This window comes from Salvia hispanica, chromosome 6 (assembly GCF_029641045.1).
Source record: "Salvia hispanica isolate PSC_SH4W2 chromosome 6, Shi_PSC_v1, whole genome shotgun sequence".
NCBI classification, from domain to species: Eukaryota; Viridiplantae; Streptophyta; class Magnoliopsida; order Lamiales; family Lamiaceae; genus Salvia; species Salvia hispanica.
In genome coordinates this window covers 17,126,732-17,198,233 of record NC_142697.1, presented here as the reverse complement: position 1 = coordinate 17,198,233, position 71,502 = coordinate 17,126,732, and the positions used below count along the sequence as shown (strand labels likewise).

At 38.4% G+C, this 71,502-nt stretch overlaps 5 protein-coding genes and 1 long non-coding RNA gene across 7 annotated transcripts; 4 read left to right on the top strand and 2 right to left on the bottom strand.

Annotated features, from left to right (window-relative positions):
* Positions 1-22,759: 22,759 nt before the first annotated feature.
* On the top strand, positions 22,760-35,342 carry CLASP (CLIP-associated protein). 2 transcript variants are annotated; one of them, XM_089060822.1, is made up of 21 exons: positions 22,760-23,241; positions 24,554-24,709; positions 24,823-24,885; positions 26,649-26,717; positions 26,874-27,039; positions 27,401-27,559; positions 27,806-27,903; positions 28,374-28,448; positions 28,526-28,594; positions 28,681-28,766; positions 28,875-28,992; positions 29,155-29,253; positions 29,334-29,676; positions 29,872-31,655; positions 32,414-32,515; positions 32,937-33,041; positions 33,136-33,210; positions 33,292-33,360; positions 33,470-33,538; positions 34,644-34,745; positions 34,964-35,342. In XM_089060822.1, exons 1-21 carry the CDS (start codon positions 22,909-22,911, stop codon positions 35,120-35,122), a joined length of 4,299 nt encoding a protein of 1,432 aa, XP_088916948.1. In that variant the 5' UTR covers positions 22,760-22,908; the 3' UTR covers positions 35,123-35,342. The 2 variants fall into 2 exon arrangements, with proteins under 2 accessions (XP_088916948.1, XP_088916947.1); XM_089060821.1 differs by having other exon boundaries at positions 27,398-27,559.
* A 4,694-nt stretch (positions 35,343-40,036) lies between these two features.
* On the top strand, positions 40,037-43,898 carry PIL5 (phytochrome interacting factor 3-like 5). Its single transcript, XM_048106540.2, has 8 exons — positions 40,037-40,388; positions 40,476-41,130; positions 42,388-42,486; positions 42,566-42,631; positions 42,718-42,783; positions 42,915-43,313; positions 43,402-43,480; positions 43,569-43,898. Exons 1-8 carry the CDS (start codon positions 40,297-40,299, stop codon positions 43,571-43,573), a joined length of 1,461 nt encoding a protein of 486 aa, XP_047962497.1. The 5' UTR covers positions 40,037-40,296; the 3' UTR covers positions 43,574-43,898.
* Positions 43,899-45,174: 1,276 nt separating this feature from the next.
* Positions 45,175-48,539, top strand: LOC125205726 (26S proteasome regulatory subunit 4 homolog A). Its single transcript, XM_048104809.2, has 6 exons — positions 45,175-45,745; positions 46,311-46,556; positions 47,013-47,182; positions 47,250-47,466; positions 47,580-47,720; positions 48,210-48,539. The coding sequence occupies exons 1-6, from the start codon at positions 45,269-45,271 to the stop codon at positions 48,291-48,293; spliced, it is 1,335 nt and encodes a 444-aa protein (XP_047960766.2). The 5' UTR covers positions 45,175-45,268; the 3' UTR covers positions 48,294-48,539.
* A 792-nt stretch (positions 48,540-49,331) lies between these two features.
* LOC125204753 (uncharacterized) lies at positions 49,332-50,034 on the bottom strand. Its single transcript, XM_048103479.2, has one exon. The coding sequence runs from the start codon at positions 49,972-49,974 to the stop codon at positions 49,525-49,527; it is 450 nt and encodes a 149-aa protein (XP_047959436.1). The 5' UTR covers positions 49,975-50,034; the 3' UTR covers positions 49,332-49,524.
* A 4,348-nt stretch (positions 50,035-54,382) lies between these two features.
* Positions 54,383-56,638, top strand: LOC148923300 (uncharacterized). Its single transcript, XR_016132382.1, has 3 exons — positions 54,383-54,477; positions 54,548-54,627; positions 56,319-56,638. It is a non-coding gene; the product is annotated as an uncharacterized LOC148923300 (long non-coding RNA).
* A 10,312-nt stretch (positions 56,639-66,950) lies between these two features.
* LOC125208657 (uncharacterized) lies at positions 66,951-70,820 on the bottom strand. Its single transcript, XM_048108310.2, has 2 exons — positions 67,726-70,820; positions 66,951-67,628 (listed from the first exon to the last, which is right to left on the bottom strand). Exons 1-2 carry the CDS (start codon positions 70,607-70,609, stop codon positions 67,150-67,152), a joined length of 3,363 nt encoding a protein of 1,120 aa, XP_047964267.1. The 5' UTR covers positions 70,610-70,820; the 3' UTR covers positions 66,951-67,149.
* Positions 70,821-71,502: the final 682 nt, after the last annotated feature.

The window sequence follows — 71,502 nt, the reverse complement described above, 5'->3', positions numbered from 1 at the left end:
AGATTTAGGGGGATCTCTACCTCGACCAAGGGACCCGTTCTTCCTAGACCCCGAACCTGAGGAAGTAAGCAGGGAAGGAAACAAAGCAGTTGATGAAACCCAGGCTGGTACTTCCACAAATGCAGTAAAGCGAGCAAAACCATTTCCATATCGAGGGGAGGCGAAGAAGAAAAAGGATGACACAGAGGATCTCATGGAGATTTTCAGCAAGTTGGAAATCAACTTGCCATTCTTGCAAGCCTTGAAAATGCCCACCTTCAGTAAGTTCATCAAGGAGTTTATTGCAGGGAAAACCAAGCTAGATGGGAAGATTGTGATTGGAGAAACTGTGTCTGTGGTGATACAGAAAAGAAGGATGCCCTCAAAATGCACCGACCCAGGTATGTTTACATTACCCATTTCTTTGGAGAATATCAAGGTTGAGCATGCCATGTGTGATCTAGGGGCGTCAATAAATGTTTTACCACTTTCAATCTATAAGAAGTTAAATGGGGTAAGAATGGTTGCTACTAAGGTAGTGATCCAGCTAGCAGATAGAACTTGCATTTGCCCTGAAGGAGTGTTGGAAAATATTATAGTCAAAGTGCATGAATTTCTATATCCTGCTGATTTTTACGTGATCAAGATGAATGATAATGAGTCTGCTGAGTCTAGTGGGGTACTTTTGGGGAGACCATTTTTGCGCACAGCTAAGACCATTATCGATGTGTTTGATGGAACAATTTGCTTGGACTATAATGGGGAAAAATATACCTTTAGCATAGATGAAGGGATGAAAAGACCCTTAGATGTTGAGAATCTCTACGCTATTGATGTTATTAACCCTTTAGTCCAAGAATATCTTGAGACAGAATTAATACAGGAACAGATTGATAACTCGGAGTTGATCCATTCGATTGACAAAGAAGTTGTGGGATAGTGTGCAGCAGTGAACACAGAAGAATTGACAGATGAAGAGCTCACAGAGGCCATTATGGAATTCTGCAGAAACCCGGAATCAGCTAGGTCCAAGGGATCAGCTTATGTGGCCAGTTTGGAAAAATCTCCTGGGTCGGGGAAAGAGACTTTACCGGAAAATTCAGAAAGAAATCCCTTGCCCCAGGAGATGAATGGAACGAAGAAAGAGCTAAAAACACTTCCACCAGGCCTTAAGTACGCTTACTTGGAGAAGGACGAGACATTTCCAGTAATAGTCAACAGCAACTTGACCAAGGAACAGGAGAAGGAGTTGTTAGAGGTCATCAAAAGGAACAAGAAGGTAATAGGATGGACTCTCTCAGATTTGGTGGGAATAAGTCCAGATCTTTGCATGCACCACATCCGTCTGGAAGAAGGTGCAAAGGCTCATCGAGATGCACAACGGAAGCTGAACCCGAACATGCGAGAGGAAGTCCTAAAGGAAGTATTGAAGTTGCTGGCTCTAGGGATCATTTACTCCATTCCTGACAGTGAGTGGGTCAGTCCTGTCCATATGGTGCCCAAGAAGTTTGGGATACAAGTTGTAAAAAATGAGAAGAATGAATTGGTACCCACCAGATTAGTGACAGGGTGAAGAATGTGCATCGACTACAGGAAGTTGAATGAAGCCACGAAGAAGGATCATTTCCCTTTACCGTTCATTGATCAAATGCTGGAGAGATTGGCAGGCAAACAGTATTTTTGTTTCCTTGACGGATACAGCGGCTATTTTCAAATCTACGTTAATCCAGAGGATCAAGAAAAGACCACATTCACGTGCTCTTTTGGTACGTATGCATACCGAAGAATGCCGTTTGGATTGTGTAATGCACCGGGGACTTTTCAACGATGTATGATGAGCATTTTTTCGGATCTGTTGGAAGTGTGCATTGAGATATTCATGGACGATTTCACCGTCTATGGGAACTCGTTTGACGCTTGTTTAGCCAACCTTGATCTGGTGCTGCAGAGATGCCAAGAAAAGCATTTAGTGTTGAACTTCGAGAAGTGCCACTTCATGGTGACTGAAGGCATTGTCCTAGGTCACGTGGTTTCTGAGAGGGGTATCCAGGTAGACAAGGCAAAGGTGGATGTGATATCAAAATTACCATACCCTACGAATCAAAAAGAGGTGAGAGGTTTCCTAGGCCATGCAGGGTTCTATAGGAGGTTCATAAGGGATTTTGCAAAAATCGCGCAACCACTCACTCGGTTGTTACAAAATGATGTTGAATTCGTCTTTGACGAAGGATGTGAGAGGGCGTTCCAGCTGCTTAAGGACAGGTTAGTATCAGCACCAATAATCAGGGCACCAGACTGGAACCATCCTTTCGAGATAATGTGTGATGCAAGCGATTTCGCTGTGGGAGCTGTCCTAGGACAAAAAATTGATGGAAAAAGCTATGTGATCTTCTATGCTTCCAAAACGCTAAATCAAGCTCAAAAGAATTATGACACCACGGAGAAGGAAATGTTGGCCATCGTGTATTCCTTTGAAAAATTCCGACCCTACCTTCTTGGGTCAAGGGTTATAGTCTTCACGGATCACGCAGCAATAAAGTACTTACTGGCTAAGAAGGAGTCGAAGCCAAGGTTAATCCGTTGGGTGTTACTTTTACAAGAATTTGATTGGGAAGTACGAGATAAAAGAGGAACGGAGAATAGGGTAGCAGATCATTTGAGCAGAATCTTCCAAGGAGAAACAGAAGAGGCCATACTCGATGCCTTTCCCGAGGAACATTTGTACCTTTTGGAGAAATTTCCTACACCACCTGACTGGGAAGCAGTTTTGGCTCTGACCGGTCTAGGGGAATCGGATAAAGGGAAGCGCACGCTGAATGCAGAACCATGGTTTGCTGATCTAGCCAACTACTTGGTCACGGGAGAGATGCCGGTTTCAGAAGAAGTTTCCCGGGCCCAGAGGATGAAGATTAGAAGCGAATCCAAATTTTATTTTTGGGATGATCCTTACCTGTGGAAAATGTGCTCAGATCAAGTGATTAGGCGCTGCATTCCCGAATGGGAACAAAGAGATGTGTTAAATCATTGCCACGCGTTAGCATGTGGAGGCCACTTTGGGCCAAGGAAAACAGCGAGGAAGGTTCTAGACAGCGGATTTTATTGGCCAACATTGAATAAGGATGCTTTCGAATTCTGCCAGTGTTGTGAGAGATGCCAACAGACAAGGGGAATTTCAAGGAGAGATGAGATGCCTCTGATCCCAGTGATTGTGTGTGAAATTTTTGATGTGTGGGGAATGGATTTTATGGGACCATTCCCGTCATCATGTGGGAATACTTACATATTGGTGGCAGTGGATTATGTATCTAAGTGGATAGAAGCAAAGGCCACCACAACTTGCGAATCGAAGGAGGTGGCAAAATTTCTCAAGGATAATATTTTCAATAGATACGGAATTCCCAGAGCCATCATCTCAGACCAAGGAACACATTTCTGTAATCGCACCATCGAGGCTTTGATGAAGAAATATGATGTACACCATCGAGTGTCAACTCCTTACCATCCTCAGTCTAATGGCCAGGCAGAGATTTCTAATCGCGAGATCAAGGCGATATTGGAGAAAACAGTTAATCCGTCAAGGAAAGACTGGAGCAAAAGACTCGGGGACGCATTGTGGGCCTACAAAACTGCTTTTAAAACACCTATTGGAATGTCACCCTACAGACTTGTGTTTGGTAAGATGTGTCACTTGCCTGTAGGAATTGAACACAAGGCATACTGGGCAGTGAAGGAAATGAACATGAAGCCTATAGCATGCGAAGAAGAGAGGAAGTTGCAATTGCAAGAGTTGGAGGAACTTCGGCTGGAGTCGTTTGAGTCTGCCATGTGGTACAAAGAAAGAACGAAGTTATGGCACGATAAAAACCTCCGGGTCAAGGAACTTCATGTGGGACAGAAGGTGCTCCTTTTTCAGTCTCGGCTTAAGCTAATGCCAGGGAAACTGAAATCTAAATAGATTGGCCCATACACCATCGTTGGCATCCGAGCAAATGGAGCAGTGGAGATCCAGGGAAGTGCTCCAAACTCTGTTTCTTTCCTTGTAAACGGTCATAGAGTGAAAGTCTATAGGGATAATTCCGAGTTGTGTGTTGTGGACGAGATTGTTGGTGCACGCAGCGGAAGAGCATGTAAATAAATCACATAATAATCAGATCTATTTAGCAGATTATTTAGACAAAATCTATTCGCGTAATTATCACATGTATCATGCTCATAACTTGAATTAATCATGCTTTAAGAATATTGAAAACCTAAAACATGCTTTTCTACGGAGTAGAATAATACCTAATTAATTCTCCAAAGAATTGAAGATGGCTAGCGACTTCTCCACGTGTAGCTTTAAGTACTAGACCACAAATCTTCTCTCTGGTTCCCGAACTGTACTCTAATATCAGTGTGGGCTGATCTTACTAGAATACTAGGACTTAAATAAAGAAGACAGAAGAAATCCTTTTTGGAATAGGACTCAAATTCGAAATCTCCTACAGCTGGGAGAGATCGAAATTTTCGAAAATTGCAATATGAGATATTGTGTATTTTCTGTCTCCTTTATTCTCCTATTTATATTAAGTTCCTTTTGGGCCCAGACAGGGATCTATGGAAGGCTTTGGATATGGGCTCATCCAATTTACTTTTTACTAATTAAATTGAACCCACAATTTAATATAAGTTATAATTGGAATATTACGAGCAGCCACTACAGAAGTAATATTGAACTCTCCCCATCCAAATCCGAAATTATAAGTAATCCGGGTTTCCGTTTATCTTTCATTTCCCGTGCTTAAGATTAATATGTCCATTAATTAATTAATGTCTGCTATTGACTTAATTAATTAACTTCTTATTAATTCCAAGAGTGGACTTAGCATGAAACACTCATTTATTATTCATAGAGTAATCATACTCCAACTAGCTAGGTTCCGAATAATAAAACTTAGTTTCGCGCTCCTCTTGAGGACATTATCAAACGAGACTCACCTCGTGCACGATTCAATATAATAGCAATCCTAGCACCGCTAGATATCGATCACCACTGCCCAATATATCAGGATAATTGGGCTACGAAAAACCCGCACCATTTGATAAGTCAAAGCAATGCATAATCAATACCGTATGCTCAATGCTAACCTACATTGATTAAGAAATAAATATTTATCAAGACCTCGCCTTTCAGTAGATAGCCCAAGGCAAGTCTTGCTGTTAGATCCGTTCAGTGCTATACCACACCAATGTCATCTTATTTCAGTAAGGCTTAGAAATATACGGACTGACATTGCAACCTTTCTCGATGGGTAGTCTAATTCCATCTAGGTTGTGAAATTCATATTTTTCTTTGTTTAGAACTGACCGTATTACCTTAAAGTGGACGACGCCCACAACCGGTCTACTAAAACAAAGACTTAGACTTTGTTAAGTTAACTTATACATTTAAACATGCATTAACATCCATTAAATGTAAAACATAACAACATTATGACAAAAATAATCTGTTTTATTCATTGGAAAATAAAATAAGAGTTTTACAGTATTCAATCACTCGAAACGTGATTTCTAGTATACAAACTCTAACAACCTCCCACTTATACTCAAAACACTTTCGAGTATACAAAATGTGCTAACGTCTAAATCTCCCACTTATACTGAAAGCGGATTGAGGTCTTGAATTAGTCGAACTCCCATTCCTTCAACATGGCTTTCATACGGCTTTACCGCTAACGCCTTCGTGAAAGGATCTGCCAGGTTGTTTTCTGACTCAATCTTGACCACTTGTATGTCTCCTCTCTGCACTATATCTCGAATGATATGATACTTCCTCTCTATGTGCTTGCTCGCCTTATGAGCCCGTGGTTCCCTCGAATTTGCCACAGCACCAGAGTTATCACAATAAACGGTGATGCGCTTGGGCATATTCGTAACCACACCTAAGTCCAGAAGGAAGTTCTTAAGCCATACAGCCTCCTTTGCAGCCTCCGAAGCGGCTACATACTCGGCTTCCATGGTAGAGTCTGCAATGCATTTCTGCTTTACACTCTTCCAAACTATAGCTCCACCTCCTAAGGTAAACACATATCCGGAAGTTGATTTTCTCGAATCCAGATCAGCCTGAAAGTCTGAATCTGTATATCCTAAAGGACAGAGCTCGGCTGCATTGTAAACTAGAACATAGTCCTTAGTCCGATTAAGGTACTTGAGTATGTTCTTTACGGCAGTCCAATGTCCTTGGCCGGGATTTGATTGATATCTTGCTACCATGCCAACAGCAAAGCAGATATCGGGTCTAGTACAAAGCATAGCATACATGAGACTACCAACTGCCGAGGCATATGGTATTCTTCTCATCTCTGCTATCTCAGATGCTGTCTTAGGACACATCTCTTGAGACAACTGGATGCCATGTCTAAAAGGTAGGAAACCTTTCTTGGCATCTTGCATGCTAAAGCGTCTAAGTACCGTTTCGATGTAAGATTCTTGGGATAAGCACAACATTTTCTTACCTCGGTTCCTAAGAACCTTGATACCGAGAATGTGTCCCGCATCACCCATATCTTTCATCTCGAACTGGCTGGACAACCAAGTTCGCACTGATGACAACATCTTTTTATTGTTTCCAATTAGAAGAATGTCATCTACATACAAAACTAAGAACACAACATTTCCTTTTTCAACCTTCTTATACACGCAGCTTTCATTAGGGCATTTTTCGAATCCAAACTTTTGAACAGTTTGATCGAAACACTGGTTCCATGATCTAGATGCTTGCTTGAGACCATAAATGGCCTTCTTAAGCTTCCAAACCATGTGTTCCTTGCCCTTCACTACATAGCCTTCGGGTTGTTCCATGTAGATGGTCTCCTCAAGACTCCCGTTTAGAAACGCAGTCTTAACGTCCATCTGCCATACTTCCCAATCCATGTAAGCTGCTATAGACAAAAGTATACGGATCGATTTGAGCATGGCCACTGGGGAGAAGGTCTCATCGTAATCGATACCTTCCTTTTGGGTATACCCCTTAGCCACTAGTCTTGCCTTGAAGACTTTAACTCGTCCATCGGGTCCACGTTTACGTTTGTATATCCACTTGCTCCCAATGGCAGTACAGCCTTCGGGTAGGACAGACAAATCGTAGACGTCTTTGTCTAACATAGATTGTAGTTCCGAATCCATTGCTTTCACCCATTCGCAATGATCGACATCAGCCTGCGCCTCTGCAAAATTCCAGGGATCCAGTACATTGCTGTCCGAGGAGTGATCCATACACTCACCCAAACCAATGTATCTATCGGGCTCATGAGAGACCCTCCCACTGCGGCGCGGCACTACAATATCTGGAGTATTAGTTGAAGTTTCTGGAATTGTTGTTACACTTGGTAATTGTTCTTGGTTAATGGAAGTTGAAACTTGAGTTAGCTCTTCTAGAGCAATCTCACTGCTGGACTTATGATTCATTACATAGTCTTCCTCTAAGAATGTGGCATGAGTGCTCACAATCACTTTCTGATCTCTGAGACTATAGAATTCATAAGCTTTCGTTCCTCTAGGGTATCCTATAAACACGCAAACCTCAGTCCTAGATTCCAGCTTAGTTGGATCCTTTTCCAATACATGAGCCGGACACCCCCATACTCTGAGATGTTCTAGATTGGGCTTACGCCCATTCCACAACTCATATGGGGTAGTAGGAACAGATTTAGAAGGTAAGACGTCTAAGAGATAGTTTGCAGAAAGCAAAGCATGACCCCAAAACGAAACAGGTAACCGTGCATAACTCATCATCGATCTGACCATATTTAATAAGGTCCTATTCCTTCTTTCAGCCACGCCATTCTGCTGGGGTGTGCCCGGCGCAGTCGTTTGGGATTCAATCCCAGCTACCGATAAATAGTCCAAAAACTCGGCACTTAGGTATTCGCCTCCGCGATCAGATCGCAGGCATTTGATACTCTTACCATGTTGCGTCTCTACTTTAGCCTTAAACTCCTTGAACTTGTCAAAAGTTTCAGACTTGTAGCGCATCAAATAGATGTATCCGATTTTTGAGTAGTCATCTGTAAAGGTGACGAAATATCGAAAACCGCCCCTTGCCTCGGTTGACATTGGTCCACACACATCAGTATGAATGAGCTCAAGTACTTCTTTGGCCCTATTCCCCTTTGATCTAAAAGATCTCTTAGTCATCTTGCCTTCGAGACAGGACTCACACTTCGAAAACGGTTCCTTCTCAAGACCTTTAATAAGATCTTGATCAACCATCGCATGAATCCTTCTTTCGTTGGCATGACCAAGTCTAAGGTGCCATAAGTACGTTTCATTCATTGAAGTTGAAGGTTCTTTTCTTTTCTTAGAAATTTTCGATGTAGCATTGAGTTCTGATTTACGTTGATTAAATTGTGTAGAAGTGATCGTGTACAGATTGTTTTCCATGATACCGCGACAGATATAAGAACCATCTTTCTTAATAACGCAATTGTCATTAAAAGAAATCGAATATCCATCATAAGACAATTTAGAAACTGAAATTAAATTTCTTCTAAAAGAGGGTATCAACAAAACATTCTTCAAAATCAAAAATCTATCACTAGAAAAACGTAAATAAACGTCTCCCACTGCAACGGCCGCCACTTTCGTAGCGTCGCCCAGCTGGACCTCTATCTCACGATCATGTAGCCGTCTTGTCACCTGCATCAAGTCAGGATCAAAACATATATGATCAGTTGCTCCAGTATCAATAACCCAAGTATGAGTAGATGTCAAAGCCAAACATGACTCGACTACTAGAGCATGGTGCATACCTGTAGCCTTGCCCTTTTTAGGACAATCTGGCTTCCAATGACCTTTCTCTCCACACTTGAAGCATTTTCCAGTTTGCTTCTTGTCACCCCGCTGTTTCTTCTTTCCCTTAGCATTGTTGACTGCTACTTGGTTCGGTGCCTTTTTCTTTCCTCTTCTAGCCTTAGAGCCAGAGGAATTAGGCGCGATACTCATCATAGCTACTTTAGCTTGAACCATAAGGTCCTCCGCCGACTGAAGTTCAGTCAGCAACTCTGCTAAAGTATAATTCCGTTTGTTCATCTCAAAGTTGAGCTTGAACTGCTGGAAGCTAGGGGGAAGACTCTGAAGGATTATAGTAACCTGGGACTCGGGATCGATCGTCCCTCCCAATACCTCAATCTGGTTGAGGTGACTCATCATCTCGAGGACGTGTTGCCTCACAGACGAGCCTTCCTTCATAGACTTCGTCATGATACTCCGAAAGGCTTGAGACTTAGCCGTTCGATTCTGAGTACCAAAAAGATTTGCGAGATTTGTCATGATCTCGGCGGCAGTTTCCATGGCAGAATGCTGATGCTTGAGTACTGATGACATAGAAGCCAACATGTAGCACTTAGCCATCTCATTCGCCTTATGCCACCGTCTATGCGCATCTCGCAATGCTTGGCTGGCACTAGCAGCCGGGACAGCTGGGCGTGGAGTAGTGAGTACGAACTTGTACTCTTCTGCTGTGAGAACGATATCCAAGTTTTGTTTCCATTCGATGTAATTTTGGCCTTCGAGTTTGTTTTCTTTGAGAATGGCAGAAAGAGGATTAAAAGACATCTTGACGAATTTTATTGCACTGCAAACAGAAGATTTTACTATTTGTCATAAACTTATGTAAGGAAATTGAGTAGATTAACCATAAAACTTTTCAAAATCTTACAACAGCAAAATTAATAAATTGTATCCTCCTCAGGAGGTTAATACGCATTAAAATTTCGACAATTTACTGGTCACAACACCGACATATCAATAGCTTCCTCCTCTGGAGGTTGACATGTCAAATGCTTCCTAAGCACGACCACCTGGTTTAGCATTACAGTATTTTATTTCTACAACACACTCCCATAACAATGTTCATGTGTTGATAACAAAATCAAGCTATCTCATAAATTCCGATTGAACCCTGAAACTCGCAATTCCTTAGGATTATTGTCCCTACTCTGTAGGTGGCGATAATATTAGGAATCACTTTCTAGTTCACTCTATTCATTATTTGAGAAGTCCGCCCTTATGAACTTACTGTTTTCGTAGGATTATTGTCCCTACTCTGTAGGTGGCGATAATATTAGAAAATCAGCTTCACAAAATTTGGCAGTCCAACCGATGGAGACCATATATAAACCATTAGTTCATAATTATCGCTTAGATATTTGGGTTATGGTTTTAATTAATTATCCTTTAGCCTTAAGGCAGATTAAGACTAATTAAATTCTGTTGGTATTTAATTTACTGGATAATTAAATCTTTTATAATCTTTAATATCTTAATATAGAAACTATTAATCTAGAATTTAATTCTCATTCATGTCTTACTATAAGATATATCTAAAATAAAATACATTATTTATAATCTTAATTAGACATGAAAAATCAAATTCATATAATTTCCAAGTTCAAGATTAGGAAGAATATCAATTATATTATTTAATGTATTCTTATATATATCATATCTTATAATAGATTCTAGATATATATTATAATTAGGAAACTATTAAATTATTCTTATCTATATCATCTAGGATATAAAATATTCATAGATATAGAAAATAATCCAAATATTCCTAAAATCTAGGGAAATCTTCCCAAAATGTTTTATTTCATTAAATAATATTATTTTTTTTTTAATGATATCTATTAATTAAACAATTAAATAATCATTAAAATAATCTTTCGTCAATTTCTAGAGATTCGAGGTTGGCACGAATCTACACAACGAAGATACGAAGATATCCCCGGAGATTCTCGCCGGGACGGCGTGTTCGCCCCCCGACGACCGCCGGAAAACCCGCGCCTTACGGCGCGCTCTTCCTTCTCCCTTCTTCCTCCCGGCGGACAACCGCCGAGATTTCACCCTCCGTCGTCGTCGAGCCAGAAGGCGCAGCCAGAGCCACGACCTCCCGGCGATCTCCCACTGCCCGACGAGCTCGCGCGCACCAGCAGCCGGCGGCTGCTCTCGGTTGCGCCTCGCTAGGGCTGGGTCGGCTAGGGTTTCGGTATTAGGGTTAGGGTTAGGGTTTTGCGAAGAAGACCGGCGCCTCGGTGGTTCTCGGACGAGCCACCGTGCCAGGCTTCCTCCGTCCGACGCGTCTGGTGCCGCCTGGGCTCGCGGTCTCGATCGGCGGCGCGCGCGAGCCCCTGCTCGCATGCGCGTCGCCGCGTGATCGCACGTCCTCGGCTCCTGTCGCGTCGCATCGCGTTTGATCGGGGCCGGCTAGGGTTTGGCGGGCTTGGCCGGTGGCGCGCGCGAGCCCTTGCTCGCCGGCGCGTCGCCCCATGCCCGTCGCCCTCGGCTCCCACTCGATTGGCAACCCTCTTCGATCGATCATAGCGCAATTCGTCCCGGCGCAAGCGCCGACGAATCGCACATCTAGTTCGTTCGAATAATTCAAGTTCTATGATTCGAATGTTCTTGAGTTCAACATGCATAAACATAAAAAATAAAAACACAAGAACATGCTTCGTAATCAATCAAGACATGCATACATGAATTTCGCGAAATTTAAATCCAAATAATCAGAGCCAAAGACTGGCTCTGATACCAATTGTTGGTGCACGCAGCGGAAGAGCATGTAAATAAATCACATAATAATCAGATCTATTTAGCAGATTATTTAGACAAAATCTATTCGCGTAATTATCACATGTATCATGCTCATAACTTGAATTAATCATGCTTTAAGAATATTGAAAACCTAAAACATGCTTTTCTACGGAGTAGAATAATACCTAATTAATTCTCCAAAGAATTGAAGATGGCTAGCGACTTCTCCACGTGTAGCTTTAAGTACTAGACCACAAATCTTCTCTCTGGTTCCCGAACTGTACTCTAATATCAGTGTGGGCTGATCTTACTAGAATACTAGGACTTAAATAAAGAAGACAGAAGAAATCCTTTTTGGAATAGGACTCAAATTCGAAATCTCCTACAGCTGGGAGAGATCGAAATTTTCGAAAATTGCAATATGAGATATTGTGTATTTTCTGTCTCCTTTATTCTCCTATTTATATTAAGTTCCTTTTGGGCCCAGACAGGGATCTATGGAAGGCTTTGGATATGGGCTCATCCAATTTACTTTTTACTAATTAAATTGAACCCACAATTTAATATAAGTTATAATTGGAATATTACGAGCAGCCACTACAGAAGTAATATTGAACTCTCCCCATCCAAATCCGAAATTATAAGTAATCCGGGTTTCCGTTTATCTTTCATTTCCCGTGCTTAAGATTAATATGTCCATTAATTAATTAATGTCTGCTATTGACTTAATTAATTAACTTCTTATTAATTCCAAGAGTGGACTTAGCATGAAACACTCATTTATTATTCATAGAGTAATCATACTCCAACTAGCTAGGTTCCGAATAATAAAACTTAGTTTCGCGCTCCTCTTGAGGACATTATCAAACGAGACTCACCTCGTGCACGATTCAATATAATAGCAATCCTAGCACCGCTAGATATCGATCACCACTGCCCAATATATCAGGATAATTGGGCTACGAAAAACCCGCACCATTTGATAAGTCAAAGCAATGCATAATCAATACCGTATGCTCAATGCTAACCTACATTGATTAAGAAATAAATATTTATCAAGACCTCGCCTTTCAGTAGATAGCCCAAGGCAAGTCTTGCTGTTAGATCCGTTCAGTGCTATACCACACCAATGTCATCTTATTTCAGTAAGGCTTAGAAATATACGGACTGACATTGCAACCTTTCTCGATGGGTAGTCTAATTCCATCTAGGTTGTGAAATTCATATTTTTCTTTGTTTAGAACTGACCGTATTACCTTAAAGTGGACGACGCCCACAACCGGTCTACTAAAACAAAGACTTAGACTTTGTTAAGTTAACTTATACATTTAAACATGCATTAACATCCATTAAATGTAAAACATAACAACATTATGACAAAAATAATCTGTTTTATTCATTGGAAAATAAAATAAGAGTTTTACAGTATTCAATCACTCGAAACGTGATTTCTAGTATACAAACTCTAACAGAGATTCCACTACACACACTCCCTATTATTGCCTAAAAGGACGAGGGTAATTTCCGATGAATTCCTGGGTCAAAGGGTAAGTTGATAATTTTGGAAATTCACAACTGACCCAGGGAGTCTCGGAAATACAACATGTAAATAGTTTAATTTTTCTCTAAAAAAAAAAGAAAAAATGATGATAAAAAAATGTACTTATGTGTATATAATTTCGAAGCACCAGACTCCTAGGGGAACCCGTATTTTATGCCCTAACCTCGACCCAGGGGTCTGGAATCTTCAATTTTTATTTTGTAGGGCATGGTCGAGGGGATTCGCCAGGAGGAGAGCCTGAAGGAAGGAGTCAAGGAGGGAAAAGATATTTTGAATTTCAAATTCTGGCCGATAATTATGGGAGACGTACGGTTGCTTGCATCACGCCTGCAACCGCACCATCTTTTCACTAGAAAAGGGCAATCGTCGTCCTTCTCTCTCCATCATTCCAAATTAGACAAAAATTGTGTTTGCTCTTCCTTCTCTCTTCATTCACTCTCTCTCTAAAAGACGGACGAAACCCTAACAACAAAATCGCCCAGTTCCTTAAATTTTTTTTTCAGATCTATACCGATGGATTCTACCAAGGGAACTGAGTATGACCCCACTTTGTTGGCCGAACTGACACAGAAGGTGGGAAGCATAGAGAAAGCGAAGGAGGTGTACGCCCTATTCGCCGCCAGTCTGATGTCGTCTGCGCCGACTATACCGTCACTGCCAATTCCGGCGGATTCGGCCGCGACACCGGCAAGTCTCTCTGAAACATGATCGCAAGTCGCTGAACCACCGCATGCAAAGGCCGTTTCGCAAGTAGCGGAGAAAGAGGAGGTTTTACACAGACAATCGGAGGACGGTGAACAGACGAATGACGAGACCTTGAAGGAGACAGAAGATAATGTACCGGAGAACCCTAATCTTGAGGGTAGGGAAATGTATGAGTGGGAAACCCCTATTGCTGATGAAATTCTTGAGGGGGGAACCCCTATTGCTGTTGAAATATGTGAGGGGGAAACCCCTGTTGTATTTGAAGTTCGTGAGGGGGAAACCCCGGTTTCTGTTGAAATTGCTGAGGGGGAGACCCCTGTGTTTGAGAAGGCTGTTGAGGGGGAGACCCCTATGTTTGAAACAACTACTGAGGGGGAAACCCCTACTTTGGAGAGAATCGCTGAGGGGGAAACCCCTATTCCAGGAGATGTCAGGGGGGAGAACCCCATCTATATCGAGGGGGCAACCCCAATGTTGATTGGAGAGGGGGAAACCCCAGAAAAGCTGTTGGCGGAGTCGGATCTACATTCGATGGAGGTACCGGAGCCCGAGGAAGGGCTGAAATTGATCGTGGACCTGGTCGATGACCAGGTAGAGAGTGGGCCCAAGATTGATGAAAGGGCCGAAAGGAGCGCACCAGGAGAAGCCTCCTTGACGAAGTTGATGACTTTATACCTGGAGCGACAGAGACAGAGGCGCGCTTGGCCAAGGAGAAAGCAAGAAAAGGAAAGGCGCCGGCGACTGCATCTACCCGGTCAAGGAAAGCTCCCTCCGTCCAGGAGGTCGAGGAGACCCTTTCCCCTGTGACCGAGGAACCCTTTGTCGAGGAGCACGACGAGCCCATCCCTGAGCCAAGCTATAACTCTGAGGAGGTTGAGGAAGAGCCAATTCCCGGACGCCCCGTGATTTGGCTGACTAAGAGCTTGCTGGAGGAGATGAGACAGTTTGACGACCAGAAAAGGATCACGGTGTACGAGGAACGATGCAGCGCAGGGAAGATGGTCAAGTCGGGGAAACAGTATAGCAAGAGGGAACTCAAGATGATTGCATGTGATAAAGAATTCCGCGCCTATATCCAAGCAATAGGGTTTGAGTGGCTGTTGCAGCACAGCCAAGAGAGGGTACCGGTGGACCTAGCAAGGGAGTTTTTCTCCACTTTTCGTTTGAAGAATACCACAGACCTGGACGCGGATTCTATCACATTCAGGCTTTTCAATCAGGAGCACGAGTTGAGCATTAGGGAGTGGTCCCTACAGATGGGGTTGTTCACTAAGGAAGAAGATGAAGAGGGGGCTTGGAACGATAGGATGGTGGGGATGCCAAAGAACACACCTGGGTTCAAAGTCCAGACAGCATGGGAACTGGTCACGCACTCTAAATCAAGGGCGTTTAAATCCAGCTACTCCAAAGCCTCCCACATCGAAGATCGGATCCTCCGCTTTGCTCAAACATTTATCAGTTACAATTTGATGGGCAGTGCGAATTCAGCCCTCACTACTACCGATCTCTACTTCACTTGGTGCATGGCGGAGGGTGTTAAGGTGCACCTCGGATATTGGATGGCGCAGGCGTGCCACCAGATGACGAGCAACCCGGGGCGTCATATGTGCACCTGCCACCTCATCGGCGCTTACCTCCAGAGGAATCTAGAAATGAGAATTGTCAAGGCCGCCCCGTTAGTAGTCATGTGCGACCCCCCAGAGGTGTTTAGTGTTGATTACTTCTTCAACAAGGGGTTGCTACAGACTCAAGGCACCAAAACTCTCTTCTATTCATTGGGAGACAAGGTGAAGGCGGAGCCAGAGGAAGCCGAAGAGGCCATGCCAAGTGAAGAGATCGAGGAGCTGCGGAAGGAAGTCCAGGACATGAAAAAGGAGATGCAGATAATGCGGAAAGATATGATGAAGGAACTCGGTGAGATAAGGAACGAATTGATGGGAAATCGGGAGGCAGTGCAGACCCTGAGGGGAAATATTGCTGATTTGGCAGTGAAATGTGCCAAACAGAATGATAGGATGACGGAAGCGGTGGAGCTTTCAATGAAAATGTTGAAGTGGATGCAGCAGACGCTCCCCTTGACCCAGTTGAGGATAACTCCTGGGTCCAGCAGTGAAGTCAGTCAGCCCACCCATAGCAGTCCCTCCGTCAAGCGACCACAGCAGTCGCTTCAGATGATCTCCCCGACCATTCCCGTGCAAGTTCCAGCCCCACCAAAATCAAAATTGATCGTGAGAGAGTCAGTAACGGAAATCCCAGAGCAGAAGGAAGAAGAGCTGGAGCAGCCAGCTAGGAAGAAGGTGAAAGCGACCCGCCCCGGAGTCCCACTCCAGTCTGGCTCCCGAGGGAGCCAGCCCCAGAAATGATCAAACATCTCTTGACCAAGTAACTTTTATTTTTCGTTCTTTTCGTTTTTTTTATTGTCTACCTGTTATATATGTGTGTAACATTTGTTATATCTTCTCCCACTTAGCCCACTGCGTGGTCTAAGTGTGAGAAGTTTGTGTTTTCTGTTGTTTTATTTGTTTTCCTATGTTTTTTCTGTGTCTTTCTCCCACTTAGCCCATTGCTTGGTCTAAGTGTGAGAAGTTTTATGATTTTGGTTTTGCATTGATCTCTCTGTTCCCCCCTTCACGACGATGGCTTAGGGACAAGCTTGAGTGAAGTGGGAGGGGGAGAGGAGTCAATGCATTACCCGTATTGCATGTTAAGAGTCTGTTAGTTTTAAGTGTTGTCACATGAGCCAGTGGATTTAATACGGCATGATTCCCTTAGTGAAAGTAATTGAAGATAGGAGGCATTTCAACTTAGAAGCTTTTTCCTTAAATGAGCCTAGTTAATTTGAATGAAGCAAGAATGACGGAGAATGCCTCTACTTACTTAGTTGTGAAGCCCTACTATATAGTGAGTTATAAACCTCAGATAACTTTGAGCTAACAAATGTTTAAGCGCCACCACTGAATGCTTAGGGAAGAAGAGCTATGAAGGAGAAAAAAAAAGGGGGGGGGGGAATTGGGTTATGGAGGTATAAGCTGGACGAAGTCCAGGGGAAAGAAAAAAATGGAGGAATAAGCTGGACAAAGTCCAGATGTTGAAAAAAAAAAAAAAAAAAAGAGAAGAAAAGAAAAAAAAAGAGAGGAGGAATAAGCTGGACAAAGTCCAGAGGGGGGAATGGTCTAAAACAGGAATAATAATAGCCTGACCCAGGAAGGAGAAACTCTCATAACCTAACGCTTCAGTGGTGTAGCATTAACTTAAGAGAGAATCGATTCTAACATCCCTAGTGAGGAATGAGTGATAAGGCTAATTTCATGCATCGGTATGCGCAAAAAAAATGTTATAATTTGCTGGGTCTAACACGTTTCCTAAGCCAGGTGTATGAAGAAAAGCGCTAGATCAAGGAAGTAAGGAAGGAGATGGTCTAGCGAGAGAAAGGAGTGAAAATGAGCAGAATTTACAAAGAAAAGTGGCGTGACAGAGGAGTCTACAGCTGAGGGCAACAAAGTCGTTATCAATACCTCGCTGGGCCCACCTAAAACGCCTATATATAGAGAAGAGCATGCAACGCAGAGCATATAGTTTTTCACTCTTCTTAGCTCATACATTTTTACACACACTTGGGAATGGTTCTGGAGTAATCGTGATAGGGGGGGTATTTTCTAAGATTTCTTGTTTGGCAACACCGTCCTAGTGAGGGCGAAGATGCAATTACTTTTAATTTCAGCTGTTTTTGCTAGTTTCCACCGTCGAACTTCACTTTTGGGAGTCGACTTTGATGTTGATGATGTTTAACTGCTTACCGTTCATGGATCTGCGTTTATCTGTTTAATTTCAAGTTATTTTGCTTAGATCTCTCTGCTGTTAGCGTAATTCTTAAATTGCTATGTCGATCTCTGTTTATTTCGTCATTGAGGTGTTTGATGTGGAATTTGGTGACAGATCTGTGGTTGATTGAGTGTTCGGAGCTTAAATTTGTAAAATCTGACGTGATGGAGAATTTCTTCTGTTTGGAGTTCGTGTCGGATGCTTGGATCCGGAGTGGATTTAGCGTCTGAAGTTGGTTTTGGCATGTGAAAGAAACAGTAGTTGATAGACTTGTTTTATTTCCTCTTGGTTTCTATTTCACTTCGTCTAGGTATACAGATCTGTTAAGTTCTTCGTTATTTATGCATAGATTTGATTTCAAGTTAGTAGCCCTGTTTTTTATTTGCTTATGTGTTTTCTTAAGAAGTTTTATGCGGATTTGGTTGTAGAAGACGATGTCACTATCAGTTAGTACGAGAGTTAGTTATTCTGCCACTTTTCAGTCGTACCTTGTTTTTTTTTAGACATGGTCCCCACCGTAGAATTATCTCCTAGGTCTAGCTGTTAGGTTAAGTTTCTTTCTAAGGTTCCCAAGTCAAGTTAATTTTAATTTTCCTCAACCCAAGAAAATGCGTGGCAGCAGCCAACACAAAAAATACTCCCAAATCCTTGATTATGAGTCTTACACATCCTTCTCTGTGGGATCGATCCCTACTTCCCTATACTAGGTTTAGTAAAGTGGTTGAGGGTTTTTTTTGAAGAAGGGGAAGTACTTGTGTGTCCGACGACCGGGATTCCGCATGACCACGAGTTCCTAGACCAAGTGATCTAGTGGACTTGTTGGATCTAGGGAACCTGCTATTTCCTTATTTGAATATTGCAACACACACTGCACACACTACAGTTGTACCATTCCCGTAGCTTCAGGAGGCCTCTTTCCGCAAGACGAGATACACCCCGGTAGTGCTCTTCGGATTGGCGTTTCATCTTCAAAGATAAAATGGCTACGTCTCTGATGAAACAGCACCGCTATCAGCAGAGCTCCGGCGAACTGGAGCAAAACTTTCGACAGAAAAACAATGCAGAGAGAGGAGAGAGCGTATGATGCAAATGCTATGTGAATTCTAGTTTCTGGTGTATAGAATGCTAGAACACTAGCCTATTTATAGGCTTAGTCCACCTGCAGGGGTCAACAGCCATGATGGTTGTCATCTAGCGGGTCGAACCCAAGCACCAAGCCCACGACCAGACCCAAAGAACAACCCAAAGACCACCCAAAGACCAATTGCCAAGTTCCAAGGACAAGGACACGGGATCGCGGCTCGCGGCGGGGCGGGCGGCGGCGGCGCGCGCGTGTGGGCTCTACAGCCCATCTTAGTCCACTATAATTATTACATGTAATAATCCTTCTTATTAAATACTTGATTAATAAGGTTTTAACTTCCAATGTGAGATAATTAACTCTCTTAATCATTCTCATAGCTTCTCTCATAACTCATTTAATTACTCTAGTTTGCAATTTTGCACAACAATTTTGCCCAACTTTAATTTATTATTTCTCACTCACCGGGAATCGAATTTGAGAAAATGAATATAACACGGTCATCTACTTCGAACGTAGATCGACGCTATATCATTTAATTTCACAAAATTAAATGTCTTATTGAAATTATAATTGATCAAAATCCATTGACCGGACATAGATTCCAATACGCGGAAAATTTGTACTATTTAAATGACAATTAACATTATTGAATATATTACCAAAATATGTCAAACATTCATATTGGTGGATAAATAAAGTATTTGTTTATAATGCAACTTTTAACTTGTTTTGTCACTTTTGCATATCCATTAAAATTTACGCGATAACTAGTGAACTTTCAGTTACATCTGATTTTGTAAACAAAACTGGAAATTGGTAAATTAGAAAATGACATATCGCTAATGTGCCATAGTTGTAATTATGACGTATGAATACAAAAGCACAAAGCATTGTTACAAATAGTACTGCTAATTTATTTATTTCGTAGGTAATGTACCAAAAATTATTTGAGAAGCATAAACTATACGTGCCATTTAAAAATTTGAAGTGTTGTTTCTCAAGAATAATCATTCTCCATCTATAAAGAATTTTCATTTGATAGATATTTTGATTTGGATTAAATCCACCATTCTTAATTCTGCACCCTACGATTTTTATTTTTATTTTTTTTTATAATTTAAATAGACAACCGTTTGTGTTCCCCACGGAATGGCTAAATCAGATAACGAAGCCAAGTTGCACATCTCACCGACAGTGCATTTCCACCTAACTAATTCTAATTTCTAGTACTAGTTTATTTTATTAATCTGACAAAACATGCACATTAATTTATAATTCTCAGATTACTGTGTCATGGTATTAAGTTTTTTTTTAAAAAACTTTTTTTTTTATGGTTTCGAAATTGAGCTATTTTCTCTACGATTCTTATTCGACTGTCACCCTTCCATGATAACGATTTAAGTGATAAAAATTTGTTTGGTTAGAAGTGATTATAACTGAATCAAATTGGTAATCGCAACTGAAGTTAACCAACACTTAGGCCTATATAAAAAACTGACTGTTTAAAAAAAATCTTGATATCTTTGTATAACAAATCCAGTGTAATTTGTTGCATAATGTGAAATCGACAAATCAAACATCAATTCAAACGGGGAGAATTCAACACCATGTAGGATTAAACTTTGAATCAGGCTCTCAAACAAATCTATCCTCTACTCCTCATATAATATTTGTCGATATTCATCAACAATAATTACCTAAAATGCCACACAAACTTAATCTTAAGCTTTCAAATGTTAAGTTCTTTTAAAATCTAAAAGCATCAAGTAAACTCGATGGAAACCTAAGTTCCAAGCAATCAATAAAGTTCATTCTTGCAGTTCCAATATACTTAATATACTTTCGTTACCAACCTATAAATTGAAAACAAATTGTTCTTAAAATCATCTTCAGTCATACACCAAATTTCATTTTTTTATTTTTTTATGTACATTTTTTCCAATACAACTGCAAATCCAAATCTATTTTTGTGTTTTTTATGGAACAACACTTAATATAGGTGTGTATTGTAGTTACTGCAAAAAAAAAATAAAATTGTGAAACATAGTACTAAAAAAATGATACTATTAATTTTGAGTTTAATGTAGACGATTGAAATAAAATTTAGTATGAAATATACTAACAAATGAATCTGAGTTTGATGTAAATGTTGGTAGACATTCTAAATAATTGAAAACCTCTCTAACCTTACTAACAACCCGATAAGCACTCGTTTTTTGGATTAGACTTAATCACCTCATACCTTAATTGCTAATAATGGAGTTTTAGTTTCCCCCTATACCACAATATACACTTGTTATAATGCAAATCTATTATAAGTCAAATCTATTTTTAACTTACTCCACTATCAATGGACACCAAATATTACATTACATATTTGTGGTCCTCTAAGTTTTTAGTTTTTACTATTAAACTTTGTTATTTTTTGTCCACTTTTAGTGAACTACCATAAACTATTATATGTAGCTTTACGACTTGATTACGTATAACTAAAATAATTTCAATATCTGTATCTTTGCTGTACTGCATTATGTTAGTGACTTTTTAAATTTCTATTGATATTTCGATCAATGTTAACATTACATGTTAGAACACATGTAAATATAAAATAAAAGCAAAAATACTTAATATTTTACAAATCAAATATATATCCGTTGTTTGTTGTATGATATGGAGTATCATATTCGTCATCTTTTTAAGTTTTAGGTAAATAACTTTTGACCAATAATTTTTATTTATCTGACCAAACTTAGAGAGATTAAGTTTAGTTGTTTTTTTTGGAGAAAAGGTATAAATCTATGTCATATTTTTATTACATTTAGAATAATATATCATTTCGATACGATACACTCTACTATTGAGCCATTACTATATTGAAAAAACACTTTGTAGGCAACATAAATATAACATTTGTATTAATATTATGATACAGTTGTATGATTTGAAATCTTATTACTTATTTATATTATGATACAGTTGTATGATTTGAAATCTTATTACTTACTAAATAATACTAAGTACTAAATAAAATGTTATAAATCATACTAAAACAACTCAAAATTGGAGGAAATATGACCATAAAATGTTTTCCAATATTCAAGGCATTGATATAGTAGAACTTAATTAACAAAATTGTCTCGAATGCATAAATGGCGTTATCAAGCCCTGCAACATGAATGATATTCGAATGAGTTAATTAATTGATCTAAGTTTTGTTTTGTTGTTTATAATACTACTAGTATATGCTAATCAATCATAGAATACCACGCGCAGTTAGTAGGATTTGGCCCTCGCTTGCTATGCGATATTTCATCAATATTTTATTTTGAGTGCTATATTTGAATTTAAAAAGAAGACATTTTCAGCTCAGGGAATTTAACGTAACAGACTAACAATAGCACATAGTAAAGGATTTCAATTTGTCTTCATTAAAAGAACCATTATAAACCTTCGAAGGATATAAATAAAATGATACTACTACTAGTATTCATACTACTCTAAAATAGTATCAAAGCACAGAGAAACAAAAGATGAAACTTAAAGACTTAATACTACTTTAATTTGTTACAATTCAAAGACAAGCAAAGAATACATTAAACTACACCATTCTCCTTTCCGAGTAAATAGAAAATGAAAATCATTTAAGCAACATTTGGATCTACCTATTTCTCTGAGTTGTTTATTTACCTATTTGAAAATGAAAACCCACACTCAAATGTTATGTCATGCATCAGCCTAACCAAAAAAATAAAATAATAACAGAAAAAAGAGTGGTTGTTTGAGACACACAATTAGTTAGTTCTAAATGTAATGCACATTTATTTTTTTTGAGGGCTTCAAAGAAATATTTAAAACTAAAATTATGTGTTAATTAAAAATATTTGTTACGTAGAATATTATTTAGGGGGGAATAAAGTTTTTATAACTAACATAAACTATAAGTAAAAAAAAAAAATCATACTCTAAAGAATTTGAATTTTTAACCATGTCAAATTAACTTGACTCGTTTCCCGACTGTCATTAGTCATTACACATTTTTATCCATCTTCCAATCTCTCTCTCTCTCTCTCTCCGCACTTGAACTTCCCCTTTTCTCACTCTCCAACTCCGACCGGATCCGATCGGCCATTGGCGAGATCGCTCCCTGCGAAATCATCGAATTGCTCCTACCGCCGAAGTAATGGAGGAGGCGCTGGAGTTGGCGCGTGCCAAGGACACTAAGGAGCGGATGGCGGGCGTCGAGCGCCTCCACCAACTCCTTGAAGCCTCCAGAAAGACGCTATCTCCGTCGGAGGTGACGTCACTCGTCGACGTCGGCCTAGATCTCTTGAAGGATAACAACTTCCGCGTCTCACAGGGCGGTTTGCAGGCGCTCGCCTCCGCCGCCGTGCTCTCTGGCGAGCACTTCAAGCTGCATTTCAATGCGCTTGTTCCGGCGGTGGTCGAGAGGCTCGGTGACGCCAAACAGCCTGTTAGGGATGCCGCCAGGAGGCTGCTGCTCACTCTCATGGAGGTACGGGGTTCAACTGTTTGTGCACTAGTGTTGTACAGCTATGCTCATTCTGTGCTTGCTTTGTAAATTTTGTGCGATTGGTGGATGCCAGTTAGGTGGCGGTAATGGATTTTAATGTGGTGTTTGGTGCTTCCGAAGGCTCAAATTTCAAATTTATGTTCATGTTTTTGGTTTTTCTTTATTTACTCCGCTGATGAGGGTTTAATAACTCGAAATTGCGTGTGGTTTTCGTGAATTCATTTATTGGTGATTGCTCTTATACGTTCTAAATTGGTCTTTATAACCTATTGGGGAATTTATCCGGATATGAATCATCTAGGGTTTGCAATAGGTATAACCAATGCTATTCAAATGTTGCTAATAGATAGACCGTTGTCTGTATTGCTTACTTTCCGCAGTTTTATTTTGTCTACTGATTGACAAAGTCCATTATCTTAACAATCAGATTTAGTTTAACTTTGCCATTTATAACTATAAACTCCTCCCAACTTGATATTTTGACTTGTGCAATTGTACAGTCACGAATTTCAAGGTTTTCTTTGAAAGCTACAGAGATAATGGAACCTGTACTTCACTAAAAAGTATAAGTTCTATGTAAATGATATTTCCTTCCTTTTGAAAAGTGGGAGGGGTTGATGTTACATACTTATGTGGTTTAGGCTACACGAAACTCATGGTAAACAATGGGAAGAAAGAAGTGGGTCCATTTCGTGGAATTGCAATATCCCATTCCTAGGTATATCCATTGAAATTTGCAGTCACTTTAAAGTGTGATGCTACTTCCATTGTATACTTTCCATTTTTTAAATCAATGGAGCAAATCTGTAAGAGTACTGAAACAGTGAAACCTCCCTTGAGACTGAAGTCTGATAATCCTCCATTGAGAATGCCTCTGTTAAACATGTTTCTGTCTAAGAAAGTTAATATTCCTCTTTATGTAATTTTTTTGGTGATCTAGAACTTGAGTCTCTTTTAGATGGTTTGAATATTGTTAGGTTCATATTTGATAATAGAAGGTTAATTTGAACTCTCTCTCCCTCTTCCCCTCATCCTCCTTTATATCTTTTCTAATGTCATCACTCTGATACTGGAATTTAGCAATGGAAGAAATCGCTAACCTGATTCAATAGATTGTTTCTTTCATTAAAAGTCTCTTCAATTTTTTTGATTAAGATGTGTTAATACGCCTTTGTAATTGTGTCATGCAAATGAGACTGAACTCTGATAAATAAAAAAACTCAAGTATTAAATTGAATGTATAATGAATTGTATGAGTTTCATTCTGCGACTTAGAGTGTCAATTCTGCTGCAGGTTTCTTCACCAACAATTATCGTTGAAAGGGCAGGATCTTATGCTTGGATGCACAGAAGTTGGAGAATTCGAGAAGAGTTTGCTCGCACAGTCACGTCAGCTATTGGTCTCTTTGCATCTACAGAACTACCTCTTCAGCGTGCCATTCTTCCTCCTGTATGTTGACTCTATTAATTTGAGTGGCACTAGCTTACATTTTAAAGTGAAGCTATTGTGCATGATTACTTTAGCAAGAATGAATCACCTAATGTGATATCTTCTTGGATCAGATTTTGCAGATGCTGAATGATCCAAACCCTGGTGTTAGGGAGGCAGCTATTTCATGCATTGAGGTTAGGAAAATTGCTGTGTATTGTTTGTCACCTGTCTTCCAACAGCTATAACTACTTCTATCATCATCTGTATTGCACCACCACCACCAAGCTTTGAAGCATGAATGTCTATTAAATTCAAATATCTTATTAAGATTAAATTTGGATGGTTATAGGTTTTTTACATATTCAGAGTTGAAAATGCTTCTGCGTTCAGAAGATAGATTGTATTTCAGGTGGACCCATTATGGAGTATGTAGGCCGGTTAGCTGTGAAGTTATCAGTTTCTTGCTAAGCTATGTAGTTCATTTAGAATACACTCATCCTTTTTGCTATGCCCTTGGATGGTCTTGTTTTTGACTGATAAAATCGTGTGGCTGCTTAATGAAAACGGGAATATACATGGTACTATTTGTTGGCTGTCATCTGGTTATGCATGTTTCTCTGACAAGAATCTTTAGAATATGTTTAGCTTTTTTTAAATAAATTTTCTCTAAAAATATCGATTTATTACACTTGCATATGCGATGAGGTCATGCATCTTGCCTTAAAGAAAACATGCTTTACTAACCAGTGATTGTAGCAGATTTCTATTCACTTGTTTTATAAAGGTTGAAATTCCTCATGCTGTGTTGTCTGGATATAGAGGAAGTATGCAGTTTATTTCATGGAAAATATTAGTGAACAAAGTTATACAAAAAAGTGTAGATGATATTATAGACTTATAGTCATATTAGGATTTTCTTAGTAAATGGATCCCATCTACACAGATGACATTCTTGTTCTTGCTTGTTAGGCCAGCATTTTAGTGCTTCAAACGTTACTAACATAGAAACTACTCCCTCCGTCCCATGAAAATAAGGACATTTTTCATTTTATGATGTCCCATAAAAATATCCCCTTCTATTTTTGGTAACTTTCTTCTCTCTACTAAGGTGGGCCCCATTCTCCACTAAAATACTATAATAACTTTTTCTTTCTATCTCTCTTACTTTACCAATTGTGCATTAATTCCCGTGCCATCCCAAATGTCCATATTTTTATGGGGTGGAGGGAGTAATAGTGAGAGGCTGAATATGGGTAGTGAGAGGCTGAAGATGGAAGAAAAATGTCGACACTTTCTGATCCTTGTTTAGGAAACTTTTTCTCTAGATAAGGCTGGCAAAAGGCTTCACCTTAAAATCAACAAGGTGCATTTGCACCTTGTGTTGTGGACATGATTTTCTAGAGAATTGGCAGCGGCGTCATCGTTTATGATATCCTGCAAACAAGGAGGAAGTATATTATGATTTACTACATGCTAGTGATTTTTTTCTATACGGCTATGCAATTGGTGTTTCAGTTGCTGTTCGATGTGTCTTATTGTCAGATGCTGAGCTGAACATTGCTGAAATATATTGATCATTTTTATGATTGTACTTAGCATAACAATCTTAACTTTTTAGTTGGCAGTTTTGGTGGTTTGACCATAAACACTTTTAGTCATCCAAAGTTGGCGAACTTTAGGGCATTAGGTTGGTAGCTTCAATTTACAATTGACCGGTGTTTGATTTACTCTCTAGGAATTGGTAAATGTTGCAAAAAAAGAGTTTTATTTTTTTAGGGTGATGTGATTTCGTGAAGCTAATACTTAAGGAATTTGTTGCATATATTAAAAAAACATATATTTATCATTCTTTGTTCTGATGCTTTATTTGGTATTGTTTCTCTAGACTGCCTGCGTACCTAAGTAGTTTACTGAGCTAAAGATTACTTTTTCCTTAATTTTTGGTTGACAATCTCAGGAGATGTATACTCAGGCTGGGCCTCAGTTCCTTGAAGAATTGAATCGACATCATCTACCTGCAGCAATGGTAATTGTTGGTCAAAAGTTTTGTATCGTGACTCAAGTGAACAAAACAGAAATTTTTGTTACCCTTAACTCCTTTTTAACAGAATCATTTTTAAACATAAAAGAGCACATGATTGAACTGTTTCTGAAATGCTTATTTGTCAAAAATTGGCTGCAGTTAAGAGATATTAATGCCAGAGTAGAAAAGATTGAGCCAAAGATTCACTCTTCAGATGCTATTGTGAGCAATTACTCATCTACTGAGACCAAGCCTACGATGCATAATCCAAAGAAAAGTAGCCCAAAGGCCAAAACCATGTCACGCGAAAATTCTCTCTTTGGAGGTCAGTACTCATAAGAAAATGCCTACCTACAAATTTGTGTTGCATTTTATAGTCATCTAGCTATTTTTCTTTGTTTTTGTTAAGAATTTAATATTTGGTATGTTATCACTTGAGCTCAAACGTTATAATATAATCCCATTATTTTTCATAGTAAATGAGGTTTAGGGTAATGCCTTAAAATTTCTTGAAGGCTATATTGTATAGAAAAAATTACTATCATAAAACCAGTTTACGGATTGAAATGCACAAGAAAGTGAATCTCTATCCATTCCCTTTATACTTTACATTTTTACATAAATAACAACTTGTACTTCTGCTTCAACATTTGATTAATTTTGTCTCCTTTGACTCTGAGCAGCAGATGGTGACATCACAGAAAAGCCAGTAGAACCTATTAAAGTATATTCAGAAAAAGAGCTTACAAGAGAGTTTGAGAAGATTGCTTCTACCTTAGTGCCTGAAAAAGATTGGTCTGTACGTATTGCTGCCATGCAGAGAGTTGAAGGCCTTGTTATTGGAGGTCCGTTCAATACATCATTATCCAAGCACTGTTCAAAATTTTTTTTAACAAAACCAGGCTTGTCGCGAATCCAAGACTTTATTCTTTATACTACGAGTACATCCTCATAATATGTTGAATAGATAATTTCGTTTTAGGTTACAGAAGTGCATAGTTCCTTCTGTAACAAATTAAGTTGTCTAATGATGATTCATTTTGTTGATCAGGATTAGCAGAAACACTTACAATTCTTTTTTAATTGTGCAGGTGCAGCTGATTACCCTGGTTTCCGGGGGCTTCTCAAGCAGCTAATTGGTCCTTTGAGCACACAATTATCAGATCGGCGCTCTAGCATTGTGAAGCAGGTTTGGCCATATCTGATTGCTTAGACCATTCTCTCTCTGTGTATTGGCATTTACATTGCGCGAAACTATGATGAGATGCTAATAATTTATCACAACACTCAATTTTTAATTCATTATAGGCTTGCTAACTCTACTGAGAATTTTTTTCTGTAATGCAAATGCAATAATGTATGCATCCTACTGATGTCTTCAGTCCCACTGGTTTTTTCCATGAGCTGTTTAGTATCTTTCTGACATATACTTAAAGTTGTTTATCTTTTATAGAAAGTGCCAAAAGCTGCTGGCTTTATCACATGTGAGAAGGAAGTATGAAAATAACACGTTTTTAGTGCTAAAAAGTCATTTGTTTGTGATACTTTAGCCATTCTTGCTAAATTGAGCTTATCGGAGAATTTGATTTGTTACTTTTAATTACTGGCTGAAAGTTTTATCAATTCAGTCTTTTCACTTTTCTAATTTCCCTTTGCTAGGCATGTCATTTGCTAAACTTCTTATCTAAAGATCTCTTGGGGGATTTTGAGGGATGCGCTGAGATGTTTATTCCGGTGAGAACAATTCTTTGTACACATTATGGTAGTTGATACAATTAATCTTGACTCTCACTATCCTTCCTGCAATTTAGGTCCTTTTCAAGCTTGTTGTCATAACAGTGCTTGTAATTGCAGAGTCGGCGGATAACTGCATAAAGACGGTAATGTTTTGTTAGGTGGTCTTTTTCTAAAAAAGTAAGATAATCTTAATATCATTCTGACATTTGAGATACATTTTGATCTACAGATGTTACGCAATTGCAAAGTTCCTCGTGTACTTCCCCGGATTGTTGACTCTGCAAAGAATGACCGCAATGCTATACTCCGTGCGAGGTATTATTATGCTGTTCTCTATGTTGCTTGGTCTTCTGTCTTATGCTCTTTTTATAGTACAAACTTTATCTTGTACCTTTGTACTTATGCCTCTATTTTCTAAATTAGGTGTTGTGATTATGCGCTTCTTATACTTGAATATTGGGCTGATGCACCTGAAATACAACGGTCGGCTGACCTCTATGAAGATCTTATTAGATGTTGTGTGGCTGATGCAATGAGTGAGGTTTGTTTCCTTGATGTACCTCTTTGTATTTATATGAATGGACAGTCATTTGCTATTCGTCCTTTTATTATCAGATGAATCAGCATTCATATCTCAGGTTTATGATAGTTGCAGACGCACTTTACTGTACTTCAATCTCACTGGCTACATTACTGTGAATAGGTACGATCTACTGCAAGGACCTGTTACAGAATGTTTGCTAAAACATGGCCTGATCGCTCCCGGCGCCTGTTCATGTCTTTTGATCCTGTTGTTCAAAGGGTACACATATTTTTTAGCTTTTGTTCTGAATCCTTCTATTGCTGTGAAACTATTAGCTGAGAAATAATAGCTGGTGCTAGGTAATAAACGATGAAGATGGAGGAATGCATAGAAGACATGCTTCACCTTCCATTCGTGAAAGAAGTTCAAACATGTCATTCTCCACTCATGCATCCACACCTTCAAATATACCTGGTTATGGGACTTCTGCGATAGTGGCAATGGATAGAAGCGGTAGTTTATCCTCAGGGACATCTCTTACTTCTGGACTACTGATCTCTCAAGCAAAATCTATGGGCAAGGGTGCAGAGCGTAGCCTAGAAAGTGTGTTGCACTCGAGCAAGCAGAAGGTCACTGCCATAGAGAGTATGCTGAGAGGCTTGGATATATCAGAGAGAGGACGATCCTCCAGTTTGGACTTAGGTACTTAGTTTTGTTCTATTCTCTCAATTTTAAAATCTGGTCCTCTTTGGTTTGGATAGTGATTCTTCATCTTCAAAAAAATTTCCATACTCTTGGAATACTTTTAGTCTTTCTTTAACGGCTGATTATCTTGATTCAATGATTCTTTTATGACTATGAATGGTTTAGCTATTTATTTTCTTGCCCCTAGTGCAGGAGTTGACCCTCCATCTTCTCGTGATCCACCATTCCCCCTTGCGGTTCCAGCATCAAATAGTCTTACAAATTCTTTAACAGATCCGGTATATGGTATATCTAAAGGCAACAATCGCAATGGAGGGTTGGTGCTTTCTGATATCATTACACAAATCCAAGCCTCTAAGGAGTCGAGTAAACTATCACATTATAACAGCACTGGAAGTGATCTTCTGTCTGCGCATTCTTCTTACTCAGCCAAGAGAGCTCCAGAAAAGGTACAAGATAGAGGATTTACTGAAGAAAATCCTGATTTTAGGGATTCAAGGAGATACATGAACGTTCAAGATAGACAGTACTTAGAGACACAATACAGAGATGCTAGTTATAGGGAGTCACATGGTAACCATGTACCGAATTTCCAGCGTCCACTTCTAAGGAAGAATACTACTGGGCGAGTGTCTGCTGGCAGGAGGAGGAGCTTTGATGACAGTCAGCTCCCACTGGGTGATCTCTCAAGTTATTCAGACAGCCCAGCTACTCTTACTGATGCTCTAAATGAAGGGCTCAGTTCTAGTTCAGATTGGAATGCACGGGTGGCTGCATTTAGTTATATTCATTCTCTTCTGCAGCAAGGTCCAAGAGGTATTCAAGACGTAATGCAGAGTTTTGAGAAGGTCATGAAGCTGTTTTTTCAACACTTGGATGACCCGCATCACAAAGTTGCACAGGCAGCCCTTTCAACTCTTGCAGATCTTATTCCAGCTTGCAGAAAGCCATTTGAAAGTTACATGGAGAGGATTCTACCCCATGTTTTTTCTAGGTTGATTGATCCAAAGGAATTAGTGAGGCAACCTTGCTCAACTACACTGGATATTGTTGGCAAAACATATGGTACCGACTCACTTCTACCTGCTCTGTTGCGTTCGTTGGACGAACAACGGTCACCCAAGGCAAAATTAGCTGTTATTGAGTTTGCTATTGGTTCATTTAACAAGCATGCTTCAAATTCTGAAGGTTCTGCCAATAGTGGCATCCTTAAGCTATGGCTTGCAAAATTAACCCCACTGGTTCATGACAAAAATACAAAATTGAAGGAAGCAGCTATAACATGCATAATATCTGTTTATACTCACTTTGACTCGGTGGCGGTATTGAACTTCATTCTTAGCTTATCTGTTGAAGAACAGAATTCCTTAAGAAGAGCCCTCAAGCAGTATACTCCTCGCATAGAGGTAGAACTAATGAACTTTCTGCAAAGCAAGAAAGAGAGACGCGGCAAGTCCTCATATGATCCATCTGACGTGGTTGGAACATCTTCTGAAGATGGCTATAATGGATCGTTAAAGAAGAGTCAGTTGTTTGGTAGATATTCTTCTGGATCTATTGACAGTGATAGTGGGAGGAAGTGGAGCTCTCTTCAAGATGCATCCTTCATCACAGGTTCTATTGGGAACCAAAAATCTGATGATACACATGACAATTCGCATCATCAATTGGTAGAGACTAACTCGAATGCTGATTTTACAACTTCAAATCACAAAAGTTTGAAATACATACCTAATATCTCCAGTGATAATATGGGATTATCAGCAATAGATAGTCATCCAAACGCGGAGGTTTCTTTGACACCACGTTTGGACATCAATGGACTGATTGGATCTGAACATCTGCAGAAGTCTCTAGACATTGGGGTTGACAATGAGCCTTCACCTGAACCGTCACTAAGTTTTCGTGAACTTCCTGCTCTTAAATTAAATTCTTCTACCGAAACAGGACCAAGTATCCCTCAGATTCTTCATATGGTGAGCTTTTCTTCTGCTTGCTGGCCTGCCTAAAAGTTTTTATATGTATACACACACACACACATAGGGGTGTAATCAAATGATAACTAGCTTAATTTGATAACTTTGATAACTAATCAACTTGGTATATTAAAAATGTGAACACAATGACAAGAGTATGTCAACACAAGTTTAAATTGACATACTTATGTCTTTGTGTTGACATTTATATTTAAATGGCAATCTAAATTTGTGTTGACATACTCATGTCATTTTATTGACATTTTTTAATATACCGAGTTGATTAGTTATCAAAGTTATCAAATTAATGTAGCTATCATCCTAACACGACGCCACACACACACACACATATATATATATAGGGGTGTGTTATAATGCTAACTTTTCTTAAATTGCTAACTTGCTAACTCATCAACGCAGTGTATTAAAAATGTTTGTTTTGACATTTTAAATATCAATATCAACATAGTGTATTAATATATCAACTAAGTTTATGTTGACATTTCAATGTCATCATGTTGACATTTTTAATACATTGCATTGATGAGTTATAAGAAAGTTAGCAACGGATCACACCCCTCTCTATATATATTGTATATATTTATATATTTGAATTTGCCATGTTCCTCCAGTTTACAAATAACATGACCGCATCTTAATAATTAATTTGGAGTACTAATTCAAGGAGGTTGTCAGTGGCAGTATTGGTCTGGAAGTCTTCAGTTATATCTTTCTTACGCTTTCTTTACTTTTGGTAGATTTGCAATGGGAGCGACGACAGTCCTTCAGCAAACAAACGGCAAGCACTTCAACAGTTGATTGAAATCTCCATATCTAATGACCACTCCGTCTGGAGCAAGGTAGTATGTTATATAATTTTTTCCTCATCTGGTTATGCTTTCTCGGCTCTTTAGATAAAAACAGCTTTTGATATTTGTGAGTTTTGGTTCAGCTTTCCTTTTTTTTTCTTTTATTTGTTGGGCGTGTTGGAACGATATGAAAAATAAATTCGGTGCATTGGGTTGAAATTCAGTGTAAGATGTTTGATTCAGGAGAATAGTGGTGAAAGAACTTGGTATACTCGTGACTGGAGGGGTATCATGGGTATTAAGTCACTATAATGTAAACAGTTAAATCCATCGAACTTAAATAGATTACTTTACATGTAACAGCCATTGCTGCTTAACTTACTTTTCATGGTAGACTAACTTAAATTTGTGATATTTGGTCAATCATCCAACAACATTGTGCTTCTGGTTACTAAACAAATGGCGTATTCAGTACTTCAATCAGATATTAACTGCTGTACTTGAAATGCTGGATGATTCCGATTCATTAATCCGCGAGCTGGTTCTCACGCTCATTGTTGAGATGTTAAAGAATCAGGTACATTGTCTATATTTATGTCTGAATTTTTTTGTTTTGTGAATTTGTATATAGCAACATTATGACCATGTTCGTGCACTTTTCTCTTTTTCAGAAGGAGTCAATGGAGGATTCTGTTGAGATTGTAATTGAAAAGCTGCTTAATGTGACGAAGGACAATGTTTTGAAGGTACATGTTATTTCCTGAAGCTCTATGTACTTTTTCTTCAGTTCTACTTCCTCGTCTCATTGCTTCTATCTCTACATTCAGGTCTCCAATGAATCCGAACATTGCTTGACAATTGTGTTGTCTCAGTATGATCCATTCCGGTGTCTAAGTGTAAGTTTATTTATGATTTATACGGATTATTTATATACATGTCTAGTTTCCATGGTATTTGGAAGTAAATTTTAAAATTCCCCCATCTTTTTATTCTGTTGCATTGCAGGTTATTGTGCCTCTGCTTGTGACCGAAGATGAGAGAACTCTTGTGACATGCATAAACTGTTTGACTAAGGTAAAATCTATGAACTATTTTTGAATTTATGATATAAAGATCTATCCGTTTTCCAATTTCTGTATGAATTGATGAATAAGATTTGCTGATATGAACCCTTGCTCCATGGAACTGGATTTCCCAAGACTTGCCTTGAATCATCCAAGTTCAATCAACAAAAAGGGATGATAAACAAAATATGGTAGGAAAGAAAATGGAGGGTGTTGTGAATTAGGAATCCCACTTTGGACCTCCTTTAATGGAATTAAGGCAAACCCAATGGCTACTTTCGCCAAGCAATCTATTTAAATTTGCTCCACTCTAGTAATACTCAATTTTGGAAGTCATACTTCTACATTAGTTGAAAGATCAATAAATGCAACCACCAAAGAAGTGGAATACATAGATAAAATCCCACTAAGGAGAGGAAATACACTCAAAAAGAGTTTTTAGGGTTCATACAATATTCAAAGCTGATTAAAATGAGGTTATGTCAGTGTTGTTAGGTGTGCGGGGCTTGGGTTGACGGGGTATCTTATATGAGAGACATAAAGGGAGAAAGGAAAAGGCTATTATTTGTACCTTTCAACCTATTTAGAGGATTCAAGGTTGCATGTCTTTCTTTTAAGAATTCTTAATCCCAATTAAGGGTGAAAAGCAAATACCCTGGAATTGGAAACAATTTTAAAATCCCTCTATTTACTTTCAACAAGTGTGACTGTATATTTAAATCCACAAAGCCTAACCCACCAATAATCCAAACACACCTTAACTTTGTGTTCAAAGATAAGAGTACAAGGGGAGGTTTTGCAAGAAAGTCTTCAGACAAGTCTTTTACTGAATGAATTTGGAATCAGTTTCATGATGTACGGGAAAGACTGAAATAGGTGATCAAGTATCTAAAGTCTATCCTATACAAAATTGGGCAAACTAATTTAATGGATTTGCTGCTTTGGAATTTGCATTTTGAGCCAATGCCTTTTTGATGTGATTATGAATTATTATATGAATCACTAAAGCAACATTAATTTTATCTTTTGTTTGTTTACTTCCACTACCATATCAAAGCATATGTGACGTGTTGTGAATTCTTAGGAATATCTAAGAATGTTATGTTACTTTGCAGCTTGTAGGCAGGCTCTCTCAAGAGGAGCTGATGGCTCAGTTGCCCTCATTTTTGCCTGCTCTTTTTGATGCATTTGGGAATCAGAGTGCAGATGTCCGGAAGGTAAAAATGATTACTCCCTGCTTTGAGAATTTTACTTTTGGGGAATACGTAGCATTTCCTCCCTATTATCGACCATTTGGTGGCCAAATTGGAACCCCACCCACTCCACACATATCATGCTTGTACAGTATCGACTCATATAAAACATAGTCTTGTAATTGGCTGATGAGCTTTTACATTTATGTTGTGAGGAATTTGAAATTTCCCTGTTATTGCAGACTGTTGTTTTCTGTCTGGTGGACATATATATCATGCTGGGGAAAGCATTCTTGCCATATTTGGAAGGGCTTAATAGTACACAACTCCGGCTGGTGACGATATATGCAAACAGGATATCTCAGGCGAGGACTGGTACTCCAATTGATGCTACCCAATAATGAGCTGATTCTGATGCAGAGGCGAGTTGGTTAATGTTTCTGGTTAATTTTGATAATTTCTTCATTTGTTTGTTTGTGTATGCGTGTATATTGTGTGAAATCTGTAATTGGGATGTTTGGAGAGCTGAGTTGTAATTCTTTTTACATAAGATTTAATCTATTTGTGCACATTGGCTTTGGAGAATACAGTTTGGTGTGTGGAAAAAAACACCTTTATGTATTTTGTGTCTATAATGAAATCATTTTTTCCTATTACACATAATAACTTCCTCTCTATACGATTTCTTTTTATAGGTGATGAGGGTGTTCTTTTGATCCACTTCAAAAAATAGTCTTGACAGTGAATTATACAAATTTAATGCAAAATTAGTAAAGAGAAAGAGAGAGAGAAGTGAGTTGAAATATTGTTAGTGGAACATGAGATTCACCTCATTCGAAAAGGAAACTTACTAGACATGAGCGGTATTAGCTACCCTGAGTCGGATGAGAGAGAGAATAGTGGCTTGGTCCCACATGATTTTATATGTTGTAGGTTAACATTTCATGCAAATGGAACAGACATGAAATCTCTGGGATGCTATTCTCAAAACATTGCATGTGTACTGTGTACAAATATACTTAAACTTATACTATCATCCGTTGTAGATATGTTTTGTTTGTTTACCTCCAATAATTTTGAAGTAAAAGAAAAAACAATAAGAAAAATGAGTACTCCCTCTATGCCTTAACTTATTCATCATATGTGACTATATGAGATGCATCAATAATCTAATGTATTGAGATGTATATATTCTAATAACGACATACTAGTACACAAGTGTGTGCCACATAATATGTACGCAAGAGAAGTAAGTGTTTCATATAAATTTTTCTTGAAAATCTGAAATATAATATTATTTTCATTCTGTTAAAAATAGTTATGCTTTTTTTTGAATGACCACCAAAATTAATCCTATTTATTTATTAGTATAAGTTTTTCATTTTTAATGAATGAGTCTCACAATCTACTAATAACTTTTCAACCATTTATTCTATTTTTCTTTAATTTACTAATTTTGCATTAAAAATATCATCCACTATAAAACTATTCTTTTTGGACTAAAGTATAGCTAGTATTTATTTATAGGATAAAATTATCTCCAAAAAGAACAATTATCAAACCAAAGAATTTGTATTGCTACCACTACTTAATTAGCACGTGTCCTACATTTGCATCTTGAATACAATATTCCCGAATAAAGTAATCATTTTACACATTTAAAATCAAAATAATTCAAAGTCGGTTTATGAATAAATCGAAAACATAACCACATCAAATAAACACTAAATTATACAAACGCGGTTTTGTTTGATTGATTTCTTCTGTCTGTTATGCGGAATTAATGGAGGTATCTATTTTAATTTTTAACCACATAAATGACTATATAACCCCTGACACTAGAGAACCTGCAAATCGCAATCATGTGTAGTTATTGTAGATGGAGGAGAATCGCAATAATTGAATAACCACCAAAAAAATACTCAACAAGTGGGATTTGGGAATAGTATTTCGTCATTTTCAATTATATTTGGGAATAATATTTATATTTAATCATTTAATTGTCTTATATTTTTAGATATTAGAAAATGCTCCCACAAAATGACCAAATGGCGAGAAACGAATAGCAAAAACAAAAAAAAAAGCTTCAAACCACAGTAAACACAGTCACAAAGTTCATAAAATAAATAAGAAAACATAACACCTCCAAACCATCCGAATTAGCTAGGCATCAACTTCTAATACATGAACGCAGACCCCATTTTCTTCTTCAAGATACACTAATTGCTAAAATACCAAGTTACAAATTACAAATTAAATTGTCTTATATCTATCACACTTTTTATTACTATCTCATATGACCTCTAATTAGACGCAGTGCAACTATTTTATTAACCTTCTCAATAACAACCTTCTTTCATACTCCATATTTTAGCAGCATAACTACATTTTGTTTATCGTACATGTCTAGTTTCGTAAAATTCTTGTTTCTGAATTTAAAAATGTTGAATTCGGAATAGTGAAACTTGCTACTACAGTTCAAGTAGACCTCGAAAGTGGAAGAATTGGTCCTTCTCCAATTGAATTTTGAACAAAGTGGATATAGAAGTTTTGTCTCTGAACCCAATATTACTTTTGTGTATCTTTATTGCTTTCTTACTTATTCACTTTATGTTGGTCACAAATTTACAAACTAAGTACCATCAAATTTGGAAAAGTTCAATTTTTTAGTGAATCAAACTAAATATAAAACATGCATTTAATGGTGACACAAGATAAGTAGCATATCATTAATTTTAATGTAAAACAATATCCCAACCTTCCCCACATTAAAATGGAACATGACAGAATATGGTTCGCTTGAGATTATATTACATTCAATTCTGTAAAAATATTGACTAACATAACATATAAATTTCTTATAAATACTTACAGTTATATATAGTATTTTTTAAATATATATAGGCCGTTAAAATATGGAGTACTATATGTGGAAGGACATGATCTAATCAATTTGTACACTACTACTATTATTCATTGACTCGTAGGAACACGCCAATTGATGCGATGGTCATATATCCTTGCAAGTACAAAATCAATAAACAAACAAATAAATAAATAAATTGGAGTACTATTTTGAGTGGAATATAAATAAATCTAATTGGTACGCACGTGCAAAGGATATTTTTAGCAAAGACGTTGTAGTATTTGGATAAATAAAAAATAAACAAATCCTTAAACACGCACTGATTGTTGTTGACTGCTGCTAATAAACAAACTCAACAAGTTAGTTTATTAAGCATTATCGGTTGATTAATTAACTCAAAAAGTAATTTATTTTCTATTCCATTAATTGTGACAGTTTATACCGTTAATTGTCATTATCGTCTTAAACTAATCCAAGTCAACAGTGTGAACTTTCAGTTTTATAACTCTAACTACTACATGATGGATTATGCGATTATGGTATAAAAACTTTACATTGATGTAATTCTAATGAAATTAAATCTATAAAGTTGTAAATAGTGTCCTTATCTAATTATGTTAATTGAAGGCCACTCACAAATAACTAAACTTCAAAAGTGAAAATCATGAATTATGATGTCATTATCCTAAAAAGCATAGGAGTAGACATCACTTTGAAAATCGAAAACAAATATTTTTTGTCGTCTTGTTAGAAAAATTTTACATGCGTATTGTATTAATCAGATTATTAGTGCAATTTCGTCAATCTCACCATTAATTAACAAGAATGAAAGAAAAATAAGCTGAAATACTCAATCATTTGTTCATGAAATTCGGAGACTCTGATCCATTGCACTATCTTTTTAAATCAAATTTTGCAATTTTTCTGGTTAGAGTTAGCCAATATCTCTGCCATCACGTCAAATTTCATGTCAAATTTTGATGGAATAATTTTGGTAGTCTCAGTTTTAGTGCGCGTTGACGAAACATCTTTTCCACCAATTGGGTTTAAATTATCGTAGTAAGTCTATTAATTTTGAATTATGTCATTTCCCTTCAAAAGAGTACTAGTAATATAAGACCATATATAAATCATCTTTTCTTCAATTATTCATTGTTCCTATCTTTTTAATTTTTATTTGTTTCTTATTTTAATTTATTAATAATATCATATGAAATTCATTAAAAAGCCTAAGCAAAATTCTCTTTTCAAAAGCATTCTCCTTATGGTTATTTTCTATGTTTGAATCATCCAAAATGTAGACGTAATTTTGAAGATGTCTTGTTTCCTCCGGGCGTAGGAAATGTGAGAATCGGAATTCTCGTTGGAAGGTTTGATTTTGATCAACATATGCATGAAGATATCGAGCATGTCGAACATGTGGGGGAAGTAGACACCTTGAGGTGCCGATGGTAGGGCGTCAAAGATCTTATAGAAGGAGTACATGCCATTTGTCTTCACCGGACATGGTGCTAGAATAAGATAGTACTACATTAAAGAGAAAATTCAAAGAAAGAGAATTTTTTGCATGAAAAAAATTATGAGGCAAATAAGAGTGACCACAATGGTGGCACCGCAGTGGCGGCGTTTTTCGGGGTGCAACCACGACGGCCTATTGCGAGCCGCCGATCGCCGCGGCGGTCGTTTTTATAGTTATTTTCTTAATTAATTTTATTCTAGTCCAATTAAAATATACCATCAATTGAAAAATAATGTGATTTGTAGCTATGACGTGGTTGTTATTGGACTGGACAAATTTTTGTGGTTGTGCTGACTAGGCAGACAAATTTTTGTGGCTTTGGCGTGGCTATTCCGCCTTATTATGGACACTCTAATCTATTTATAGGCCAAAACAAAAGTTGTTAAGGAATAAAATAATAAAAATAAATAAAACATATGAGTAGTATTTTGGAGTAGGATAGTTATTTTTTAACCATTCACTTAAATAGTAACACGCCTGGGTGGTTAAGATACAAAATCATTTTTTGTATGACTATATTTTTTGCCGTACCAAATTATATTCAACCGTCAAGAATATAATAAACCTAAAATATCGAATGACAATGCTTCTCATATTCTGATCAGTAGACGAGTTTTTAGTTGAATATCTCCCATATTAAAGTGCATGTATTTACATTTTTAGATCAGTATACCTTATATTTATGGTAATTGATAAAGTTGTGTAAATAATAAATGGTCCATGGATTAAAATTACAATTATAGAGTATGATAAATAATGAGACTTCCGTAGCAATTTAAAGCAGTAAAATTAAGAAGAAGCAGATTTTGCAAACAAGAGGGAAGAGAGAGAAAGGGGCAGTTGATGATGAGTGGATGATTGTTGTGTTGTAATGAAATGGGTGGTGGGGACACCCTATACAGTGCGCATAATGCATACTGTCTGTCTGTGTCAATTTTCGTCCCTTTCTTCTCAGCAATTTAACGTTATTCAATTTGTTCGTTGAAAGAGGGGGCCTTATCTTCCCCTTCCCTTACCACAATCATCAAAAGAAAGAGAGAGGAAAACTATTTTTACATATTTATAGCACCTGCCGTTCTCACTCTCCTTAAATCCTCCCCCTTTTGGAACTCCAACTCCCCTTCCTTCAACCATACACATAACTAGCTTCATTCGGATGATCAATTTCCAGCTACTAACTCTTTGCTGAAATGAATCACTGCGTTCCGGATTTTCATGAAATGGACGAGGACGATTCGATTCCCACGCCTTCCAGTTTTTCTAGACTCAAAAAGACTACGACGTAAGCTTAATTTTGATGCCACTGCCCACGCTTTAGCGAGATCGAATTTAGTGATTTTGAGTTTCTTTTTTTGTTGCGAAATCGTAGAGGTGAAGAGGATATCATGGAGCTGCTATGGCAGAACGGTCAAGTAGTGGTGCAGAGTCAGAATCAGAGACCGCCTAATAGGAGCGTCTCCTGCAGCGGCAGCGGAGAGGTGGTGATTCCGTCGGAGAGGGAGATCAGATCGAGCGCGGAGGAGCATTTGTTTATCCAGGAGGATGAGATGGCGTCTTGGCTTCTCGATGATTCCTCCTTCGATCGCGATTTTTACGCCGATCTCCTCTATTCCGCTCCTCCTCCGCCTCCGCCTCTCACCACCGCGGAGATCCGCCCCCCGCCGCCGGTCGCCAGACCTGACAATCCGCCGCGGGTGCAGAATTTCGTGCATTTCTCGAGGCTCCCGATCAGGCCGAGGCCGGCGGCGCGAGAATCGTCCACGGTGGTGGAGTCAAATGACACGCCTGCGGCCGCACCGGAATCTAGGGTTTCTCATAGCGGTCCGCCGGTTAACGCGGATAGCGCCACCGTCAGAACTGGAGCTGCCGCGGGTACATGTGACCTCACCGCCGCCTCGTCGCCCGGCAGCTCCCCGACCAGCTTCAGCGAAGATACGCATCATCCGCAGCACAAGCCCGCAGCACTGCCGGAAGACCGGAAACGGAAAGTTAGAGAAGCCGACGATAATGAGTGCCAGAGTGAGGTAATCAATCCGCCCCGCACAACCTTCTTTATTTTATTTATTTTCAATTAAGCACTACGAAGAAGAAAAATAGGAGTATTTCATTTGTTTCTCTGTTTTGTGTTTTACTTATTTTTAGCCAAAAATTTGTTTTCTTGGGGTGGCTTGGGGTGGGTGCATCTTAGCAGCTAACCGTAACAAATAACTGGCGTGCGCCCTGAACACGTGATGCTTGCCACGTGGGCTGGGGGCTTGCCATGAATTGAGAAAATTTGGGAAATAGTGGCAGTGAATTGTGAGTGGCTGATGGAGCAATGATTTCAGCGCGAGCTCACGGCCCTCTTTATCTCTTGGGAGCCTCCACTGCAAATTAGGATGCGTCTTATTCACAGATATTTCTTTAAATTACTATTTTATTTTCCAGAGTTTCGATACAATGAATTTAGCTTCTGACACAAGGATTCAATACACTCTATCCACACACCATTGACTGCAAATGCGGTTATCCTGGATACATTGGGGCGGCTTTGGAGTTATTTGTTCAACTTTCTGCCTTTTTTCTTTTTTATAGAATATACACAATGGTCCCTGAGGAGAAACGTTTTAAGAAATGAGTTTTTTTCAATGAATAAACAATGGTTCTTCAAATTCTGACCTAATAGTAGGAGGAGAAGCGTTTTACTAATTGAGTTGTGCTTTCGTTATTAAATGGACGTATACGAGACGTGATGTATTTGATAGTTTCTGATTCAGTTGGCCCTTTGAATTGTGGAGTAGTTGTTCTTGGGAAAAATAATGTCTCTTAATCTTAAAAATTGAGTGTGGTTGTTTTTGGGAAAAAGGATATTCATAAATATAGCGTGTTGCTCACAGATCTTGTCAGATGTGGCGGCTGAGGCATCATCGATCTGTGATTTATAATATGATTTATTTGTTATACTATTATTTTCTTTGGATTTAAAGCTGGTGGTGTGATGCCTGGATGGAGGTTGTGATACTGACCGACCCTTGTTAGTATTTATTACAGCCAATATGGGGATCTGTTCTAGGTTATTGAACCTGACTTTAATACTGCAAATAAATGCTACTACTACTATATGGCTTGTTTGAATTCATGCTCAGCTCCAAGTGCTATGTAAATAATGTCTAGTTGTCCAACCTCTTACTGCTGTGTATGAACCACCTGGTTTATGAATGTAAATTAGGTTCCTATGCAAGTAATCCGTGATTAGAAAATTGCTCCCTTCAATTAACACCATTTCTTACTCAATGGTATAGGATATCGAGTTTGAAGCTGCTGAAGGTAAAAAACAAGGCTGTGGTTCAGCATCGACAAAGAGATCACGTGCTGCAGAAGTTCACAACCTGTCAGAGAGGGTCCGTACATTGCCCAAAGTTTAAGTAATTTGGCACCGGTTTTGTTTTGGCATATGATTGAATGTTGTTACTCTTGCAGAGGCGGCGAGACAGGATAAATGAGAAAATGAGGGCACTACAAGAACTCATCCCACGTTGCAATAAGGTCTTGCAGTTTAGTTGCTATATATACATATATATATAGCATTAAGTTTGAATTAACTTCTCATTTTAGCTTTTTTATGGATTCAGTCAGACAAAGCTTCAATGCTGGATGAGGCTATTGAATACTTGAAATCACTTCAATTACAAGTACAGGTAATTAATTACCTTGTTTTGTTGGTATCAGTATGATGTGATTAACTCTAATCATGTATATGCTGTCATTGATATTCATCCATGACCATTAGCTGATTTCCCTACTAAAATGGTTGCTCGATTTTGTGCAGATGATGTCGATGAGTTGTGGGATGGTTCCCATGATGTACCCGGTGGGTGTGCAGCAGTACATGCCTGCTGCTATGGGGTTAGGAATGGGGATGGGAATGGGGATGGACATGGGAATGAGCCGTCCGATGGTTCCTTATCCACCTATGATGGCCGGCTCAGCCATGCCAAATCCTGCAGCCGCGGCAGCTCATATGGGTCCTAGATATCCCCTCCCACCATTTCATATGCAACCAGTTCCTGTACCCGATCCTTCAGCGTTACAGCCTACTAACCGCGCAGATCATGTCTCAAACTCGACTGCTATTCCTCAGAACCAGAACCAGCCAAGGTTTCAAAACTTTCCCGATCCGTATCAACAGTATCTTGGTTTCCACCCCACACAACTTCCAATACCACAGGCAAGTTTGATCTCCACTTATTAGCAACCAACTACTATCTTGTGACTTTTTCATTTTTGTTGAGTTGTGAAAAATCTGAATTTTGCAGAACCAGGGTGTGGTGCAGCATGACGCCAACAAACCAAGCACCAGCAAAGATATTGGCAACCCTCACAACCAGCAAACTGGTATAAAAACTTGCTACTTTTGAGGCATTTCACATAATACAATGAGTGAATTTGTGACCAAGATAAAGAAATTTATGTAATTTTGCAGGATAATTTGCGCGAACATGCAGATCGGGAGGCTGTCGTCCCACCCGACTAAATTTTGTTACTGAGTAGACACGAAAATATATAATCATGTATCCTCTAGCTAACATAATTTGATATAACATGTATACTAATGATGATCTTTAGCTTAAGTTTTTTTGGTTACCACTCTTGGTATCTAGAAATGAGTTGTTTATTTTGTGAAATGGAGATCTGAAATACGTGATTATTTGAAATACCCCTAAAGCTGGAACCATATCACCTGCAAGGAGAATGACAATATATGAGAAAGGTTGTAGTGTACGGCTATGATATTTTGGCCTGATTTCTTCTACTTGTATTTATGTATATAATTGTATACATGATATTTTTACATCTTACCCTCGAATTTCAATAGGTTCGAGAAGGCAATTTGGATGATTTGGGTGGTGGAATATGCTAGTTGAAATATAAATGACTTCTAATGACATTCGAAGTTACAGAAGTTATGGAATAGTATTTGTATTTAGATGATGTTCTTATCTTGATGATCTGTGAGAAGTGTGGAGAGATATTCGATAATTTATGGCGATACTTATTTGTAGCAGAAATAAATACTAACATGGAGCACAACAATATAAGTTTAATCAATTAACTTTCTTGGATCATGTCCAATCATCAATATGAATAAAAACACCTTTCTCAATTTTATTGTCACATCTCCTCTCAGTATATCATCCTAAAAAAGTCGAACATGATAACTAGTTTTTTTTTTTGGATAATTACAATGTACATCCAAAATGTTTAACCAATGTTTCAATTGAGTATAAAATGTTTTAAGTTAACAAATATCATACAAAAAGCTTGATTAATATTACAAATTAATACATTTAATCTAAAATCACTAACATTGTTACTTTTTCTTATTTTTCTCCAAAATTATGTCCTAAAAAATATAATATTATTTCTCTAAATAATACCTTATGCATTGCCATATGGGCATTTTATCAAGTAATGAATTCACATTTAAACTTTCAGCTAATATTTGTAGCTAATTTTAGAGTCGAAAGGATGAAAAATAAGAAAAAGTAACGATGTTAGTGATTTTTAGACGGAATGTACTAATTTGAAACACTAAGGGGGTGTTCGGTTGCCAAAATTAAATCTCATAATTAAAGATGTATCATGTTTGGTTCATAAGATTAAACCCTACAACTTAATCCTAGATGGATAGTCTCATGATAATTAGTCATAGTCTCCCCCTCCAACTAAAATAATCTCACAACTTAATTCTAGATGGATAGTCTCATGATGATACTTAGTCATGACAATCGAACGCCATCTAATTAAATTTTTTGTATAATTTTGTATTCAATTGAAATATTAATGAAATATTTTGTATGTAAGTGTAATTTCCACCACCTTTTTATTTTTTTGTTTAAATTTCATGGTCTTGGGCTTAAACTTTGAAGCTTGACAAAATATAGGCCCACTAGCGTAAATGAACAATAGCCTGAGCAGAAATAGACCAATTATTTAAATAGTGTGCTATATGGGCCGGGTTGAGGAGAATCCGGGTTTATCCGATCCATCCTATTTATTCACATTTCTTTTCATTAGCTTGCATATTTATTTCTTGAACAATAAGAAAACTCTGCTATTCTCTCACTGCATTTTTGCCCGGAGAAATCCCCAAATCTCCCATCCCCAATCCCTAATTTCGCCATGGGTCAGGGCACTCCCGGAGGCCTCAATCGCCAGCTCCCAGGCGACCGCAAGAACGACGGCGACAAGAAGGAGAAGAAATTCGAGCCGGCTGCCCCGCCTGCTCGCGTTGGTCGCAAGCAGCGCAAGCAGAAGGGCCCAGAGGCGGCTGCACGGATTCCCACGGTGACGCCTCTGACCAAGTGCAAGCTTCGGCTACTGAAGCTGGATAGAATCAAGGACTATCTGCTGATGGAGGAGGAGTTTGTCGCCAATCAGGAACGGCTAAAGCCACAGGAGGAGAAGACGGAGGAGGATCGCTCCAAAGTTGACGACCTGCGGGGCACCCCAATGAGCGTTGGGAATTTGGAGGAGCTGATTGATGAGAGCCACGCCATCGTCTCGTCTTCGGTCGGGCCGGAGTATTATGTCAGTATATTGTCGTTTGTCGACAAGGATCAGCTGGAGCCCGGATGCGCCATTCTGATGCACAATAAGGTATATATGACTGCTTTCGCAATTACGGTTTCTAGCAAATTAGGGTTTTGAAGTGTTTGTATGTGTTTTCCTTATAGAATTGGAGAAAAAAGTACTTCTTTGAGTTTGGATTTTGCAAATGTATATAAGTTGAATGATTTGGCGTATGACATGGTAGGAGGGGCGGGGAGCAGAGTGGAGCTGTAGCTAATTATAGGTTAAGTTGGCAATGGCATGCTATTACTATATCAGTTCAGTGTGACTTGAATAATTAATTATGTGCTGTTAGTTGGAATGATTTGTGTAGGCGCTTTAGTTGGAGAATAAATCCATTTAAAAAAGTTAAGAGTAAATGGGCTTTCTAGATTCAGCTGAGGGATGATGTTGAGTTCTGGTTATTAGAGACATTCCATGTGTCATGTCTGACCAGAACACGAGGTAAACTTAGTACTAAGTTGCACTAAAGCAAGAGCTGCAAAGTCTTCTGTTTAGAGAAATAGCCTCCTTGGAGAAGGTGTCATTGGGGCTTGGATGGGAAGTTGGAGTTTCGTCTGCAGGTTCAATGAGTAAATCTCCCTTGTTGCAGGTTCTTTCTGTAGTTGGACTTCTTCAAGATGACGTGGACCCCATGGTATCTGTGATGAAGGTCGAGAAGGCTCCTTTGGAGTCATATGCTGATATTGGTGGGCTCGATGCCCAGATCCAGGAGATCAAAGAGGCTGTTGAGCTTCCATTAACACACCCTGAATTATATGAAGATATTGGTATTAAACCTCCAAAAGGTGTTATACTCTACGGAGAGCCTGGAACTGGGAAAACATTACTTGCAAAGGTGTGTGGCATCTAATTCTCAAGATTATATATTATATCTTCTCACAATTGCTAATATTGATTATTATAACAGATTCTTCCGCATGTCTTGTTTGTTTTAAACAGTCCTGTTCGTTTTGCTTGTCAGTGATTTCTGCGAGAAACAAAAGAAGTATAGTGAAATCATCTTGGCTAATGCTCGTTCTAAAGCTGAAAATTTATTTTTTTATAAATTCATTTTTCAGTTGTAAGCATGATATGACTTTCTATCATTTGGTTGCTACAAGTGCTAGTCAATCAGCTGAAAGATACAAACATATATAGGGCATTAGTATAAGAAGCTAATTGGAAGTAGTATATGACATCTCTATTGAGTTTTAAATCATCTTGGAAGGGTTTGTATCTTTATGGGTACATGATCCTTATAACTTGGCTTTGATCTGAATTTATACACCTCTATTTTTCGTTAAATCTTCAGGCTGTCGCGAACTCTACTTCTGCAACTTTCTTGCGTGTTGTTGGAAGTGAATTAATTCAAAAGTACCTGGGAGATGGCCCTAAGTTGGTGAGAGAACTCTTTAGAGTTGCTGATGACCTCTCACCGTCAATTGTGTTCATTGATGAAATTGATGCTGTTGGTACAAAAAGGTAATGTCCTAATTTTATTTCCCTGAAATAGGTAAAGCTTGTACTAATTGGAGAACTCTGGCCACAGGTATGATGCCCACTCAGGTGGTGAACGTGAAATTCAGAGGACTATGTTGGAATTGCTGAATCAGTTGGATGGTTTTGATTCAAGAGGAGATGTGAAAGTGATTCTGGCGACAAATAAAATTGAAAGTCTTGACCCTGCCTTGCTTAGGCCAGGTAGAATAGATCGAAAGATTGAATTCCCTTTACCAGATATCAAGACAAGAAGGCGGATTTTCCAGGTATTGATGGCATGCTTTGTTGCTTAAACTAAATTTTTATGAGTTCACCCATTTCAACATACCTTATTAGTTAATGACCATTAAAACTTAATAAATGTTATACTGATTTTTAGATTCACACATCAAGGATGACATTATCTGATGATGTGAACCTGGAAGAGTTTGTTATGACAAAAGATGAGTTTTCTGGAGCTGATATTAAGGCCATATGCACAGAAGCTGGTTTGCTTGCTTTGAGAGAACGTCGCATGAAGGTAACTCTTCAAGACTGTCACCATTTTGTTAGGGCTCTGGCGAAAACATAGGGATGAGAGGAAAGAATCCTATGCATTGGTTTCAACTCGAGTGGACTTATAAGTTTATAATTTTCAGCTCATAGATAATTTATAAGTTTATAAAATCAAGACTGAATGGACTTGTATAGCCCTTACTTTCTTTCAGAGACTGATGACGACACTTCATGTTTGAAATATTTGCTTGAGATTTTAAATTCATTTATACTCGAGAAACCCCCCACACTAGTTACTTGATTTAGTTTATCTCTCTGTAGCTCAATTTTATACTAGTACTATTATTTAGGAGCTGAAATTTCAATTGAATTGGGGGAACTTGGGGGATTTCATATTGCGACTATCTTTCTTTATGGCGTTGCACATATTTTATTTGGGTCAATGCTTAATGTTGCTCTTGGTGTGTCTGTTGCATAGATATGGGTCTGATTTTTATAAACTTGTGATTGTCAGGTGACACATGCAGACTTCAAGAAGGCGAAGGACAAGGTGATGTTTAAGAAGAAAGAGGGCGTTCCTGAGGGGCTGTATATGTGATGAAAATCAAGTTGAGTTGGCGAATAGATGTGTATCGCTTGTTAAATCTGCAAGTTTATCGTTGACTGTTAGTTCTTTCAAAGCTTTTTTCGAAACCAAATATGACTGCTGAATGTTTACAATCGATATCTATAGCCTTCCATATCTATAGCCATCCATAACAAAGAGTTTATTTGCTCCTGTGCCTGATGACTAGTGATGTCGTTTCTCATATTATGAAGAGGACATGCCCTACTATTCAATTTCTGTGTAATGTGTTCATTCTGGTCGTACTGAGTCTGATATTCGAGCTTTGCAAAGTTTTAGTATGATATATCCAATAATTCAAATGATATAATGGACATTTAAAAGCCAACTTCTTACTCTAATTATTACTCCACTATTGGCTTTTTGAAAGGACTAAGATATTCCCGCTGGAATTTGGATATACCAAATTGAAACCTCCACTTGTCAATACAACATTAAGTATGGATAATAATAATAATAATAATAATAATAATAATAGTAATAATAGTAATATATTATTCAGAATTAGAAGCAATCATAATTAATGTGCAGACTTGTCATTTATTTTCATTTCTGTCTCTTCCACGACTTTGTCACATTCCATCATTTTTTATAGTGAATTTCATATCTCATTAACTTATTTTTACTCATATTTTGCTAATAAAATTAATACAGTATATAAAAAAGTAGTAAGATTCATATTTTACTAAATATTTTAACTTACTTGCAATTACATTTTTCAAATCTAGTGTCAAATCAAGACATGATCAATTTTATGGGACATAAAGAATATGTTGGACAAATATATAAAGATAATTTTGGACTTGTATCTTATTTTTTTCCCCTCAGTTTCACAGTCTCTCTGGTTGTAGAAGAGATTTTATGCAGAACCCATAATATTATAGAGGAGGCAATTTTGGTTTTCTGTGGGGATTCATCTGATACTTGAGTTTTTTAATTTCTTTTCCTTTGTGTATGTAAATGAGTAAAGCAGTCCATAAAATAGAAATAAATAAATGCAAACAAAAAGGCTTGGTACGCAACAACTTTATAGTAGGAGTAGTAATATTTGATGCATGCTACATTAACAAAGCGGACAAGAACCTAAGCAAACCACACACATTCATAACCTTAAACAGCAAAACAAGTAAACACAATTACATAAAACTCAACTCAACTTTGAAATTAATTAACTACTTAGTAGAAAAAAAAAAAAAAAAATGCTTCAAGGGGAAGGGAATGCGCCAGCGCCACCAACTCCAGGGAGTCCACCACCACCACCAACGGCAGGGAAGCCGCCGCCACCAACGGTAGGGAAGCCGCCGCCAACGCCAGGGAAGCCAGCTCCGTTGCCTCCAAAGGCTGTAACGCCGCCAGGGATAACACCGCCGACTCCAGCAAGGCCACCGTTAGGCGTGGTCCCGATAATGCCGCCCGCACCAACGCCGCCGGGTATGCCCGGTATGCCGTTGGCGCCGACCCCGCCCCCGACTCCGCCAAAAGGCATGCCGTTGTCGCCGACGCCGCTGAAGCTGCCGATTCCGCCGTAGCTCAGGTAGTTCTTCTGGTCGGCGAGGCCTGCTGCGGGCATCACCCTAGCCGCTGCAGCCTCGTGAGCTGCTACAGCTAGAGCAACCACAGCCATCAAAGCAACAGCCCATGATGATTTCGCCATTCTCTCTCTCCTTTTCTTTCTATATTATAATTCTCTCTCAGTGAATTGTTGACACCTGAAAGAATGTGAGAGGGCTCCCATTTTAAAGAAAATGGGAGAGTGCAGTTGGGTGAATTCAATGCATGGAAATTAAGGCAGATTCCAAACCCTGTTTTCCTGTGATAATGAATACTAAATTCTGCAATCATGGTAGGGGGCACTGCTAGGTAAAAATATTGTCCCACTTTGATCCAATCCGGATTTTAAGAAATGTAATGAAAAGTGAATTGAAAAAATTAATGGAACGTGAGTCTTACTTTTATTATTATATATTAGTTTTATAATAAAATGTAAGTAGGAATGAGTTAGTGGAATATGAGGTCCATTACAAAAAATAGTAAAAACTAAAATGAGACAAAGGAAATGAAAAATTGGTCTCAGGGACTGAGTGAGGAGTACTACTACTCCCTTTAAACTCAAAGGGTTTAGGGTTATTTTGTTTGTTATAAAATAAAAAAGTTAATAAATTAAAGATAAATGTGTTTCCATTTTTAATATTGAGTTATTTTAGTGGGATAAATTAGAAAAGATAATCGTTGTTGGGACTAGAGGAGTAATGAAATATGGAATTCCAAAATGGCAAGTCTATTTACTGCTTGCACATGATTTTGCTGTGCTAGCTAGCTTGTTTCATTGCCCTCACCTACAGGATAATAATCCATCAAATTAACGATTCAACTTATATTTACAAAAATAAATCTGCTTAACATGATCCTATACTCAAACAACATGTGTAATCATATTCATGGGTTGTACTTGCAGTAACCTATAAATATTATTGTCCCATTAATTAAATAAAATAGGGTCACATATTCCGAGAGTGAAGTCTCTATCAAATTAAGTAGTCAAAGATTTCTTCATATAGCATGCACCATCATCGCAACGTACGTTCTCCAATTTACACAAAACGGAGCTTCGTTTCACGTTTCATCTCTCCTAGCTTTATGATTTTTTTCCCTCTTACTAACTTGTTAATAATCCTTGTACAAAACCATATCTAATTATACCCATTTGCTCAAGAATTGCATATATATCAATCCACCATATAAACTGTTGAATAAACATGTGGAGAGAGTGAAATTACAGTGCAGAAACAGGCCACCTGTCCCCCTCAACCACTCAACCAACTCAGTAAATTGGATTGGCAGAGAAGATAAGTTGCAAGAGAGAGAAAAATCAAATTCAATTCTACAATAACTCAAGTGCAGACGTTGCAATTCATCCACCACCGTTGGATGACATGTGATGAAAACTTCATTTCTATTCTTGTATTGATCAGACGGCTGCAGTGGATCCATGGCGTCTCCAACCTCAAATTTAACAAGGTTTAATCGCAGTTGTTGTCGAGTATTCTCTGCACTCTGAATTTTGCTTTTAATGCGTAGAGCCTGCCATCGCTGGAAGTTGGTAAATCTAATTAATTCTCTTTAATTCAAACATACATTGAAAATTTTCATTGTACTAGTCCTGTTTGCAATTGAATCAATCATGTAACAACTACTCCATTTGATACTTAGATCTACCTCATCGATCGGGTCTAATATGTTGTGGAGGTAACTTTAGACCATACATCAATTTCATATCCAAATTCAAAATTGATTGGCTGATTTTTAAATTCATTATTTTCAAAAGGAACCTAAAAACCCTTTGATTTAGGTATCTTTAAAACATAAAAACCCTTTGATAGTGACCACAACTATTCAATCCATTTTTTGAATATCATAAATCAATTTAATGCTCTTGTCACTGTTTTTAATTCAATATTTATATCACATACACATTGTAATAACATGTCTTTGAAAAGGGAAATAAAATAAGTAACGACAAAGCACACTTAAATTGATAAGATGTATCCCCTTTTAATTGATAATTTGGGATACCAGTCATCTGTGCATATATATGTAGTTCTAACAAATTAATATAATGTAATTTTGTTCTACCTAGTATACTTACTTACCACACGAGGTGCAGATGTGACATTTAAAATTGTTTGGAGTGAGTTTTACACATCCGATTTAACTAATTAAATTGAGCTCAATTTAATTTAATTCCAACAAAATACAATTATTTTGGACTACTATTAAAAATAATACTGTACTCTATTATTGATAATTATCCATCTATATTCAAATTATGAGTAATGTGAGCTTCTTTTTATTTAATTTGCTTTCCATATTTAAAATTTTAATATTCATTAATTAATTTAAGTATGTAACTAATTAATGTTAATTAATTAATACTGTGTATTATGGAGTATAATAGTTTTGTTCCATCTTATCGTATGTGCAATTAAAAAATTTCCTCCGTCCGTTTCCTCATAGTTGACTCATTTTTCTATTTTGAAAAGTTCTCTCATACTTAAGTCATTTGTATATATGATACACCATCCTCTGTCCCACAATAGGAATCACTCTTATTATGAGCACGAGTTTTAAGAGATGTAAAAAATAGTGGGTTGAAAAGGTTATACCTAATAGAATATGAAACCCACTTTTGTATATTGATTTTATAATAAAATGTGAGTGAAATCTACTTACCAGTAAATATGAAGTGTGACTCTTATTGTAGAACATACCAAAATGACAAAGTGCGACTCTTATTGTGGGACAGATGGAGTAATATTTTTACTCACTCTTATTTTAGTCTCTCTTATTTTATCTTCTCTATTTTATTCACTTTCTACCAATATTCTCTACTTTTTTCTCTCTTAATTTTTTTATCTATTTATTTAAACTCTGTCCCAAATTTTTTTGCCGAAAAGTTAAAAAATCAAAAATAAAATAAATACTAGTACTATAGTATACAAACAAATTTATTTAAAAATGAAATAGGTAACTCCATTACCAAGACTCCACCGCCTTCCACACATTTTCATCGATACAATGCACACCAATGCAGTCCCACCACTAATTTCAGACAGATTCTTCATGAACACATTGGATTCCACCCCTTAACCAAGATCACAACCCTTACCACATTCTTCCATTTTTTTTTTGTTTGAAATGTTAGTTAGTAATTAATTTAAAAAATACAAAAACTATTCAATGCGCAAACAGGGGCGGAGCCAGGATTTGATATAAGGAGGGGCAAAAATATATTTGTAAACATATTTTGTACTCCCTCCGTCCCAAGGTATTAGACCAACTTTCCTTTTTGGGATGTCCCAACATATTAGACTCATTTCCTTTTTTATCAAAAAGCATTTATCTTATTTTATTCTCCACCTACTTTTTTCTCTTTCCTCTCCCCTATTTTTTCCCTCTCTCATACTTTACTCTCTCCACTTTAACTATTTAAATATCAATTCCTTAAATCATGTTCCCAAAAGAAGTGAGTCTAATACTCCGGGACGGAGGGAGTAGTAATGAGGAGGGGCATTTAAAGGAGAATATCAAATATATTTTCAAATTGGGAGAAAAATACCACTGGTATAAACTTTTGAGGAGGGGGAAATGCCCCACCAACTATATGCATAGATCCGCCCATGTGCGCAAACATTGATGTCATGTTTGGTTGTCAGGATTCTATCTGGGAAAGTAATCTAATTCCTTACATTTTAAATTCCTGTGTTTATTTCGATTTTTAATCAAACTGGGAAAGTAATCAGAATCCCGGAACAAAGAAAGTTTATGCAAATTTCCAAGATTCAAAATCCTAGCTTTTCTTAGGTATTCTCTTTCCCTGTTTTAGGATTCTTACATATTTAATGCAATATATTATTATTACTATTACTATTACTATTACTGTTATTATTATTATTAAATAAAATATTTTAAAAATAATTTAAAATTATAAATCATACTTAATTTCAATACAATAAATAACTATAATTACATTTATAATATTTATATATAATTGTTATTATCATAATAGTAATTAATAATTTGTTAAATAATTATATTATAATTATAATATAAATGATATAATAATAAATAATTATTACTATTATTTTATAAATTAATAATTAATCAATAAAATCGTAATGAAATTTAAATTATAAAATTTATTTAAATATCCGTAAATAATTAGAATAATAATAATCATATTTATAATTATAACCATTTATGATTATAACATTCCATGTAACTATATGACAATTATATTAATATATATTATGATGGATGATCCATATTTAAACTATCAATCGTAATAATAAATATAATAATATAATTATTATAATTTGTAATTAATAATTTATTAAAAAATTTATTATTTTATAAATAAAAAATAATAAGTACTAGTATATTGTTAATTTGGTGTTTGAATAAAATATAAAATATAAAATCTTGATATTTTTCAAACACTTAATGCATCTATATATACATAATATCTCTTCTTCCAATCAAAAAATCAAACGTCTAGTTTCACTCATGGAGCCGCTCAATGCTGAAGAAGAATTGGATAACTAAACTAATAGGGCTTCTTTCCCAACCACTTGCTTCAACGGCCTAAATGCTCTAACAGGTATCTATCTAACCTATATATATTTCAAAGATCCAACATATTGAATTTTTAAATTTTTTTCTTGATTCAGGCATTGGGTTACTTTCCATACCCTATTCACTATTACAAGGAGGCTGGCTATCCTTGGCATCCCTCTTTGTTCTAGCAGCGGTATGTTTCTAAACAGCGCTGCTTATGAAAAAAATGCATGGTCGGGAATTTTCCAAGCATAATATTAAGTGCTCGCTTTAATCAATAAAAATAAAATGAAATATTTTGATACAATAGTTTTAAGAATATCCGAAAATTTTTGGAGTTTTGTTCTTTTTTTTAAACTGTCGAGCACATTGCGTGTGGTCGAGCAAATTTCTAGTTATTCCAATACAGTGCAAATTTTTAATTATTTGAACTGTGCGAATTTCTAGTTATTTTATTCGTAAGTATGTATGTAGTGTGTTTCTATAAAATTTGAAAATAAGCCTTTTGATATTTAAATAGTTCTAAATTACACTTAATGATAGTCTGCTTAACTACAAATTATTCATACCGAGTATTATATGTGAGGTGTTAAGTCATAAATTGAATGCAACTTAATTAATAGTAAAAGGTTTGTGCATGTGATATTTAGGGAAGATGCAAGGTGCGAGAAAGAAAGAAATTAAGGCCTTTTCTTTTATGGGCAACAAAGAAATTAGGTCATTTTTCTGGATAATAAAATTTTTAATACGATATTTTTTTGCCTCCAATAGTCAATTTATGTGTTATTTAGGGAAGTTGCAAGGTGTGAAACACTAGAGATATATTTATTGAGAAAAATCGTGAATGTTGGTTAGTTTCAACTTTCAACAAAATATGGCTTTAATAAAAAGAAGTAATTACTGTTTTATTCCATTAATTATGATTTTTTACTGATAAGGACCATTGAGGGTTTCATGCAAAAAAATCATTATCATGATTCATGAATACTTGAAGTTGAAAATCTCTCCCCCTCTTGTCAATTTAGTCTATCCCTCCTTTTTTTCCTTTACTGTTTTATTCCATTAACTATGATTTTTTACTGATATGGGGTTTTGTAGTAAGATTTGTCGTTCCCATATTTTTTTCAGCGTTACGAAAATTATTAATTAGATGACTTTTTAAGTAATATGTTTTCATTTTTTAGTTGCGAATACGTCTTGTTATAGGTCAATTCAAGTTCATGATTTAAACCTTTTAGTTTCTTAGCATTGATTATAGATATAATTTAGATTACGTTAAAGTAACGTGTTTTTTTATTGATTGCAATTATTAAAGTAATGTGCCTAACTTTTTAACTGAATACTTCATGAATACCATATTTTGACTGGGCCATGGTTCATTTTAGAAATAGTAGACATTATTGAAAGTTATGTTTATTTTGTATTGCTGATAATTTCTTATACTATTTAATAGTTACTCAAAAATGACAATGAGGTGAAATTAGGAATGAGTATTCGAATTTCCAACTGTTTTTTTCCTAACTTGTTCCAAAAATTCAAAATTTCATGAAAATGATTCCAATCTGATCCAAATTGTTTGAAAATTCAAGAATTTAAAAATCTAATACCAAAAATCTGAAAATCTCATATCAAATACCCTTAGAATTGCTCAACATTAAATTTTTAAATATGTTATGTTTATAGTATTCTATTTTATTTTATATATAATATGTATTGGATATTAAATATCCGATTCAAACATCCGAATTTAAAAAAAAAATTGATCCGAAAATTCAAAAAAAATCCGAGCTAAATTTCAAATTTTAATTTGATTCGGATTTCGGATATTTTGCTCGCCCTAGATGAAATGCGAAAACCATTGTCATGTCTTTCTTTTGTATGCAGAGGACCCTCACCCCTTACTTCTCCGTCTTCTAATCTAGGCGACTAATTCAATCTCACCCTCGGGCGGAGCTAGGGATTTCGACAGGGGTTAGCAGACCCTACCATCGTTGTTAGAGAACCTCCAAGAAACGACATCCCCAGTTGCCGATCCCTCAATGTCGTTTCTCTACCCCAGTTTTCTTGTAACTGTGCTTTGGGCCTTTGTCTTTTTAAATAGGATAAACACATACAAAGGCCTGCCTTATAATAAAGAGTACTCCCTTCGTTCAAGATAATTTGGGATACTTTGACCCGATACGGGTTTTAAGAAATCTAATGGAGAGTGAGTTGAAAAAGTTGGTGGGATGTGGTTCCTACTTTTAAAGTATTAGTTTTATAATAAAATGTGAGTAGGAATGAGTTAGTGGAATATGAGATCCACCACCAAAAATGGTAAAAGTGAAGTGGGACAAATTATGTGGAACGGACCGAAATGGAATACTGGGACAAATTATCTGAGACAGAGGGAAGGAGTATTTAGGATTTGTTTATTATTATTACCTTTTTTTATAATGATGAATGTAAATATCAATAAAAAAAGTTAGTATAATTATATTGTTTGATTCAAACAACTTTAACTTATTATGATCTACTCCACAAATGGATAGTACAATGTCAAAAATAAAAAACATGAAAATTTTCAAACTACTTAAAAAAAGAATATTATTGTATTATATTCATGATGTTTGTGGCAAATAAAAAACCGGACCGGCGAGCGAACCGACGAAGCTACTGGTTCACGGTTCAACTGGTCCAACCGGTCGAACCATCGGTCGAACCGTTTTACTGTAGCATTTATATATATATGAGTATATAATTAAATACATATTTATTATAAAACACTTGGTTTCAAAACATGTACATAAACAAGCATTAATGCAATATATAATTTAAATTTAAATAAAATATAGATATATAAGTATAGATAAAGCATATATATACCAATTCTTAACGAGTAATACTAGTAATGTAAAAATACATATATACATATGTTTATTATACTATGTATTAATTTTCATGTTATGAACACTTCTCCCATTATATATTCTTGTTATTTTATTTTCAATCTAAGCATTAGTAATTAAAACTATATTTAAAAGTTAATTAAGATTTATTGATTTCAGTTATGATATAAAATATGTATATAGCTTTTAATTATACATATACAATTACTCCCTCCGTCCCGGCTAAGATGACACATTGCTTAGCCGGCATGGGGTTTTAGGAGTTATTGGTTAAAGTGTTTAATTGGAGAGAGAAGGTGGGTGTAAGTATTAAAGTAAAGAGATAAAGAAAGATGGATATTTTAATAGGAGTGAGAAAAAGTGGTTGAGTGTATTAATTGGAGAGAGATTGTTTCCAAAAAAGGAAATGTGTCATCTTAGTTGGGACAAACTAAAAAGGAAAACGTGCCATCTTAAGCGGGACGGAGGGAGTAGTATATAGTTGATAGTTGATATATTATGAAGTAGTACATATTAACAAAACAAACTATATCCCACATTGAAAAAGTAAAGGCAAAAGATTGTAAAAGATGACTATAAAACAAGCTTTTCATCCCACGTTGAAAAATGAAAGAACAATCTTGTGGAATACTTCTATAAAGAAAGACACAAATGATTTTTTAAGCTAGTTTTTATAAATTTCATAGGCCCAATACAAGTATGGGTTAATATGAAATGAAAGTTTAGTCTATATTTTTTTAAAATTCATTTTTAATTCATTTTTAAAAATAAAAAAATTTGGTAACTAGTTCGACTGGTTCCCAGTTTCCGGTCCAACCGGCCGGTTCACCCAGTCCAAAATGGTTCAATGCTCCACCGGTTTTATATGGTGAATCGGACCGGAGAGGTCACCGGTTCGCAGCCGAACCAGTTCGACCGGCCGGTCCAAACTGGTTTTTAAAACACCATATGTTTTATGTAAATTATAGTACTAACTCTTAGTAATACTTGAAAATAATGTCTGAAGTCTTCAATGTTTATTTTCGTACATTTACATTATTTTAAAAAAAGTTTTAATTCAATATAAACGATTATCATATGTAAATTTGGACCCAGATTATGAATTTTTAATGGTATATGTCATTTAAGTAATTTTGTAAATAATTATATCGTCCGATCTCATGATAATATATTCATGGATAGGTCAGTGATGGTAAGATTAATAATCATGAGATGCAAATAAAAAAGCTAATATGAAGACATGCTATAAGCAGGCCTCGACTGAGTAAGGGGGCTAGAAACTAATTAGAGGGAGAAGACGAGTCGTGGGGGTTGTCATCGAAACCGAACAACCCCTTGTTGTAATATTTCTCTTTTGATAGCATTTCTTATTATTTGAATTATAGAATCTCTAGTGGATACTTTGTGTTGGAGTATGGGCCATTACTTCACAAATAAAGAAGTTGAGGGACTAATATGCAAAAGTTACAAGAGTGTTTTGAAATTAGGTTAGGCAGCGGCTAATTTGGGGCTTGTGAGCTGGAGCTTGAGCTCAATCGGTTACACCAGATTAACTGCTTCTGATTCGCATATAAGGCTCGGGGTTGACGATTTTCAGCTCAAGAAAAGAGTGTGATGCATTTGTCTTTGTGAGGAAACCATTGTAGTTCAGAGAGCTCTCGAGTTTGAGCCGACTGGTTTCTAGAGTGCGTCGTTTGTATCGCGATTAACCTTTTCGTTTTGTAATCGTAGCGTGTGAATGAGCAATAAAGATTGAGTGCTTTTCCCGTGGATGTAGATCACATTGATCGAACCACGTATATCGTTGTTGTTGTGTGATTTGTTTTCTCGTTCTTGGTTATTGGTTGTTCGTAGCGATCCGATCGATTCATAACAAATTGGCGCCGTCTGTGGGAAGCGATTGGGGATTGATCGGCGCGATGTCTACAGCGAAGTTCGAAACGGAGAAATTCACCGGAAAAAATGATTTCGGCTTGTGGAGGCTGAAGATGAAAGCTGTGATGATGCAGTAGGGCCTCTGGGAGATCTTGAAGAATGGGGATGAAAAGCCAGTTGAGGGAGCGGATGAGAAGGTCGATCCTAAGGCACAAGAACTCCAGAACAAGGCTTATAGCACCTTGATTTTGAGTCTCAGTGATCAGGTATTGAGGGAAGTCTCTAAGCAAGAGACTGCTGCCGTGATTTGGGCCAAACTTGAGTCGATCTACATGACCAAGTCTCTGGCCAACCGCCTTCATCTCAAGCAGAAGCTGTTCACGTTCAGGATCTCTGAGTCTAAGAGCATCTTGGAGCAGCTCGAGGATTTTGCTAAATGCATCGATGATCTGGAGAATATAGACGAGCAAGTCAAAGATGAAGACAAGGCCCTTATGCTCTTGAATTCGCTCCCAAAGTCTTACAAGCAATTCAAAGATGAAATACTTCTTGGAAGGGATTCCAAGATCACTTTTGAAGAAGTATATTCAGCATTGAAATTGAAGGAGTTTCAGAGATCTTCAGGTAAGACTCTTGATCCAGTTGTTGAGGTTTTGAATGTCAAAACTACTGCCAAGAAGCAGGATAAGGGCAAGAAACCAGTCAATGATAAATGGAAAGGCAAGGGACAGAAGGAGGCAGAACAAAAGGAGACGAGGACTTGCCACTATTGCAAGAAGCCCGGCCACATCAAGAAAAACTGCTATGGGTGGAAAAGAAAGCAAGCTGAGGAAGAAAAGGGCAATGACATTGCAGCGGTCACTGAGGAAACTGAGGTGGCTCAAGCACTCACTGTCACCAACAAGAGCTCGATTGAGAATGTTTGGATCATGGATTCGGGCTGCAGTATTCATATGACCTCAAATAAAGGTTGGATGTCTGATCTGCAACCGGCAGAGGGGAATGTTCTTTTGGGAAATGACAATGTTTGTCATGTTGAAGGAGTTGGAAATGTTAAGATGATAATGATGAATGGGACCATCAAAGTGCTTACTGATGTTAGATACATTCCATCAATCAAGAGAAATCTAATTTCCTTAGGAATGTTGGAATCCAAGGGCTTCAAATTCTCTTCTGCCAATGGTGAGATGTTGGTGACTAAGGATGGTGAAACTGTCATGAAGGCCAAGAGAGCCAATAATCTTTACTATCTGGACGCTGAGGTCATTGAGGGGGATGTGTATCACACTGAATCACAACATTCTATCAACTGGCATTCAAGATTGGAGCATGTGGGAGAATCTGGATTGAAACAATTATCAAAGCTGGGATTGATTCAGATTGAAGGTGATCAGACGTCAAAGGATGTTGCATCTTGTGAGGAGTGTATATTGGGGAAGAGCAAGAAACTTCCCTATGGTTCCGGAAAGCACACTTCCACTGAGCCTCTGCAATATGTACACAGTGACATCTGGGGACCCTCTCAAGTAAACAGCATAGTTGGTGGCAGGTATTTCTTATCCTTTGTTGATGATTTCTGTAGAAAACTTTGGGTGATTATCATGAAAGAAAAGTCAGAAACCTTTAAGAGATTTCAAGAATGGTGTATTGAAGTTGAACTAGAAACAGGCAGGTCTCTTAAATATCTGAGAACAGACTGTCACGACCGCGCCTTACTAAGGATAGCATTGCTCGGTGAATCGTAACTAGGGGAGGGGAAAAAGAAGAGGGGATAGAAAGGGGGGTGGAAGAATTAACAATAAGACACTCAAATACGTTTTAATAAGATAAAGAAGGTTCACAAGGCAACGAAAGATCCTGAAGATCAAAAAAAGTGTTTATCACAAGTCACTCGTCGCTAATCATTTTCCTTACGATCCATCTAATACAAAATACTACAATAGTGCACAGCGGAAGGTGTTGCAAACGCATGGCCATATGTGTGAAGACATATGCCACAAAAATCCTATAAAAGAGATGACACGACCACCAACTCCACTCAGCCATCATTTCATCACAGCTCAACCTGCACATTTAGAAATACATGCAGGGCTGAGTACGGGGTACTCAGTGAACACAGTGCCGAAAGTTACACATATAAGAAAAAGTTATTATCATGCCATCACAGTAACACACGGGGGTTTTTCTTAAAGGCCCGAGCTTACTAAGTTCATTTTCATAAAGTTCGTCTGATCAGACTAAGTTCATTCCAACAATCTGCCATATCTGATGGTTCATTGTGTGTCGGGAAGGTGGCCACCTTCCACGATCACATTGACCGGCCAACCCTTACGATGACTCACGGTCCATTCCTTTGTGTACACTAACTCGAATAGGATCTTGGTCCTATTGGAGCCGAATTCGATTCATTCATTCATTCATTTGGCATCGCCAAACAGATAGGCATCATAAAACAAATAATTTATGGCACGATAACATTTGCAAAAAAAGTAAGTGCGATTTTATCAAACAAAAATAATTTCATATATATTTGATAATTTTATCCACACTTAATGTGTTGGATATAAAGCCACCTCAAAGCTTCCAAATAAATCTCTACATAAGCTCGTCTTCGAATATCAAACTCCGTGAACATGCCCTTCTTGAAAAAGGGTGTTGATTCAATCAGTCTTTAGAATATTCATAAAGTGCATGAAATGCAATGATCCTACATGGGGAATGCATCCTATGTTCGAGGTTCGATCAAGGTAACTCCATTCCATCAAAACTTATGGCTCTCTATTTTTTAAAGAGACTTTAGAAGTAAAAGATGACTATTGGAGAAAACTCATTAAGCTAATAGATTTCTAAATATAAGGAATTATTTTAGGGATTTCATGGTAATTAAAACTAGAGATTGAATTAAAATAATTAATCATGAGATTAATTATTTACCGAATATGAGGGAGTCAGTTAATTCTAAACTGTTCTTAATCTCAACCAAAAGATAAAGAGCCCAAAGAGGGAAAATTAAGCTTGTCGTCAAAATAAAAGTCCAACATAAAACAAGTATTTACATTAATTAGGATAGTCCAAGGTAACAAAGGCCAACTTCTCTTTTTCTCATTATTTTCGGCCCATACAAGAAACAAGACGAGCCCAATCTAAAAAAAAAAGTAGTGCCCTTATAATAGTCATATTCACAAATTGATTTGAAACATACGCCATTTTTCTCTCTCATTCCTCCTTCAACCTCACGCTACTCTCCTCTCTCTCTCTCGCCATTCCCCGCGCCGGCCATGGCATCGCCGACGAGCGACGCCGGCCGCCGGTCGCGGCTCTCTCTCTCTCTCTCCCACTCTCTTCTGCCGGAGGCAGCCACCCTCTTTTGGCTACGGCTTTCGGCCGCTGGCGTGCAGCACACTGCCGTCGCCATCGCTCCGACTCCAGGTACGTTCTCTTCCTCTTTTCATCACACATATACACGCACACCCTCATACACACATAGAAACACACTCACATTTCTCTTTGTGGTTCAATTTCAGTCACCGAGCTCGCCTAGTGAGTGCAGCGAGTTTGTCCGGGCAGAGGGGGCAGCGTTGGGCTGCTCGGGACAATGCAGCGGTGCCCGGTCAGCTACCATGGGTTCACGACGGCATCGTGTACAGCAGCTGCGTGGGCATGCGTGTGTGTGTGGCTGCCGCGAGCCCGCGAGTGGCAGCAGCGGTGACTGTCCGGCAGCCACGGTATCGGCACGGTTCGGGCAGTCCGGTGTTCTTCTATGTTCACTAAAAGCTAAGTTCTACTATCTCGAGCTCAACGTTATTTCCATGGTTATCAGAATTCATAGTTCTTGATTGCTTAGGAAAAGAGACAATATGTATAGTTATTGGTAAATTGCAAGAAAGTTTGTTCAAGAAACATGATCCTAAGCATGATCATTTCCTAAGTTCCTGGCTTACAAAAGATGGTGTTTGACATGAGAATTTCCTAATGTTCATGCTTTGAATGTGGTACGAAAATGGCTATGAAGCAAAAGGATTATTGAGAGAAATTACCTTGAGGAAAAAGAAGAAGTGAAGGTGGCGATGAGAGACTCGATCTCCTCTGCTTGGAAATTTTCTAAATCCTCACTTTGAGATAATTTTGTTTGGAGATTTTGTGGTAGAACAAAGAATAAAGAATGGCGTGGCTGTAGTATTTATAGAAGAAATGGTGCATGGGAAAAACATGGATTAAAGCTTGATTCATGGAGGAATTTCATTGTCCAAAAGTTATGAACTTCTTGCCAAATGAGGCAAGTTGTTACCTCAATCATTCACTATACCATTAATGGCAAGAATATTACATCTTGTCGCTTAAAAAGACGTGAGCCGTCATTGGGAAAACGTGAGCCGTCGTTTGATAAGCGTGTTTGATGTGATGTGATTTCGTCGATCGTCTCGTCTTGATTTAACAAGCTTCTTATCCATTCGTGTAGGTATCGGGGTTCAAGACGTGACTATTAAGCAAGATCCGAAGGGTATGGAGAGTATTTTTATTTTTACTCTAATGTTGAACTCGATGTAGAACTTTTATTTTAAGCTCGGTCTTTAAATACGGACTATAAGGATATTAAATATTGTAATAACACTATTTTCATTCATCACTCAAAATATACTTCACAACGTTTGATCATACTGAGAAGTAAAAGGGGTTAGGCGCGAAACTAATATATTTTAATTATAGGTCAGTTTCCAAAATTCTTAGGAATAAAAAGGGCGGGTGTTACACAGACAATGGTCTTGAATTTCTATCTTCAGAATTTGATGAATTTTGTAAGAAGAAGGGGATTAAGAGACATAGGATGGTTCCTCACAATCCCCAGCAGAATGGTGTTGTAGAAAGAGCCAACAGAACCATCTTAGAAAGGGTAAGGTGTATGCTCATATCTTCTGGAATGGGAAAGCAGTTCTGGGCAGAGGCAGCTGCAACAGCCTCTGTGTTAATAAATAAGTGCCCCTCATCATCTCTGAATGGTGAAACACCTGATGGCAGATGGTATGGGAAGTGTGGTGACTATTCCAGGTTGAGGCCATTTGGCTGTAGAGCTTATGCTCACACTAAGCAAGGGAAGCTTGAGCCTAGAGCATTAAAATGTGTTATGTTGGGCTATCAAAAGGGTGTAAGGGGTTATAGACTGTGGTGCACTGAAGAGGGGGTCAGAAAGGTTATCATCAGTAGGGATGTGATTTTCAAAGAAAATGAAATGCCTTTTTTGAAGCAGGAACCAGAGAGAATTCAAGTTGAGGTGGAGCCTCATGGTCAGGCTGAAAAGGTGGATGAAGATTCTGATAGAGTCTCGGAAGATAACAACACATCTGGTCTGAATGATGAGGTTATTCCAGAAAGGGTGATAGCTAGAGATAAGCCTAAAAGGAGGATTAAGCTGCCCTCAAGATTCAATGACTACGACATGATGTATTATGCTCTAACAGCAGCTGAAGAAGTGGAATATCATGAACCCTCATCATATAAGGAGGCTATGAGAAGTCCAGAAAAGGATAAATGGCTCAAGGCAATGCAAGAGGAAATCGATAGCCTGTACAAGAATCAAACTTGGATTTTGGTGCTAAGGCCTAAGAATCAGAAAACAATAGGATGCAATTGGATCTTCAAGAAGAAGACAGAGGCCTTCAACAGCAACAAAGTGAGATTTAAGGCAAGGTTGGTGGCCAAGGGGTTCACTCAAAAGGAAGAGATTGATTACAATGAAATTTTCAGTCTAGTTGTCAAGCATAGTTCAATCAGGATTCTGCTCAGTATTGTTGCAACCAGAGGATGGGAGCTGCAACAATTGGATGTAAAAACAGCCTTTTTACATGGGGAGTTGGAGGAGAAGATCTACATGGATCAGCCTCCTGGTTTCATCAGTCCAGGAAATGAAAATAAAGTATGCATGCTGAAGAGAAGCCTCTATGGTTAAAAGCAAAGATCAAGACAATGGTATCTCAAGTTCTATGAGTTTATTCAGAATATTGGGTTCCAGAAATCTCTTTATGATAGCTGTGTATTCATCAAAAAGAGAAGTGGGGAAGCAGTGGCATATCTACTATTATATGTAGATGATATGCTAATCTCAGCAGAGCACAGAGAAGAGGTGGAGGAAATCAAATCAAGGCTCAGTTCTGATTCGACATGAAAGATTTGGGGGATGCCAAGCGAATTTTGGGCATGTATATTGTGAGAGACAGAAAAGCAAAGAAAATTTAGCTGACTCAGAAGGATTATATCCAAAAGGTGTTAAAGAGGTTCCAAATGGACAGTAGCAAGTCAGTTTCTGTGCCATTGGGACATTAATTCAAGCTGAGTGCTGATCAGTGTCCTAAAGATGATGAGCAGAAGAAGGAAGTGGACAAGATCCCTTATGCAAGTATTGTTGGGAGTGTGATGTACACTATGGTGTGTACAAGGCCGGATATAAGTCATGCTATCAGTGTAGCTAGTAGGTTCATGGCTAACCCGGGGATAGAGCATTGGCATGCTTTAAAATGGTTACTCAGATATCTCACAGGCACTCAAGGATATGGTATACTGTTTGATGGAAATCACAGAGGTGAAGGTGGAGCATTGGTGGGATTTTGTGATTCTGATTTTGCAGTAAGTATGGATACAAGAAAGTCCCAATCTGGTTATGTTTTTCTTCTGTATGGAGCAGCAGTGAGTTGGAAATCGAGTCTTCAATCGGTTGTTGCATTGTCTACGACGGAAGCAGAGTATATTTCTCTTACTGAAGCAATCAAGGAGAGTTTTTGGTTGAAGGGAATCTTGGCAGACTTTGGTGTTGAGCAGGATGCAGTAACGGTGTTGTGTGACTCAAATAGCGCAATATGTCTTGCTAAGCATCAGACATTCCACGAGCGTAGCAAGTATTTAGATGTCAGGCTGCACTTTATCAGGGATGAGATTGATAAAGGGTCAGTGAAGGTATCGAAGGTAGGAACTGAGGACAACGCAGCTGACATGCTAACCAAGACTTTACCAGCGTCCAAATTAAGGCATTGCATGGAGCTGGTCAGTTTGGTGGAGCTGTGAGGGAAGACACGAATCTGGAGAAGGCAATCTGCATTGTTCACTAATGCCCCAAGGTGGAGATTTGTTGGAGTGTGGGCCATTACTTCACAAATAAAGAAGTTGAGGGACTAATATGCAAAAGTTACAAGAGTGTTTTGAAATTAGGTTAGGCAGCGGCTAGTTTGGGGATTGTGAGCTGGAGCTTGAGCTCAATCGGTTACACCAGATTAACTGCATCTGATTCGCATATAAGGCTCGGGGTTGACGGTTTTCAGCTCAAGAAAAGAGTGTGATGCATTTGTCTTTGTGAGGAAACCATTGTAGTTGAGAGAGCTCTCGAGTTTGAGCCGACTGGTTTCTAGAGTGCGTCGTTTGTATCGCGATTAACCTTTTCGTTTTGTAATCGTAGCGTGTGAATGAGCAATAAAGATTGAGTGCTTTTCCCGTAGATGTAGATCACATTGATCGAACCACGTATATCGTTGTTGTTGTGTGATTTGTTTTCTCGTTCTTGGTTATTGGTTGTTCGTAGCGATCCGATCGATTCATAACACTTTGGTCGCCGGATAAAATGGATAAGACGTCGGAGGCGGTGTGGGGTTCATTCAAAGCCACTGCCGAGACCGAGAAGATGAAGGTCATCGAAATGAAGTCGATGATAGCACTGTTGTTTAAGTAAATTACATAAAATCTACGATTAATTTTTTTTTTTGGTTTAGGGTAGATAAAAATGATTGGATACGTTGTGAATAATTTGAAATACAAGGTAATGAATGTCTATACTAATAAGAAGTTAAAATGAGAGAAATAAAGAATAGTAGTAGTATTCTTATTTTTCTCAAAAGATAATCAACACTTTATAAGATGAGAAAACCAAACGGTTTAGATGTAAGTAAGTACAAATTAAAGAAATGCAATCTCTATTGCTTATTGAGTAATGAAGATGCAGAGAAGCTTGAATTGTTGCTCTGCAAATACAAAGTCTGTATAGCTGATGATGAGCCTCCACCATTATGTCCCTCTCCACCACCACCACCATCACTAACTTGTGACCCTTTCCCAGCCTCATTTTTCATATTCTCCTCTCTCTCTTGTCTTATTTCCTTGAGCATCGCCGCCACATCCTTCATCGTTGGCCGCTCATGAGGTGACGACTGCACACACAGCATTGCCACTCCTAAGCTCTGCATCATTTCTTGAATCTCCGGCTGGGGCCTCAGGCGCAGCCCGGGGTCTAGAACTTCCTCCACGCCTCTCTTCTGCTTCACCCAGTCCACAATGTGAATCCCATCGGGTATGGTCGGGTCAATGGGCTGTTTCCCAGTGAGGACTTCCAACATAACTACTCCAAAACTATAAACATCGCTCTTCTCAGTGATCTTCATACTGAATCCATACTCTGCATATCAAGAAAAAATAGTGTCACATATTCTAATAGTAGTATAAATTTATGCGTATTAACAACCAGAAAGCATAGTGGAGTAAGTATATTATACCAGGAGCAATATAGCCATAGGAACCAGCAATAGTATTGGAGGAACGGGCGAAGTCTCCATCATCAACGAGCTTAGCCAGGCCGAAATCAGCAATGTAAGGCTGGAAATCCAGGCCAATCAAAATGTTGTTGGCCTTAATGTCCCGGTGCACGATAGGCGGGGCACAGTCATGGTGCAGATACGCGACGCCCTGAGCCGCGCCCAGCAGAATCCGGTACCTCACCTCCCACTCCAAGAAGCCTCCATTATTCTCATGCACAAGGCTTCCCAGGCTTCCATTGGGCATATACTCATACATCAGCAGCCTCGTCTTCTGATTCCAACAGCACCCTAAAAACTTCACTATGTTCTTGTGCCGGATCGATCCCAGCGTCCTCACTTCAGTCGAGAACGAATCGCGAACTCCCCTGTTCAAACCGGCCTGCACCATCACAGGCCACAGTTTCTTCACCGCCACCACTTCCCCGTTGTCGAGTTCCGCCTTGTAGACGATTCCTGAGCACCCCTTCCCGATGGCATTGGCCTCGACGAGACACCTGAGGATCTGATCCACTGAGAAATTCAGCTTCTGAAAGGGGGTGAATTTCCACGACCACGACTCCCCCTCTCCCAATTCCGAATCCGATTCTGCTTTGCTCATTCTCCGCACTTTGAGAAAGGCTAGCACGCCCACAACTGCCAGCGCCACGGTCACGATCACAAGCAATGCGATGGCCAATCTCAGCTTCCACGGCCGCCTCTTCCCGGGAATCCCCATTCCCGAGCCAGAGCTCAGGAAACACGAGTCATGGCCATGGGAACACAACCCCGGGTTCCCAGCCAGCTCTTCTGCGGAGAGCTGCCTGAAAACCTTGTTGTCAGGCAAGTAGCCTGAGAAGTTGTTGAAGGAGATGTTCAACGACACGAGGTTCACCAATCCTGAAAGAGACTTCAACTCTCCCTGAAGTTTGTTGTGTGAAAGATCCAATACAGAGAGCTTGTTCAATGCCGCAATCTGAGTTGGAATTTCCCCGCTAAGCAAATTCCAGCTCAAATTCAGCTCGATTTCAAGCGCCTCGATGGTAAATATCTCCACCGGCATGCTCCCTGTCAACGAATTCCTGCTCAAATCGAGCAGCTGAAGCCGCGAGCAACGGCCGAGGCTGGACGGAATGTTCCCGGATAAACCGTTGCTTCCTAAGGAGAGCCTGTTGAGGGAAGAGAGTTGCCCCAAAATATCAGGAATGGCGCCGTCGAGCTTGTTCGCCGACACGTCCAGCACCTCTAGCTTGGTGAGCGAAGATAGAGAGGTCGGAAGGTTTCCCGTGATCGAATTTCGCGCCAAATTCAGCATCTGCAGCTCCTTGCAGTTTCCGATTTCTGGAGGCATTGAACCGCTCAAGCGGCAATCGGAGAGATCAAGGAAGGTGAGGCTAGTGAGGGAGCCGATTTCTTTAGGGATTTCTCCACCGATCTTGTTCCCGACCAATCTCAGCCGCACCAGAGAGGTGCAGGCGCCGATATCCGGCGGAATCGCGCCGGAGATGTCGTTGTAGATGAGGAGAAGCTTGGTGAGATTGGCGATGCGGAAGATGCCGGTGGGAAGGCTGCCGGTGAGCGAATTGCGAGACAAATCGAGCGACTGGAGGCTCTCGCAGCCGGAGAGCGCCTCCGGGATGCTTCCCGCCAGCTTGTTGCCCCAAGCTAAGAAGATCTGCAGGTTCTTCAACAGTCCAAGCTCCGGCGGAATCGAGCCGGAAATCTGATTGCTGTCGATTTGGAACTGGACCAGCCTGGTCGCACTGGAGAGAACCGCAGGGATGGAACCGGAGATGTTGTTGCTGCTGAGCATCACTTCTTCGAGATAGGTTAGATTCCCAATTGATTCCGGAATGGTGCCAGATATGTAGTTCAGGGAAACATCAATGACTGTCAAACTCTTGCACCTCCCAATTTGATAGGGAATTGAGCCCGCCAAATTGTTCTGCCACACCATTAAATTCTCCAGCTTCTGCAGATTTCCTATCTCCGGCGGAATCGATCCAGACAGACTGTTCTCATACAAGAACACATCCACGAGCTCCGTGCAGTTCCCGATCTCCGCCGGAATCTCTCCCGATAGCATCGTGGTGTAAATCGACAGGGTTTGGAGCTTCTGGAGCCTTCCGATGGTGCGAGGAATCCCCCCGGAAATCTTCGTATCGGCGAGCCCGAGCACCTCGAGATTACGGCAGTTCCCGATTTCGTCGGGAATCTCTCCGTCGATATCTTGGTTGCCGCCGGCGCGGAGGGCAACCAGCTCCGACAGCATTCCGATCTCGGCGGGGATGCTTCCGCTCAGCCTGTTGTCGAACAAAGTAAGGGTTTTAAGCTTCATGCAGCCGCCGATTTGGGGCGGGATTGGTCCGGTGAGTTGGTTGGAATTGAGGGTGAGCTCCTCGAGATTCTTGAGGCCGCCGATGGTGGAGGGGATTTCCCCGACGAGGGCGTTGAAGCTGACATCGATATTCCGGAGGGAGGCGCAGCCCCCGACGTCGGAGGGGATGGTTCCGGTGAGGTTGGCGCCAGTGATTGTTAGGGTTTGGAGAAAGGAGAGGGAGGAGAGATTGGAGGGGAAGGGGAGAGCGAGGGGAAGGGATTGTATGTTTATTTGCGTGACAAAGTATTGAGAAGAGCATGTGATGAAGGACCAATTACAAGGATTAGGGTGTGAGGGATTCCAATTGGAGAATGCAGGAGGGGGCGGTGAAGAAGAAGAAGAAGAAGAAATCCAAGAGAATAAAACAGAAACTTCGGACGCAAGGGAATGTTGTTGTGCGAGTAAGAAGAGGAAGAAGAAGAAGAAGAAATAGCAGCGGTGGAGGTGAGTTGGGGTGGCGTTCAAGAATTGCCTCGGCATCGGCATTTGCAAAAACCTAGATCACCACTCTTCCGGCACTTGCATTGGGTCTCCCTCCCCAACTCTAAACTATCTTGCTTTGCTGTATTCAGGAGCTTTGCGTTATCAAGCTCTGCACATAAACAAGAAAAGCCAAGAATAATAAAAAAAATGGAATATTATTTTATTGTATATAGTTGAAGGTGACGAAGGATGAAGGTTGGAGTTAATAATTTGTTGAAAAAATATCGGCCTCTTCCACCAATTTTGTCCCTCGGGATTCTGTGTTCCGTGTTTTCTGCTTTATGTGTTTGTGGAATTTATTTTTGTTTTGTGAAAATTTGAATTGCCAATTAGCATAGGTTTAGGCAGAGGCAGCATGTGTAATTGCATTGTTTTCCGTAAATATAATCAGTGAGGTGAGTGGTTTTGTTTTGGTAATTGAGCCTATATAATTATAGTGGGTTTGGACAATTCTTTTGCACTTGCCAACATGAATACTCATGCTACTCCATTGGGTGGTGAAATAAAAATAAAAAGTTCAACTATCTGCTTGTTAAATCCGTTTAGATAATAACACGAAGATTATGAACACAAACAACAAATCAATGTGGTTTAAGGTTATTCAAAATGAAAAGATAATTAGAAATGATCATTTCAATATCCATGATTATAGTTTTGATCTTCAATCCGGTGAAAAAAAAATCGAATTCCAATAAAAAAATATTTTTTTAAACTTTTTTAAGAATTCAAGATTTTGGATTTCGGATCGGAATTGTGTTCAATCCGATTCGATTCGAAAATCCTAAATTTTATGTAAAATGAATCAGATTCTATTTGTCTTGAAATCCAAACCCTCCAAAATCTGAATTATGAAACCTAATATGATCTGAAAAATCTAAAATTGCATAATACGGAGT

What these genes read in the sequence shown, in the direction of transcription:
- PIL5 (XM_048106540.2), top strand. Translation starts at nt 40,297, where the DNA reads ATGAATCACTGCGTTCCGGATTTTCATGAAATGGACGAGGACGATTCG. An exon ending in AGACTCAAAAAGACTACGAC is followed by an intron (nt 40,389 to 40,475) that starts GTAAGCTTAATT and finishes GCGAAATCGTAG; the next exon opens with AGGTGAAGAGGATATCATGG. An exon ending in CACTTCAATTACAAGTACAG is followed by an intron (nt 42,784 to 42,914) that starts GTAATTAATTAC and finishes GATTTTGTGCAG; the next exon opens with ATGATGTCGATGAGTTGTGG.
- CLASP (XM_089060821.1), top strand. Translation starts at nt 22,909, where the DNA reads ATGGAGGAGGCGCTGGAGTTGGCGCGTGCCAAGGACACTAAGGAGCGG. An exon ending in TGCTGCTCACTCTCATGGAG is followed by an intron (nt 23,242 to 24,553) that starts GTACGGGGTTCA and finishes ATTCTGCTGCAG; the next exon opens with GTTTCTTCACCAACAATTAT. An exon ending in TCCCTCAGATTCTTCATATG is followed by an intron (nt 31,656 to 32,413) that starts GTGAGCTTTTCT and finishes TACTTTTGGTAG; the next exon opens with ATTTGCAATGGGAGCGACGA.
- LOC125205726 (XM_048104809.2), top strand. Translation starts at nt 45,269, where the DNA reads ATGGGTCAGGGCACTCCCGGAGGCCTCAATCGCCAGCTCCCAGGCGAC. An exon ending in CCATTCTGATGCACAATAAG is followed by an intron (nt 45,746 to 46,310) that starts GTATATATGACT and finishes CCCTTGTTGCAG; the next exon opens with GTTCTTTCTGTAGTTGGACT. An exon ending in GGAAAACATTACTTGCAAAG is followed by an intron (nt 46,557 to 47,012) that starts GTGTGTGGCATC and finishes TTAAATCTTCAG; the next exon opens with GCTGTCGCGAACTCTACTTC.
- LOC125204753 (XM_048103479.2), bottom strand. Translation starts at nt 49,974, where the DNA reads ATGGCGAAATCATCATGGGCTGTTGCTTTGATGGCTGTGGTTGCTCTA.
- LOC125208657 (XM_048108310.2), bottom strand. Translation starts at nt 70,609, where the DNA reads ATGCCGATGCCGAGGCAATTCTTGAACGCCACCCCAACTCACCTCCAC. An exon ending in CTATGGCTATATTGCTCCTG is followed by an intron (nt 67,629 to 67,725) that starts GTATAATATACT and finishes CTTGATATGCAG; the next exon opens with AGTATGGATTCAGTATGAAG.